The sequence below is a fragment of the Lutra lutra genome, chromosome 5 (assembly GCF_902655055.1).
Source record: "Lutra lutra chromosome 5, mLutLut1.2, whole genome shotgun sequence".
NCBI classification, from domain to species: domain Eukaryota; kingdom Metazoa; phylum Chordata; class Mammalia; order Carnivora; family Mustelidae; genus Lutra; species Lutra lutra.
The window spans coordinates 147,894,934-147,966,706 of NC_062282.1; the positions used below are offsets into that span (position 1 = coordinate 147,894,934).

Here is a 71,773-nt window from a genome sequence, read left to right on the forward strand (position 1 = left end):
TTCCTGGTGAGGCAGCAGCTATTCCTGGTTGATTAATGGCCACCCACACAGGCATGGGCAGCCAGGCAGGGGCAGGGACAGAGGTCAGGGCAGGAAGAAGGTCCGAGACTAAAGGTCATGAACACACAGGGATCATTGCCAGCTGCCCTTGATGGACAGGAGTGTGTTTCTGACTGTGGCTTCATATCTGGGGGTGACTCTGGTCTCTATCATCTGCCCACACCTGGGAGCCTCTTTGAAGCTCTTCGAGATCCCCAGAACAGATTTCCTGCTCTGAGTGACCAATTACATCCTCACCTCCTTGAGAAATCTGGGCTGCTGGGTCAGAACTTCTGGACAGTGTTGGGTGGGCTGGGTTGGGATGTATCAGGTGGAGACTATCAGAGGCTAGAAGCCAGTTCTGGAGAATCTGCAGGCTTTTTCTCATCTATTGCTTGTAGAGAGCTGGAGTCAGGGCCCTGACAACTTCAGGAAACGGGCTTAACAGAGGAAAGAAACAGATACTTTTACAATGACACAAGATTTCTAGCTTGTGATAATGGGATGAGTAAGATGATGGCACCATACCAGCGAGGGAGACTGTGCCAAGAGAAGATGATCAGAATTTGGTGATCAAGTTGCTGCCTCCTCCTCTTGCATTGTTTCAGGAAGGAAAGAGAGGCTAGGCCAAAATACACAGGGGGAATCTGGAAATCTCTGGCTGAAAGAATTCTGCTCTGTCTTACTTCTACTACCGTAAGCTTCATCGGAGCTCATGAGTTTCCTTTGGAAAAGGTGAGTACCCCCTGGATGTATTCTTGCTTTAAGTAGATTGCATCCACCCAGCCAAGCTCCTCCAAAAACCTGGAAATGGTGAGCTTTGATGTACTTTGTGGGAGGGGGGGAGTGAGGGCTTTGCACATTCAGAAGGTTGCCTAGGGTCCCACCCTGTGTCTGGGGGGTGAGTGGGGAAGAAGGGAGGGGCCATCAGCTCCCTGCTTTCTCCATTGGGCTCCCTCCCTTCTCCCACTGCCTTTTGGCTGGGTCTACTCCCACTCATGCTTCAGGATCCGGTTTAACCACACCTCCTTCCCAGACTCGCCCAAGGAGTCTGGGAGCCTTGGCAGCTCCATCCCTTGGGCCCTCGTGGCTGTTTATATACATATCTCATTCACTCCGATCTGTTTATAGCTACATTTCTCCCACAGACCATGAATTCTTTGAAAGCAGGGATCATATATTCACTCAGCCTCCAACAGAATACACAATACGATTCAATAACTATGCACACGATGAGTGGATTTATAACAATTAAAATCCTTCGCACCCTGGTCAGACACATGATCGGTGTTGATTAAATAGGTTTCTCAATGACGTTGGGTGCCTCCGTGCTATTTTCGTGTTACTTTTCTATTCACTGAAACAGGTTCCTTTCATGCTTTTCTGAATTAAACTGCTGTTCAGTTCGTCACTAAAAACAAAAAGTATCTTGTTCACCCAAATCAGACCAAATTAATGAAGATCACCAAAATCGTGCAAGCGGACTGTTTCATGGAGGTTTCTGGTTTAAGCAGAGGCCAGCAAGAGGTAAACACTCGAAAATCCCCAGGAGAGGGGCGCCTGCCTGCCTCACACTCAGTGAAGTGTGTGACTCTTGATCTCGGGGTCATGAGTTCGAGCCCCACGTTGGGTGTAGAGATTATTAAAAAATAAACTTAAGGAAAAAAAAATCTCCAGAAGGAAAACTGTAAAAGGAATACCCTACGAATTACAGGAGATTATATGGACACCCCCCCCCAAATCTCAAGGGTGGCCAGGCAAATTTGGGGAAATTTGATGCATCATTTTCCGCATTCTAGCAAGAATTGAAGAAACGTAATCTGCAGTGGGTGCCCGGTTTGGCGAATTCAGCATACTCTTTTGCTGCTGGCCCAACTGTTTGGGAAAGCGGAGTGACAATATATATGAGAAGCCAGAAGGAAATTCCATAACGCAGCCCCTGGAAATTTGTCCCAAAGCAATACATGAAAAGAAGAAAACCTATACGCCTGAAAGTGTGTGTTGTTCTCGTAATAAGAGCGCCCTCCCTCTGCTAGTCCAGTTGGTCGCCATCACCCTTTCAGGCATGGGGTCGTGCTGCCTCTGGGCTCCCAGTGTCCTGGGGGCCTCCTAGGGAGGTACCCTCCCAGGCATTTGTAAAGTGTTGGGTCTCCCACAAGGCCGATGAATCAGAGCTGTGGGTGCAGGTGACACCAGGCTCCCCTCAGAGCAGACCAAGTATTCACCTTGGCTCCTGGCAGTGGCTCCTCATTTTATGCCCCAGCCTTCTGGGTCTCTCCCTATTTTTCCAGTCCTCTGATTCCCACTGCACATCTGAAGGCTCCTTAGAACTTGAGTCCAGCGTTCTTCTTGGTATATACCCCCCAGAGCATTCTGAGGCTTTTAGGAAGACAATAATTGCTGATTAAACCAGAATCCAAAGCTTTAGTAACCAAACCAATCCCTATCCAACCAACCCAGCCAAACCAAAAGCTTTTCCTCTCCATTCAGAAAGGGTTGAGAAGAGGCAGGTGTTTCAAAAAAGAATGTAAGATCATTTAACCACGACAAAATAAAGTAATTTTAGTTGATGTTCTTTAAGAAAAGTAAAAACTAAAAAAAAAAAAATTAGAAGAACAAATATTGCTGCAATCTTTAGAAACGGAGACGACTTCCAATAGGGGATTGATGAGTAAAATTAGGGGTCCTTAAACATTTCTGCTTACTATAGGACATACTATTTACCCTCTTGCATATTTTTAGGTTAACATTTAAAATATTTCATCGGAAGTTTAAGTAGTTGCAAAGAATGCAATTTCCTGCATACTGTAAACATTGACATTTTAAAATGGAATAGTCACTCTCTTGAATAAATCCAATACAATCTAAACACCATAGACATTATGCCTACTACTCACCGTTTTAAAAATATAAGAAAAGCCTCTTCTTTACCTACAGTATATTTTACCTAGTTTATTTCTCTCTTTACACTATAACTCCATTTCACATTCTTGCCCTTGAGGATTATATCCTAATTTCATGCATTTCTGTGTTTGAATGTATTTTTTCTATCACCCTACTATATTTCTCTGCAGTGAAAAAATATATACATTTAAACTTCAGTTTTTAATTTTCCTCTGGCTAAAAGACTGTAAGTGCTGAAACACTTCTTCTAGATTGAGATATCATATTTATTAGTAATAATCAAGTATTCAAAATAATATGAAATATATTACAAAGTTTTAAAATTAGACCTAAGTATGTTTTTTTTTTTACAATTACTGCATTTGTTTGTTGTTGAATACTACTTCTTACAAGAAAGAGATATAGTTTAGCATCAGGGTTTTCTGTTTTTCATTTTTGTAAATTCTAAGACCATTTTTACCATTAATAAGTAGATGGGATTGTAAGGCGTTTTGAACTTTTCAATTCTTTGAACTCCTTCTAACTTCTACAACTCATTTAGTGATCTCAAGGCCATCCTTTATTGAAAGCAACTATTTGGAAATCGTATGACTTGTAGAAGAATTGGTTACACAGCCATTAGAAGTATATACTTTCTCCATACAGTCCAGTCTTTTCAATTGATAAAAAACTGACACAGTTTCCCTGAAGTTTTTATACCCTGGAATAAGGCACCCTTTTAAGATTCTCAGTGAATGAGAGTTATGCCTCCCTCTCCCCCACTTCCTTTTTTTGCAATTTGGAAAATGTATGCCTGTGGTGATACAGTTGGGAAAGGAAACAGGCAGACAATTTGACCGCATTCTTTAAAGCAGCAAATCAGTTTCTGGAAGTACTATGGATGCAAGTTGAAGATTGAAAAACAAGCAATCTTAAAATGATCTTAAGTGTGCACTTGCCCCTTGAAAATCCCCCAGAGGGTGCACATCTCGGTTTGCAGGTCACTTACATCATCTTACCACTGAATTTGTAAGAGAGACAAATCAGCTCAGGCTAGGTCTTGGTTGGGGTTTGTGACTGGTGTTTATCGTACCTTGGGAGTATAGAACTGTGACGTGCACACTAAGGATAAAACAGCTAGTCCTCTGGGCTGGTTGATTGTTAAAGAAGGCTGCCCTGATCTTTTATATTCTGTTCTATATTTTCTTCTCAATGCTAGTAACCTGAATTTTGGAGTACCAATGTAGAGCCTGTGTACTGACTACCTAAATAAAAAATTATTAAGACTGTAAAAACATGAGAAATCTTTAGAGTATGGTAAGGGGAAAAAAGCAAAATATGTAGTTGTATGAAAATTAGACTTCAGTTATGCACTGAACTATGTCAACTACAACTATAACTACAACTACAACCCAACTACATCAATTACAAAAGTACATAAATTTATCAACAACACTGTGAGTCAGTAAGCAAAAATGAAGCTGTGATTTTTTTCTGTGTGTGTATGTGTGTGTGTGAGAGAGAGAGAGAGAGAGAGAAAGAAATGTCTGACTTCAAAAATAATGATTACTTTTGTGAGGCTGGGGTCAGATAATCTGTCTAACCTAATAATCTCTTTCCCCTAGTGGTACTCAAGGAACTGGGTTTGAGCTTAAGTTCCCCAAAATAAAGTGCTCAAGAGATTATCAGGTTTTTTTTTCCTTTTTAAAAAAATTCTTTGATCAGTTTTTCAAACCCTCTTTACTCATCACGATTCACTACGGTGTCATTCCCAACATGCTTACACTCTTCTTCAAGCTAGTTTCTTACATCCCATGTCTTAACGTCATAAATGTGGTAAGTTTTCTTCGTGCCGCTTCCATGTGCTGGTTTTACTGTTGTCAGGAGCTCGACCTTGCTGACTTAACACTGCTCTGAAATTTTACCACTTTTCGTAAATTTTGTACCTTTTAGAGTCCTTACTTTAAAAAAAAAAACAAAAACAAAACCAAATCATGTCTGGCAGCCTCCCCAACGGATCTTTTTCTCCTATTTCTGTTTCCAGTGTTTTTCTGGTCTTTTGTTTTTCCAAGATCTGAGAGCTCGGTGTGTTTCTACCCAAAGGAGAGAAAGAGTAGTCCGAGAGCATTTATGGGTGTGAGAGAGGAATAGGAACTGCCACCCTTCTGGAAGTTCTGGCCGTGGGAGCCGAAGGTCCCGCCAACCAGCCTTCCGAGAAACAGGCGCGGGGAAACCCGAGCGGAGAAGCCCGCGACCCGCCCGCACCACCTCCACCGACCGGGGCAGACGCGGGGCGATGGGGCCCCACGGCCCCGCCCCCTCGTGGGGCCACGCCCCCCGGCGTGCCTCACGCCGGAGCGTCTTCCGCCGGGCTGGCCGCCCCGACCCGCCCCTACGCGGTTGCTCGCGGCGGCCGCCGCCCTCCCCCGGCCCAATGGCGCGGCTGCCGCGTCAGTGATGTGAAACCTCGCTCAGGCTTGCCCGGCCCCCGGCCCGCAGCCCATTACACCATCCGCCGCGGCATCCGCTGCAGCTGCTGTAGCCCGCGCGGACGGGGAGGGCGGGAGGCGGCTCGGCGTGGCGGGGCGGGGCGAACGGCGCGGCCGGATTCATTCCTGTGGGGCGCGGGGCATGGAGGAGCTGTGCGGCTGCAGGCGGAGCAGGCGGGCCCGGGCGGCGGCGCGGACAACGGTTTCCATTTAAGGGGGCGGCCCGAGCCCTAGCGGCCGGCGGCGGCGGAGAGGACCAGCCCCCGGGCAGGTAGTGGCTGCGGCCTGAGGCTCCCGCGGGGAGGCCCGGGCGGGAAGGGGAAGGAGGGAGCCCCCGGGCCGCGGAAGGCGGGCGGCGGGCTGCGGGCTGGAGGCCCCGGGCTCGGCGGCCGGCCGGGCAGAGGTCGTGGTCGCTCGGGGAGGACGGGGAGGAGCTACCCGGGTCTGGAGAAGGTGGCGGTGAAGGTTATTGGGGGGGGGCACGGAGGTCTGGGGAACCTGCGATCCCTGGCGAGGGTTGGGGGGACGGATCGAAATGGGGCGGGCGAAGTTCTCTAGAAGGCGGCCGGATTTCCTGAGAGCCTCGAGTAGTTTGTAAGGAAAGAGAACCTTTAGGGCGAGGGCTCTGGCGCTGGCTGGCCGCGGTTTGTTGTGTCCGACCTTTTTGTTCCTTCGCGAAACCCATTCTGGCCACCGCGAGGCCTCGAGCCTGGCGCCCTTGGCTCGCTCTCCTCTGCAGATGTGTGAGAGAGAAACACTGCTGGACCCGCGGCTCTTGCCTCTTTCGGTTGTACTCTCCCTGGGCGTGTGCAAAGCAAAAACTAGAACAAAGCTTGGCTGCTTAGGAGGCGAGAAAACCGGTTACCTGGAGTGTTCAATTTACCGCATATAGAAGAGAAACTGCCTGCCAGCAGAACATTGGGGTCGGTGTGCACCTTTTTGTGTTCTTTCCCACCGTGTTTGGGTGGCTTGAGTCGTCCCTAAAGTACGCCACCCCCCCCAACCCCCTGCCACCTGGGAGTAAGAATTAAGAAAACCCAGTGTTTTTGCCTTCACCTCTGGAAAATTCGAAACTGCTACTTTTCCCCTTCCTTTTCCTTTTTCTAGTTTGGTGCTCTGGTGGTCAGATGTCGGAAGGCAGTAAGGCGACAGACTCTCCGTGGTTTTATATCCGTTTGGGGTGCAGCGGTTGACGTTGAACTTTGGTTCCTGTCACTCTTGCCTGTGTCGTTAAGAGTTAAGCCAGAGCTTTGCTTTGAGGGATAAAGAAAGCGCAGCCTTTCCACTGGACATAAATGGATCTAAAGACAGCAGTGTTTAACGCAGCTCGGGATGGCAAACTGCGGCTTCTCACCAAGTTGTTGGCCAGCAAATCCAAAGAGGAGGTTTCCTCCTTGATCTCGGAAAAAACAAATGGAGCCACGCCACTCCTGATGGCCGCCAGGTATGGGCACCTTGACATGGTGGAGTTCCTCCTCGAACAGTGCAGTGCCTCCATAGAAGTGGGGGGCTCCGTCAATTTTGATGGCGAAACCATCGAGGGGGCTCCCCCGCTGTGGGCCGCTTCTGCAGCGGGACATCTGAAGGTGGTGCAGTCCCTGTTAAACCATGGAGCGTCTGTCAACAACACAACTTTAACCAATTCCACTCCTCTTCGAGCTGCCTGTTTCGATGGCCATCTGGAAATCGTGAAGTACCTCGTGGAACACAAAGCCGACTTGGAGGTGTCCAACCGACACGGGCATACATGCTTGATGATTTCGTGCTACAAAGGACACAAAGAGATTGCTCAGTATTTGCTTGAAAAGGGGGCAGATGTTAATAGAAAAAGTGTGAAAGGTGAGTCCAACTTCTTCATTTTGGCTTTCTAAGTGTTTACCATTATTTTCAGGAAGTCTGGTCCCTAACTATAAACAGCGGCTGCTGAGTCAGCCAGCATTGACAGACCTGTTTTGATGAGGTGTCCCTTCCAGCAAACCTTGTTGGTCGTTTCTCCCGTGTTTGAGAATTCTTTGCGCAAGTGCGGTACAAGGACCTCGGTCACGATGTTAAGGATCATTTTCTGTCTCTGATTTGGAAGCCCTTCCAATTCCTGGGTTCCCCAGAGTTACAGGGCATGTTAGTGGCAGTTGATCGGAGCCCTTAGGCTTGCACTGAATCCACTTGAGAATATAGTTAAGTGTAATGTATTTTCTTAGCTTTGATTTTTTTTTTTTTTTCTAAGAACACCGGTGGAGTAGAAACTACTATATTTAGTGAGTCATTGTCTTATGTGTCTTAGCTAGGCATTTGCGTTTGTTATTCTGTGGGGGAAGGCCAGGCCACACTGACCTGAATGGATTAATACCAGTGGAAAAGGAGAAAATCCGTTCCCTTATTCTCTATTTATTGTGTGGCCAATAGAAAATCCTTTCACATTAGAACATGTATTAAATATAGCAGGAAAGAAGAGATTTTAAAAACTGCTACAATCCTGAGAGCCAGACAAGAGCTAGGTTAGACAGAAGTGGATTTGTTGGCTAGCAACAGTGTAAACACCTCTGTCCAAAAGAAGAGCTCAGGTTTACAGTTGTGTGTAATTTTCAGGGATTGTAATAAGCCTAAAGCAGCAAAATGATAGTTGAGAGGTTTTTTTTGAAACTTTTAAAAACAGGTGTTTTGATCGCCTGTTTTGATACTTGGAAATCTTTTTTTTTTCCTTCAGCGTATTTATTTATACAACAGCAAAGTAATTCACTGCCCCATTAAAAAAAAAATCCCTTAAAACTTAAAAAGTAGCCTACCTATATGGTAAAAAAAAAAAAAAAACAACAAAAAACTCAAACAATATAAATTGATTGATGGTGTTCCCAATGACAAATCTTACCACCTCTGACTTCTAGACCTCCAGCCCACTGGCAGCCACTCTTTATAAGCCCTGTTTATGGGGTTTTGTGTGTCCTGGAGATGGTCTGCGCAGAAACTTGTCTTTTTCTTCCCCCTTTCCCTTCTGTTAGTTGATACATGCAGTTTCGGTTGTGGTTTTTTTTTTTTTTAAACCTTAGATTATCTTGGATGGCATTGAACTCCAGCACACAGAGCTGCCTCATTCTGTTTAGCGGCTGCACAGTATTTCATTGTATGAATCTACATAATTTATCTAGGCCTTGTTGATGGACAGTTAGGGCATATCCAGTGTAAGCCATGCTTCTGTAAATATTCTTGAACACAAGTGTGTCTTCACACACTTGGGTGAGAAGACCTGTAGGGTAGATACTGATAAATGGGATTGCTGACTCAAAGAGTGCGTTTGTTGTTGTGATGGTGTCTGATTGCCTTTCAGAGAGGCTAAAGTACACCATAAAGTACACCAGGACATAGTTATTGGACAGAATTTACTCAAATTATTAGAATCTTTTTTTTTTCTTTTAAAGTTTTGATATAAAATGATGCGGGCTCATTGTGATTTTCTGTAAAAATTTTTTTTTTTGGAGAAAACATTAAAAAATCTCACCAAATGCCACTTAGAGATAACTGATACATGTATGTGTTTTATTTTATATGCTCTTCTATAATCTTTTTTTTTAGCTTAATCAGTAATGTCTTTAATGGCATTAATTTTAGCCCTCAATTTTAATAGCCGCATACTCTCCGAATGGAGTTCTCTGTTGCTTCTGGCTTTTCAGTAGGAGACAACGTGTTTCCGTAGACATTCCTTCTTAGACATTTTTTCATTTGTTCCTGATCATCTCTTTGAGGTGGGTTGTTGGCTTAGAGTACAGCGTGACATTTTTGTTTGTTTTAAACATTCATTCCTTTAAAGAATGCTAGTCTTAAGAGAACAGTTACTGTTTACATGACCATGTTAACTATGAGGAATGCTTTGAAATCGTAACTAGTAGAGAAAGCATTAAAAGGTACGATTGTTGGATATTTTGTTCCTTTGTTTTGGGCTTTTCATTCATTAGCCTAATAACATATAGATTGTCGAGCTTACATATTCAGGTGAAGTTGTTTTAAAAACTCTTGGGTCATTGGAGAGCTAACTAGTGGTACTGTTTCCCTGAACAGTAGTACTACTTCCCTTTCCTCCTCCTCTTTCCCCCTAATGAACTGAATGGTATCTAACTTGATTGATTACCTTTGCTTTTTTGGACGAATGTTCCTTTCATCACCATCCTCATACAGCCTTGTATGTGAGGATCTGGTCAAATGATCTAATTCTAGAGTTGTTCCACCTCCCCAACCCCCCAGCCCCATCAGTGTTTAGTACTTGTGTCTTTCGGAAAAATTACACATAACATGAGAAAAGAGTTTTCAAAAATTATTTTCAGATAGTCTCAATTTTATGGCCATACAGATATATGATATATGTGTGTGTGTGTGTACATACATACATATATACATTTACACACACACACACACACACATATATATATAATTTTGTGTGCAGGCTTTTACCTGTTATGGTCCCTTTTAATTTCAACAGTGACTCTTAATTAAATTGGAGGCAGATTAGGATGTATATGCACCCACCCTCACTCTGATCCTGAAGCTTCCATTCTTTGATAATCACTCTCTCACTGACTCTAGATTTTTTTTTTTATAGGTTAATGTATAATAAAAAAGCAGGAACCGGTTAAAACTGAGGCAGGAACACTGGCGAAGGATTGATCTGATAGGGCAGCAGGAAAGGAATATCCCCCCCCCCACCCCCGCCACACACATTTTTGCTCTATCCAAGAAGTAGAAAAGAGTGATGAGATGAGGGATGAAATGGAACTGTTTCTTAGGAAATGGTATATGTCAGCTGTTGGAAATGGTTGTGAAGAAGGAAAACCCCAGTAGATTTTGCTTGGTCTGCTTAAATACCAAATGCACGTGACTTCTACATTCCATTACTTTTTAACAGCAGTTGGCATTTGAATATACTATTTAACCTTTTTTCCCTACATGACTTTTTAACAGGCTGTTGGCATTTCGAACAGGTTTTAACCAAAGGTGGAATTCATTCCCTAATTGAGGGAGCACTTCCTGAGTCCCTCAGCGTACCAGGCTGTTAGATTGAGGATAGACAGAGCTGAGTAAGACCATATAACCAGTCCTTGTTTCCTCGCTGTCCAGCTCACAGCTTCGTTGCAGAGACAGGCTCCTCCGCAGATCCTTGTGCCACAGTATGCAGAGTGTGGCCCCAGTGCTTCCTTGTGTTAGATTTTTGGAATTACCTTATCCCCAACCATCCCAGTACTTGAGGGGACTCTGCACTCACTCTTTTCCCCTGGCATTCACAAAGAGGAGAAAACCTTGGAGATGTTTACCAGTACTTCTCCAGTTGAGCACAGTGGTTGATTTGTGAAACAGGAGAGTGGGGTTGCTGTTTAAAATCGTAGACCCCAGGGGCGCCTGGGTGGCTCAGTGGGTTAAAGCCTTTGCCTTCGGCTCAGGTCATGATCTCGGGGTCCAGGGATTGAGCCCCACATCGGGCTCTCTGCTCAGCGGGGAGCCTGCTGCTCCCCACCCCCGCCTGCCTCTCTGCCTACTTGTGACCTCTCTCTGTTTAAAATCTTTAAAAAAAAAAAAAGAAAACCAACAAAAAACGTAGATGCCAAATGAGAAGTGATTCAGCAAGCTCATCTCAGAGCTTCCACATTGATTTCACCACATCATGGTTACCGTCATCTTCCACTTAGTTTGTTGTTTCGTTTTGTTTTAATGTTGTTGGTGGATTCAGAATAGGATCCGTGGTAAGAGACTTTAGCCCTTCAGTTCTGTTTTTGCACCCAGATTCTGTTGGGAATTGAGCAGCTGAAAGTGATTTGAGTACCAGAGACCAGCAGAAGAGCTGCTCTGGCTTGGGTTGGGAAGACTGGCCCTCAGAGAACAGGCTACCCTCCGGCATGGGTTCATCTTTTTAAATATCCAGAGGTAATTAGGGTATTGGTAATAAGACAATCACTGTGCATTTTCTGTAGGCAGGACACCATGGTGAACATTGTGGAGGCTGTGAGAAGGTACAGGACGTCGCGTTTGTTAACTGCTGAAGGAAGAATGTGAACCTGTGCAGGATGGATTTTAGGGGTGTGATCTTTTTTTTTTTTTTTTTTTTTTTTTTAAAGATTTTTTTATTTATTTGTCAGAGAGAGAGAGGAGAGCGAGCGAGCACAGGCAGACAGAATGGCAGGCAGAGGCAGAGGGAGAAGCAGGCTCCCCGCCAAGCAAGGAGCCCGATGTGGGACTCGATCCCAGGACGCTGGGATCATGACCTGAGCTGAAGGCAGCTGCTTAACCAACTGAGCCACCCAGGCGTCCCCTAGGGGTGTGATCTTTATGGGGACGTTGAACTGGGCCTTGAAAGGATTGTCAGGGTTCAGACCTATAGAGTGCACTGGATACAGTTTTAAAGGCTTTGGAAATGGCCTAAGGAAAGGCACATTGAGAAATATGCATGGAGGGCCAGGAAGTGGAAAAGTCGGCATATTTGGACCCAAGGGCACTCAGGGCTAGATTATGAAGGACATTGACTTCTAGGTAAAGAAGTTTGATTCTTTATGCCGGGGTAAGCTAGTGAAGTTTTCAGCTGAGAAATAACTGGGATCTTTCTTTCTTTTCTTTCCTCCTTCTTCCCTTTCTTTCCTTTTAACTGCATTCTAATTCTATTACATTGTGAGTTCTTTAAGGCTAGACACCTGGTGTTTGTATCCATGTGTTAGAGTGTCCGGCCATAGTGGGTTTTTGGGAAATGAGTTTGTTGAATGAAGTAGGTTGGATCTAAGAGGGAAAGGATTATAAGCTCCTTGAGGGCAAGGACTGTTTTGTTCTTCTTTCACTACAGAAATAAAATCCGTACATGCAGATGTGAAGTAAGAAGTTAAAGCCGTAATCGTGAAAAATGAGCATTACTAGTCTTCAGAAATGGGAGAATTCATGTAGGCCCATAAGTAGAGCTGGCTTTAAAAGGTTTTGAGAGAGAGCTAGGTCAGGCAGTTTATTTGCCTTTTTATTACAGAAATTTCCTAATTTCTGCATAAGTGGAGAGAAGAATATGACTGGAACCACTATGAACTTACCACCTTGCTTTAGTAGTTACCCGCATTTGCCAAAGTTTTTTAAAACTTTGTTTCTAAAAATTTTAAACATATTTAAAAAATACATTTCTCTCTCCTCTCCTTTTGTTTTCTGCAGTCATTTAAAGCAAACCGCAGGCATGTTATATTAGTTGTCTCCCATAGTATAGGCATTTTAGGGTATGGATGTATTTCAGTCAAGAAAATGTGAAAAGAAATCCTATTACTACTACTTTTTTAAGGCACTATAAGTGCAGAGGAATCTCAGGTAAGAAAAATCTACCCTCTAAATTAAGAACGGTTGGTGTTAAGATTAGGGACAAAGAAAATGACCTTTGTCCCATTGGTAGGCTTCACTATACTTGAGGACTCTCTGTGTGTTGGAGGCAAGTTGTCCCTTTCTTTCTTGACTTTCCAGTGTTCTCCGCTGCTGGTCAGCCTCCACACAGCTACTTTCAGAGAACAATTAGAGAGAGGGCCTTAAAACTTCTTCTCTTCTGTGGCCTGTGTGTGTTTTGTTTTGATAATAATGTTTAAATGACTTATTGGTTGAAGTCATTGACATTTTCATCCTGCCGCATCAGGTTGCCCCTCCAAGGTGTGCACGTTCATCTTTTCTGTATCCCCTGCCACACTTCTCCGTGTCCCCAGGGTAGAATAGAAGGTGTGTAGACTGGGTGCAGTGGGGAATTACCCTCCATGTCCCACTAGGCCTGGAGATTGGATTTGGAGCTGTGAATCCTCACAATTGAGCTGGAGTTGGAGAAAATAAGTAGTTCCTGAGCCCTCCTGCCCTTTCAACTGCATGAAGTGTGTTTCACTCACCGTTGGGGACAAGTGGTTCCCTCACCGAGTTCATCTTTATCAGATTTTCGTTGTTTCTTAAAACACAGTTCAGTAAAAGGCAGTTCAGGAAGCCCTTGGCATTCCGGAGGCTAATGCTATTGAGACATTAGGAACGTACGTGATGGAAGCTGGAGGTAAGGAAAGGCCCAGGTAAAGAAGCCACGTGAAGGCTCCTCGGCCAGAGACGTCTGTCTTGCCTTTGTCCCCCATGCTTGGGGAAGAATGGCCAGAAAGGGAGTTTTAATGAAGTCCGAATTACAATGTTGATGCTTGGACATTTTGTAATTTTCACCCAGTTACACTAAATATTGGCTGCTGTAGTCCTCATCCCTTAGTTCAGTTCCTCTTGGCCTTAAAATTCCACTAGATGTCAAGACCCATCTCCCAGGCGCTTTCTGATTTCCCCGAGTCATAAGAATTCAACTTACCTCTGGATGCAGATGTTTTTAGCGTTTAACTTTGTTATGAGCGTCAAGGGCCTCAGTTGTTAAATTGCCATATGCTCCCAGCTCACTGCCTCACACAGAGAATGAATGAAGGGAAGGCACATGGTAACTGTGGCACAGTTCGTATTTGATTCTGTTCGGATTCCTTTTTTTTTGGAACTCCTGTCCTTGAGTGTCTCTGGTGTTAAAATACATCCTAAGTGGAGGAGCCTTCTAGTGCTCCTTGGATATCCTGAAGTGTTTGTCTCTACCCCTTCTCACTTCTTCCCTTAACACGCACCATTTAGTTATACCAGGAGTAAAATGCTTGGGATCAGCATTGTTCTGCAGTTGAATCTCAGGCCCCTCCCCATCTTTAGAATTGGCCTCTTAGAAGTCCCAGCTAGAGTTGAAGAAGAATGGATGGCAAGCACAGTAGGCTAAAGAGGAGAGGTGAGAATTCTTTTTATGCATTTCCAGCAAGTCTATTACAGTAAGAGACCTTTAGTGGTTGCTTCTAAAGGTCAAAACTTGCACTTTTACCAGAAACACAGGTACCTTGATTTTAAAACAGCTTTGAGACACAGTTCACATACCCTTCACCCGTTAAAGTGTTCAAATCAGTGTGTATTCACAGGGTTGTGTGGCCGTCGCCTCAGCCACCTTTTTATCACCCCCTCCCACAAAACCCATATCCAGTAATACGGACTCTCATTTCCCCGCCTCCCCCACTGCGACTGAAGTAACCTCAGGCAACCACTAATCTTTCTGTCCCTCTGCATTTGCCTGTGGTGGACATTTCGTGTAAATGGAAGCATAGTTATGTGGTTCGTGGTGTGCTTCTTTCTCTTAGTGTGATGTTCTCGGAGCTCACCCATTTTATAGCATGCATCAGTACTTGATTTCTTTTTATTGCTTTAGTCTTTTTATTGTATAAATTCCCGTGTAGATAGACCACATTTATCAGTTAACAGGCATTTGGATTGGTTCTACTTTTTAGCTCTTGGGAATAAGGCTGATAAAAATATTCATGGGCAAGTTCTTGGGCGGTTGTAAGTTTTCATTTCTTTAGGGCGTTCATGGAGGAGTGGAATTGCTGAGTCACATGGCAACTCTCTGTGTAACCTTCTAAGGAACAGCTTGGTGGTGCCATTTCACATTCCTGTCAACAGTGTGACAGAGTCCCAGTTTTTCCACACCCTCACAAACATGGGTTATTACTCTTCTCTGGAATAGCCGTCTTAGTGGGTGTGAAGTGGTATCATTGTGGTTTTGGTTTGTATTTCTTCAGGGTTCTGATGTTCAGCATCTCTTCATGTGTTTATTAGCCATTTGCTTATCTTCCCTGGAGAAGTGTCTTCTTGTTGTTTGCATGCTTTAAAATTGGGTTATTGGGGCGCCTGGGTGGCTCAGTGGGTTAAAGCCTCTGCCTTCAGCTCAGGTCATGATCTCAGGGTCCTGGGATGGAGCCCCGCATCGGGCTCTCTGCTCAGCAGGGAGCCTGCTTTCCCGCCCTCTCTCTGCCTGCCTCTCTGCCTACTTGTGATCTCTGTCTGTCAAATAAATAAAAATAAAATCTTTAAAATTGGGTTATTGTTTTATTACTGAATTGTAGGAGTAATTTATATATTCTGACTACAAGTCCTTTATCAGATACATGATTGGTAGATATTTTCTCCCATTCCGTAGATTGTTTTTTCACTTTCTTTTTTTTCAAGTAAATTTAATTTTTTTAAGAAAACAAGGGAAGTTAAGAGTAACAGAAAGAGTGTCAGATATACCAGTAAAAAGAAGAGGAATGAGTGAAATGAGTACTGGTCACCAACTTAATTTTTTTGGTAAAACCTGACATAATTATGAAATGTTTCTCCCATTTCTTTTCCTTCCTTCCTTTTTATCGAAGTATAGTTGACATACAATATTGTATTAGTTTCAGGTATACAACATAGTAATTTGAGTTAAACATATGCAGTGTTCACCGTAATGAGTGTAGTTACCATCTGTCACCATACCATGTTATTACAGAATTATTGGCTATATTCCCTATGCTGTACTGCTGTACTTTTCATCCTCATGACTTATCGTATAGCTGGAAGTTTTTACTTATTAATCCCCCTCACCTATTTCACCCATCCTCCCTCACACCCTCCCTCTGGAAACCACCAATTCTCTGTATTTACGAGTTTCTGTTTTGATTTGTTTGTTCATTTTTTTTTTTTTTTTTTAGATTGCACATACAGGCAAAACCATATATTTGTTTTTTGCTTGACTGACTTATTTCACTTACAGGTGCCTTATGGCCCATCCATTTGTCTCAAATGGCAAGATCTCATTCTTTTTATATTTGAATATTAATCCATTGTATATATATACACCACATTTTCTTTATCTCTTCATCTGTCAGCAGACAATTAGGTTGTTTCTCTATGTTGTCTGTTGTAAATAATGCTGCCATAAACATAGGGGTGCATGTATCTTTTTGAAGTAGTGTTTTTGTTTTCTTTGGGTAGAGATACTCAGAAGTGGAATTACTGGGTTGTGTGGTATTTCTATTTTTTACTTTATGAGGAACCTCAGTACTGTTTTCCCCAGTGGTTGCACCAGTTTACATTGGTTTTTTTCCCTGCTCTTTTGAAGTTATTGGTTACAAACAACTTGGATTTTATTTTACAAGATGATTTTTTTGAAATATGCAACTGTAGCTCATTTAGATTTGACTTAAACAAGAAAATCGTTAAGAAAACACTGCAGGGTTTACTGCTACCCTTTACTACCTAGACAGGAACGTTTCTGTGGGTCAGACTGTGGAATCTAGTTGTACAGCACACCCTTTTCATGCTCTGGCATCTGATGTTCTCATTTAGCATAAAGAGGAATGGTGAAGTTTCATTTTCTGTGTGGTGTAAAACAGGCTGTGACCTAACCTTTCTTTTAACCTTATTTTCGTATTACATGATATAGCTGTTAGATATTCCTCATCTATTTCCTTAGTGCTCCAAGTAACAAAGACCAGCAGCACAGGCGTCCCTTGGACCCACCGTAGATCGGCTGAGTCAGAATCCACATTTTACTGTGATCCTCAGGTGATTGTGTACATTAAAGTTTGAGAAGCACAACTGTATTTAACTAAAACACAACACACACAAAACTCAAACTGTGTGAGGACTTTACAAGGTAGCTGAATCTGTTGAATTGATATTTCTAGAAAAAGCAGTTTAAATTATAATAGACATTTTGTATTTGTAAAACATTTTACAGCCCTTGTGAGAACATTTTTGTATCATTAAAAATAGAAATTGGGAGAGGCTTAGAAACTGACTTAATTCTGATCCTGGAGTATCTAAGTAATCTTACCCAAATTGAGATATTTATAAATTATGTGTTGACGTTCTCATATGATTTAAGTAGTTAGTCGATTGGTAACAATGTTATGCAAGCAATCATTTACTTACTGTTTAGTCAAACCCAAACATTTGGTTTGGAGCAATGGAACTCTTAGGGCTCCAACTAGTTATTACTCAAAATATCGGTGTGTTTTTGGATTATTTATTTTAGGAAAATCTTGATCCCTTTGTTAGGCACCTACATGAATCCCTGTCTTTTATGTGGCTGCTGTCAAGTCTCTTTAGAATTAACAGCAACTGAGATTGGCGCTTTCAGATGGGTCTTCTTGAGAAATACTACCATGTTTTTTGTTGGTTTGTTGTTTTACTAAGTATTTTAATTCCAGTATAAACATACAGTATAATATTAGTTTTGGATGTACAATACAGTGATTCAGCACTTTCATCCATCACCTGGTGCTCATCACAAGTGCATGCCTGAATCCCTGTCACCTGTTTCCCCATCCCCCACCCACCTCCCTCTGGTAACCATGAGCACTGGTGTCATTTCCTTCCCTTAGTATCCATCCCAGAAGCATCTCCGTGAATATGGCTACTTTTTATTCTTCCATATTTTCTTAGCACTATTTCAAGGTTAAGTTATGTAGTTGAAAATTAGTATATTTAGATCTTACTATTTTAACTTTCTGTGTAAGTACTTTAACGGAATTAACACTTCATGGACCATTAGCTTGGTTTTTTAAGACATGTCCATTTAACAAGCATGTCTTTTGAGAAATCATGAGAATTTTCCATAATGAATTCAGTGTCAGAAATTTTATTTTTTCTCCAAATGAACATGTTCTGAGTCAGATGCTGAGAGTTGTATAAGATAGTGTTTATTTTCTTTCTTTTTTTCTTAAGGGATTAATTAAATTTCAGTGCTAAATATCCTTAATTTCATCTAAGATACCTGGTAGTATTTATTTTTGAACTTTATGAGTTCTGTTTTTAATTATCTTTCTCACTCTGAGGATACAAAATTAAGACATTATGAGGTAGAGGGTAGAGCTACTGAATCTTCCATTATATTGTGGAAACATAGAGGCACATAACTGAGGAAAAATGCTCGAGTTGAATATTCAGTAGTATTTGACATATGATATTATGCACCAAAAATCTAAATCACTGATGTTACCTAGCAAAAATAAATATGATTTTATTGGTCTTTGGCATGTAACTTAGCACAGACTGGTCACAAGAACATAGTAACTTGATTTTTAAATTCATCTTTTTACATTTTTTCACGAGAACTTGCATTTCCTCCTGAAAGCATATCCCTCTTGAGTGAAATAGTTAATAGAGCAAATATAGCAGATAACTGATGAAACTCAGACTAATAACTCCAGAAACTGGAACGTAAATAGACTTGTCATAAAAAAAAAAAAAAAGTTTGTGAACAGACATGGAAAAATGTCCTATATGCCTAGGTACAGAAGTAATATAAATTAACATTCAAAATTAACTCTAGTGCCAGAAAGAATACTGTAAAAGTGGATTTTTTAAAAGATTGCTTGATTCCTTTGGAATGATTTGGAGATGTATCTTATGCTGTCATACACTTGTGACTTTGTTCTAAATTAGGCATTAATTTTTTTTGTCATTTAGTTATTGAAGTATAATTTTCTTTTTAAAGATTTTATTTATTTATTTGACAGAGATCACAAGTAGGCAGAGAGAGAGGGAGAAGCAGGCTCCCTGCTGAGCAGAGAGAGCCAGATACCTCGATCCCAGGACCCTGGGATCATGACCTGAGCCGAAGGCAGAGGCTTTAACCTGCGGAGCCACCCAGGCGCCCCTGAAGTATAATTTATACACAATAAAATCCATCCTTTTTAGTATATAGTTGTGTAAGTTTTGATAAACATATACTGTAGTTTATCCACCAGTGCAACAAAGATGGAGCAGAAAGTTCCTTCATGCCTCTTTGCAATCAGCCCCTTTTCCAGAATCCACCCCCTGACAATCACCTGTTATCTGTCGTTAAAGGTTTTTAAGCATTCATTTTAGTAGTGAAAATTTTGAAGCAGCGCAGATGTCCATTGGCCAGGGGAGTGTTCATGTGAACTTGGCCATGCCTCCTTACTTGAACTTCTACCATAAAGCCATTGAGAATGATGACATAGTTATCTGTGAAGTTCATGGAGACTACGTACTTGTCACTTAACAGGAGAAAATGACCAAGATGTGGGAGAAAAGCAGGTGACAGTCATCTGTGGACTGATTTTAACTTTATCAAAACATCTCTATAGAGAGACTTGGACCTGAGACAAAAGTTATAGTTGCTTTAAAATTAAACTTTTCGTTTCATTTTCATAAACTTTTTTTCGCTTGTTTCTGAAGCTTCTCTTTTCTAAACTTTGGAGTCAAGGTCTAGGCTATAATTCAGAAGCACTTTTAAATTTTTTATTATTTACTTATTTATTTTTATTAACATAATGTATTATTAGCCCCAGGGGTACAGGTCTGTGAATCATCAGGCTTACACAGTTCACAGCACTCACCATAGCACGTACCCTCCTCCGTGTCCATCACCCAGCCATCCTTTCCCTCCTCCCCCTCTCTCCAGCAACCCTCAATTTTTTCCTGTGATTAAGAGTCTCTTACGGTTTGTCTCCCTCCCTGATCCCATCTTGTTGCATTTTTTCCTCTTTACCCTCATGACCCCGTGCCTTGCCTCTCAAATTCCTCATATCAGAGATCATATGATAATTGTGTTTCTCTGATTGACTTATTTTGCTAAGCATAATACCCTCTAGTTTCATCCACGTCATTGCAAATGGCAAGATTTCGTGGGGTTTTTTGATGGCTGCATAGTATTCCACTGTGTGTGTGTGTGTGTGTGTGTGTGTGTGTGTGTGTGTGTGTATTTATGCCACATCTTCTTTATCCATTCATCTGTTGATGGGCATCTAGTTTGGCTATTGTGGATCTTGCTGCTATAAACATTCAGGTGCATGTGCCCTTTCAGATCACTATATTTGTATTCAGAAACTTTTTTCAGGCTTCGAGGGTGTGAAAGTGTGATGGTCATATGCTTGTTAGAGTAATTATGATCTCTCTCCTAAGACTTTACTTTTTAAACTTATTTTATTCTCAGAAGCTAAGTTTGAATCACTTTTTGTGATAATGAAGTATTAAAAATTTAAGACTCTTGCCTTAGCCTTAATAGTGTGGTAACTGCTAGTTGGGATATAAAGGACAAACTATATAGGATCTGTGGACTTTAGGACTAGAAGACCAATTTAGGTAAGAAAACTGATGTGTGTGGCAGTAACATTGTACTGTTAAAAGGTATTACATAATATCATCATAGTTCATGTAATAGGAATAACCACCAGAATGAGTGACACATTTATTCACTAGGCATCCTCAAAATGCAAGTTGGTGTGCTATAAACAATGAAGTGTCTTGAGGCCGTGGAAGTTGCTGTTGAAACTTGAAGGACAAGAAGTTAAAATGGTAAAGAAGAAAATTACGGAAAAACAAGAAGAGTACAGAAAAACGAAGAGCAGAGGCGTGGAGGTGGAAGTGAGCAGGCCTCTCCCCAGTGCTGGGAGGGACACTTAGGATGGAGTGACAGAAAGTGTAAGTAGGGTCTCAGCTGTGTGATTGGCAGGTATTGATGATGTCTCCGAGAAGGTGTTGGCCTACTAGGGCCCAGTAGCCAAAGCCTGCCCACCCCCTATTCTTGTTCTGCCTGACTGCTAAGATGTTTTTGTATTTTAATGGTTAGGGGAAAAAAATTAATGAAGATGAATACTTTATGACACATGAAGATGCCCTGGAGGCCCTATTTCAGCGTCCATAAGTCACATTTTGTTCGAACAAGGCCATCTCCGTTAATTGGATGTATTGCCAATGGATACTCCTGGCCACGGCTGGGCTGAGTGGTTACAGCGGGGACATTACAGCCTCCTAAAATACCATCAAGCCCTTCATAGAAAAAGTTGGCCAGCTCCTGGAGAGATTCACAGTGCAGCATTCACTTTGGGCACGATGAGACATGAGGCTGGGCAGGTAGGGTAGGCAAATAAGATCTCAGTCTTCTTAAATCCATTTCTGATAGTGTACTTGTGTGTGTTCCCACTAACTGAGATTAAGCTTTACTCACATAACATTTTCTGAAGCTCTGGCTTTCTTCCTCATCGCCCTCCCGCCTTACAGGGATAATGCTTTGAGAAGCAGTGTTGTAGAATTTTGAAAGCCATCTTGAAGGTTTTCAGTTGTATCTTTAGAGGAAGCACGGAAGGAGTTGAGTTGGAAAGTCACATGATGGGGGAGTTCCATTATGAGGTTTGGCTTCTCTTAGGTAGAACTTAATCATCAGATTCTAGTATGACTAGCATTTAAAATATGACCCCAGGAATGCACAGTACACTACATTGGCGATTGGGAGACAAGGGTTTCTGTTTCACTGCCAACTTCCCTGCTTTCTATTTGTAGAAGTATTTTCTCTGCTTTGCCTAGTTACGAATATAAGATAACGAGGGGGCAACTGCTGATACGTAAGACTCAGGAAAAGAGAAAAAATGCTGTGCTAACGTATGGATACCTTTTTCTTCTCCATTACGTTTGCTTTTATGATTTGCTTCAACTTTCTCTGGGTTTAATTTAATGTTTTTCTCCTTTAGTATCTTGAGATGGAAACTAAGCCATCTTTTTAAAGCCCTTCTTCTCTAGGGTGCACGTTGAAGCACAGGTTGAGCCATGTCACACAGGATTTGTTACTTAAGGTTTTCATTTTCATCCGGTTACAAATATTTTCTCTTTTTCCATTGGGTTTCTTCTTTGACCCATAGGTTATTTAGCAGTATGTATTTAATTTTCAAAACTGTGGAGATTTTTCCAGTGTTTTGTTGTTGCTGCTGTTGGGGTGCGTGTGTTTTCTACCTTGCATTGTTGACCTAGAAGAGAATCAGTAGTATCAGTCCTTTGCCTTTTCTGTGCGTCTCACTTTGTGGCCAGAATGTGGTCCCTGTGTCTGTTCTTTCATATATCCTAGAAAGAAAATGGCATTCCACAGGTGTTGAGTCCAGTGTTCCTTTATATACCTCGGTTAAATTAAGTTTGTTCATGGCTTCACATCTTCTCTACCGGTATTGGTTTTGTTCTTCGCTACTGAGAAACGTGTGCTCAAGTGTCCGGTGATGGTGGGTTTGCCTGATTCTCCTCGTAGTTCTGTTGATTCTTGCTCTGCATAATTCAAACCTGTGTTTTAGGTAAAAATGAATTTAGAAATACTGTATCTTTATATTGTTTTGGGTTTTATTTATATCCTTGTAAAATGTTTCCTTATATCTCTAACCATGCCTTTTGCCTTAACGTCTCCTTGTATCAGACAGCTTTCTTATTTATGGTTTGCTTCTGCATAGGGTCTAATAAGGTATAATTTTTTTCTATTTTGTTCACTTCAGCCTTTTTCTATCCCCGTGTTGAAGGTTTTATCTCCTCTAAGCAGTTGTACATATTTCTTTTTTCAGTCTTACAGTTTGTGTCTTTTAAGGAAGCATTTACTTTGCTTGCATTTAATGTAATTACTGATCTATTTGGGTTTTAATCTCTGACTTTCTGATTTTTATTTGTCCTACCTGGTTTGTGTTCTTTGTTTCTGATTTTTTTTTGTCTGCCTTTGAATTATTTTTTCTTATTTCATTTTTTTCTCTGTATTAGAGGGTATGTAGTGATGAGATGCATATCCTCTGTTATTTGAGTGGTTACTGTACTACTTTGAATTACCAAAGGAATAACATAAATTTCTGAGTTTCCCTCTGTCCAAGCAATGCTAAAATCTTTAGAATACTCTAATTCCAATTGCCCTCCTTACCTTGATGCTCTTGCTGTCAAGCATTTGACTTGTCTGTATTTCAAGCCCTATGAGACGCTTGCTAATTTTTGAAGTCATTTCTTCTCCCAGATTTACCCCTCTTGTTGATGCTTATTCTGGTATCTCTGTGCTTCCATGTGCCTCCTTATCCTTTTGCCAGTACTAGGTCGGCTGGTAATAAATACCTTGGGTTTTCTGTTTCGTTCTCACCTGAAACAGTACTTCATTCACATTGATTCTTGCTCTGGGTATAAAAGTCTCAGTTGGCAGTTATTTTCCTTTAGCGCTTTCAAGTCTGTTGGCCTCTGGCTTCCTGTTCCTGGTGAGAGCTTTGCCACTCGCCAAATTGTTTCTCTTGTGTAGGTCACTTCCACCTGTTCTCTGGTTGTAAAGTTTTTCCCTTTTCCTGAGCGCTGAGCTGTTCCGCTGGAGTGTGCCTCGAGGGGATTTTCGTTGTATTTCTCTTTCTTGATGTTTGTAAAACTTATTAAATTTATATGTTAATACTTTACCAGCTTCAGAAAATTCTCGGACTTTATCTTTTATGTATTGCTCTGAGCCCATTTTCTTCCTCTAGAATTCTGGTTTACGCGTATTAACCCTCTGACATCGTTCCCTCTGTCTCCCACTGTCTCTGCTTTGCCAGCCTGTCATCTCCATGCTTCTCTCTGTATATTTTCATCTGATGGATTTTTCCAGCCACTCATTCTCTGTTCAGCTATGCCTAATCTGCTTGTAAAGCCACCCACTGAGGTTTTCAGTTCTAGAACATCCATTTTGTGCCTTTTTGTAGTTTCTAGTGTTCTAATTCTCAGAATTGTTTTTTAATCTCTCTTACTTAGCTCAGCATAATTAACTGTTTTAAAGTCTGTGTCTGATGACTGTATGATCAGGATCTTCTGTTGGGCTTTTCCATCAGCTCTTACTTCCTTTGGTTTTGTGTTGGGGTTCCTTGATTGGGTATCAAACATTAGATAGAATATGAAAAATAATTTGAACCCTAGTAAATAGGTACTGTCTAGATAATATTTTCTGTAAGTAGCATTTGTATTTGCTTTTGGCTTTTGTCTGTTTTCAACTAGCAATCCTGAATTTCTTCTTTTTTTTTTTTTAATTTTTAAGATTATTTATTTATTTATTTAGCAGAGAGAGATACAGTGAGAGAGAGAACACAAGCAGGGGGAGTGGAGAGAGGGAGAAGCAGGCCTCCCGCCGAGCAGGGAGCCTGGTGTGGGGCTCAACCCAATCACAACCCAAGCCAAAGGCAGACGCTTAATGACTGAGCAATCTAGGTGCCCCCTGAATTTCTTTAGTTCAGTATTGATATGATCTTAAATTGGGTTTTGGTTCCTCCAATAGCTGGTTTGTAATTTGTCTTTAAGGACTAGGGTGCTATTCTTCAGAGCTCTAACTCAAAGTATATGGGGGGTTTCAAAGTTCCCTTCTTAGTGGGTTCTGGACTCTAGTTTTCTCCTCTGGCCCTGCCTAGCTGTCAAAAGCTCCACTCAGTGTTTTAGCTACTGGTTCCAGAATCGGAAGAGGACATTGGAGGAAGCGTCCTTTAGTTCTGGACTTCTCTGATTTTCTTTCTTCTTCTGGATGTTGTCCTCCTTTTAGCTCTTTACATGCTGTCAAACAGATTTTTCAAAATAAAATTTTCAGCTTTTTAAGTTATTACGGGGGAGGGTGATCATACTGCTTCTCCCATTACTAGATATGAAACTATTCTGTAGGTTTTTTTATCTTAAGAGAAACCATTTCTTTTCTTTTCTTTTTTTTTTTTTTTTTCAGTGTTTGGTGTATTCTAATATAGTAGTTTAAAAAAACTGGCTTATAGTCGTTTAAAAAACTGGCTTCTCTTGCATTCTTACTCTTGATTTTATGTGATTGTACAGAGAAGAATGCCATCTAAACCTCCTGTTTCTCTTATATTGTCTCTTAGAGGAAAAGGGATTCTTAATTTAAAAGAGCTTTAAAAACACATTTCATAATAGCCATGTTTACTTGAAATTACTTTGAACAAATGAACATTAGTGTTAGTAGGGAGAGGCTCTGGGCTCTCGCAGTGCTTGCTTACAGATGCATGGCTAAAACGTTCCGTCCAACACCATTCCATTATAGAACTTTGAAATCCTGAGTCAGAGTAAATGTGTGCAGGTAGTGCTGTAGTTGTGTAGGTGCTGTGCAAGTCTCCACAGGATGACCCTGGGGAGAGTCAAGTCCCAAGGTGCAGTAACTGGCTCTTTCAAATTTCAGTCACAGATTTGTTATGGGAAGTGGGCAGGTTTCAGCTACTTTCTAGTCCCCCAAGCCCTTCCCTGTCTCTGGAGGTGAGTCAGCTGGTCATGGGAATTACGGTATGATAGGGACGTGGAGCTGGATCCTAAGGGGAAAGGCACCGTGGGGCTTAGAGGAATCTGCAGGCTTTTTCTGCCCCAGGGGAGACCCATTAGGAGACTCTGAGCTCAGGGTGGGCACCCTTCCTGGAGATACCCCTGGGAGGAAAGCAGGTATTAAGCACAAACTGTATTGTTTGTACAAACTGTGATTCCACCTTATCCTGGAGGGCAAGTTTTTGGAACAGACGAGCTCTCCGATGTCCACCGAGGGCTGGCCCTGGGTAGGTAGCTCTTTCTAAAGACACCAGTGCCAGCCTGCGAGAACTCTGCTGCACTCAGCCTCTGGTGACACTGGTGATCTGGTGATCACTGCTGAAATTTTCTGTAAACACCGTAGGGTGATACCAAAGGTCTATGTGATTATTTTTGTTACGATAAGTAGTAAGATGTTTGGCATGAAACTTTGGCAGCTAAAATACTCATGTGCTCAGAATGTCTTGGTATGTTGCATACAGGCGTTTCCTGATGTGCCAGGGTCTGTTGTCCATTTGAATCCACGTGTGGGAAGAGCAAGACGGCATTGGAACATTTAGTATGGCTTCAGAAATGTTTACAAAATTAAATTACAGTGGGAAGTTATCCATTACAAAGGACACTTCAGATGCCTCCTTTTAAATTTCCAGTTGAACCACCCACATATTTTTTCACATTTTACCGGACTTGTTTTTCTCCTGGGAGCTTTCTGAGGAAAAGTACTCTGTCACCGAGAATTTTGACTAAGGCAGCTGAAGTTCACTTGGCAATCAGAAATATGGAAAAAACAATTTCTGACTCCTGTTAGAATCAAACTGGAGAATCTCAGATGTTACAGATTAGATTTCTCACTTATAAACGTGGACCCTTACCCAGAAAGTTACGTGACAGTCTGCAAAGCTGACTAGCTGGTTAATTGCATTTCATCACTTTTTAGTCATAGAATATGCACTTGGAAACGCTACTGAACAAACCCAAGAGGACATGGATTTATGTTGAATTTCATTAGTGACTTTGATCATCTTTTCATGCCTAATTTGGTCATTTATTCAACAAACTTAATAAGTATTTACTTAAACTCTGCAATGTGTCACGCTAGTCCGGGGGCTGTGGATAATTTTTTTTTTCTCATTTGTTTTCAAATTTAAGTCCCATTAGGGGCCCCTGGGTGGCTCAGAGGGTTAAGCCTCTGCCTTAGGCTCAGATGATGATCTCAGGGTCCTGGGATTGAGCCCCGCATCAGGCTCCCTGCTCAGCGGGTAGCCTGCTTCCTCCTTTCTCTCTGCCTGCTGCTCTACCTACTTGTGATCTCTCTCTCTGTCAAATAAATAAATTAAAATCTTAAAAAAAAAAAAGTCCCGTTAAGGTCAGCCTGGAGCTGCCTGCTTTTCATGAGGTTCCTAAGCTACATACATGTACTCCATTGTCTCCTGCTCCCTCAAAATCTGTTATCTCTTTCTTTCCTCTCCTTAAGGTAATACTGCATTGCATGATTGCGCAGAGTCTGGGAGTTTGGACATCATGAAGATGCTGCTTATGTATTGTGCCAAGATGGAAAAGGATGGTTATGGAATGACTCCCCTTCTTTCGGCCAGTGTCACCGGTCACACAAATATTGTGGATTTTCTGACTCACCACGCACAGACCAGCAAGACAGAACGGATCAATGCTCTAGAGCTCCTGGGAGCTACGTTTGTGGACAAAAAGAGAGATCTGCTTGGGGCCTTGAAATACTGGAAAAAGGCCATGAACATGAGGTACAGCGATAGGACTAATATCATCAGCAAACCGGTACCGCAGACTCTGATAATGGCTTACGATTATGCCAAGGAGGTGAATAGTGCGGAAGAGCTAGAAGGTCTTATTGCCGACCCCGACGAGATGAGAATGCAGGCACTATTGATCAGAGAACGTATTCTTGGTCCCTCTCATCCCGATACCTCTTATTACATTAGATACAGAGGCGCTGTCTATGCGGACTCTGGAAATTTCAAACGATGCATCAACCTCTGGAAGTATGCTTTGGATATGCAGCAGAACAACTTGGACCCTTTAAGCCCCATGACCGCCAGCAGCTTGCTGTCTTTTGCGGAACTGTTCTCCTTTATGCTCCAGGATAGGGCTAAAGGCCTGCTGGGCACCACCGTTACGTTTGATGATCTTATGGGCATCCTGTGCAAAAGTGTCCTTGAAATAGAGCGAGCTATCAAGCAAACTCAGTGTCCAGCTGACCCGTTGCAGTTAAATAAGGCTCTGTCCATTATTTTGCACTTGATTTGCTTGCTAGAGAAAGTTCCTTGTACTCTAGAACAGGACCACTTCAAAAAGCAGACTATCTACAGGTTTCTGAAGCTGCATCCGAGGGGGAAGAATAACTTCAGCCCCCTTCATCTGGCTGTGGACAAGAACACGACCTGCGTAGGGCGATACCCCGTGTGTAAATTCCCGTCTCTGCAGGTCACGGCCATACTGATCGAGTGTGGCGCCGACGTGAACGTCAGAGACTCTGATGACAACAGCCCCCTGCACATCGCCGCTCTGAACAACCATCCCGACATCATGAATCTCCTTATTAAATCAGGTGCACACTTCGATGCCACAAACTTGCACAAGCAGACTGCTAGTGACTTGCTGGACGAGAAAGAGATCGCGAAAAATTTGATCCAGCCCATCAATCACACCACCCTGCAGTGTCTTGCTGCTCGCGTCATAGTGAATCATAGAATATATTACAAAGGGCATATCCCAGAAAAGCTAGAGACCTTTGTTTCACTTCACAGATGATAATCTGCCTGTCTCGGCGCACTGTCGAAAGCAACGGATCGCTGACAGTTGCCTCATAAGTGAGCACTGTTGTGAGAACACCAGCATTCACTTGGCTTGACACCTCGTGCTCTCATTGGCTAAAGCATTAGAAGCATCAGCTTTCCAGGATTGGTTTCCCAGTATTTAATATAAATACACCATATAATATATTGTTTGTGAATTATTGAGAAATGGAATGTCCTACTCGAATTTCTTAAATTGTCTGCCAAAGGCTTACCTGTTCTGGTTCTGTTTGCTGTTGGGTGTTCGGGACAAAATTCACTGTTCTTCAGTGGTGTCTTTATACTTTACTGGTTTGTGAATTTTATACAATTGAAGGTCTTTTTTTTTTTTTCTCCTGCTTCTTCCTTCTCTTGTCCAAGCTTCTTCACTCTTTCCACTTGATTTTTTTTTTTCCTCCCCATTTCTACTTACCATCTTTTTCCCCCCTTACGGACCCATGCTAGGTTGTACACCCTTTATGGACCTGTTACCATTTGCAATTACCATAAGTGCTTTATCTTCTCTATGCACCGGCTTAAACTTGACTGTTGTATGTTAGCACATTTTTCTATGCAGCAGTTGGTCAACTTCAACTCAAAACCTGTTACATTTGTTACAAAGTTCCTTTTTTTGAAAGTAGTGCTCTTTGTAGCATGACAGTTTTTAGAGCTACAGGTCAGCTACCTGAGCTCAGGCTTTTCTGTTTGTTTTTGTGGGTTTTTTTTTTTTTCTTTTTTTTCCTTCTTCTTCTGAGGTTTCTCTCTCTAATCCACTGAAATTATTGTGTGCTAAATTTGGGAAACAAATCTCTCCTAACTCATTAACCCAGTTGGAATTTAGGTCTGTTGTCTTAATATATCTTGCAGTAAAAGGAAGACTCTTGACAAAGTGACCCACCTTTCATGCCGCCAGCGTTGTCCTGCTCGGGCTGATGATGTGATTAGGTGTAGAGAATTCACATCAATTTAACCTCAGAGTGTATCACGCAGCTTTAACGAGTCACATTGAACTCTTCCGCGATTGGACCGCAGATCACTTTTAGTTACAAAAAAGAGCTACAGCATGTCAGTGGCATGGTGCTTGCCAAGCCCGATCTAGGCATCTAGGATAATTAAGGTATTTTCGTATGCAATTTACTGCCATAGTATCCAAGGTCAGTACCAATGTCCGTCCGTCCTTCCAGCTTCGGTATACCTTTCCGAATAACTTGCATGGATTACTTTGGTCTTGGTTATTTGTCACCCTAGTTAAACACAAAAGGTTGCAGTGCTTCCCGTCCCCTTCCTGAAAGTTAGCTTGGCTCCGCTTTTCTTTCCCTACGGTTTTCTGTTTTGTCTTGTTTTTGGTTGGGTTCTGTCGGTTCCTTCCACACAGTTTCGCTAATGCCACAGAAAGGGCTCTTTCAAGAAAAGATTAAGGGAAAAGTACTAAAAAAGATTCAGGTAGTTATCCTTCAGCACTTTATTGTTATTCAGGATAAAATGTATGATGGCACATTTGCCCTGCAAACGTCTTAATGAAATTGTTCTGAATAAAAAGCTCCTTATCTGTTTGAGGAAAAAACAGACTCAAGTGTACCTGTGAGTTGAATGAGCTGGGTCCACTTGGGGTTTTGCTTGCATTTTATCCTGAGGGTTGATGTCATGGTCTTTACAGAGTCGTCACTGCAAAGAATCGCCTTAGGTTTATTTCATCTTTATTCAGTAAAACAAAAAACAAGAAAAAAAAAAAAACTTGTGATGAAAAGTAGTAAATAAAAAAGCATTAGACTTACTTTCTGGGTAAGTAATTGAGGTGTAATTTTTTTTAAGGTATCCTGTTTTGACTAGGTTCTGAATTGCATTTCACTGTCGAAAAGGGCAAATGGGATGTAACTGGTCATGGTTGCTCTCCAGCCTTTTGATGAAGAGCCTCAAAACCCGTATTTACCGCGGGCAAATTTGGTGAAAAGTTTGGACTGCCACATATATTAACCATTTGTGATTTAGACACACATTCTAGAAATAGCAGACATCAACATTTTAAAATCATTTGCTTCTAACCCTCTGGTACGTATGCATGGGCAACCTTTTTTTTTTTTTTTTTTTTTAAGGGAAACTCTGTACGTGCAGTAAATCAACACTAGTGGATCCCAGTAATTTTGGGGTAAAAGATGAGCAGTGGAATTTTCCAGTGATTTGACGTTTCCCCTTCCTTTCTCGGGCGGGGAGAAGAGGGCTCACGTGCTCGTTGGTACTGCACACTTCACACTATCCAACGGGTGAAACCGAAATCGTGCGGCTCTAGTGGAACTCAGGATTTCTTCACGTAGCATTTTTCCACCGCTAAAGATGGATCACTTCAAAGTGTTCTTCAGTCTCGAGAACTGGAATGCCTTATTTCAGTTAGGATATGACTCTCCTGTTTGCCATCTCCCCAGATGCTGTTAGGAGCTCTTGACAAATCGAGTGGTTTGATAGCTCAGAGTTGTCCACAGTTTCATTCTGGAGGAGGTTGGTTAATAAAAGGTGACCTCAGACATTGTTAAGGCCTTTGTCAGAAAGTATTCTCACAATTGTTGACTGAAGTAAAAAAGATATGTCCGTTTGTTACTTTTTTTTAACCACAAGTGAGTAATACTTAATGAGCTACTTGTACTGGTGTGAGTGGAACTAAACCACACTGTAGCGAGTGATGTTGGCTGGAGTTTCTAAGTTCTGATTCCCTTTCTGTAAAAATGCCTCGTGAGGCCTGCTGAATTTTAGATGCTCCACTCGTGATCATTCCTGGAAAAGAAATGGTCGTTTTGCTCAGATGAGATACCAGTCTACTTTATAAAGACAAGTGGATTCTAGATTTTTTTAAAAAGAGTCATTTTCTTACCTGTAAACCGACAGGGGCATAAAACCCAAATCAGCAAAAAATAAACCTGGTGCCCATTCTGACTCTGAAGTTACGTGCTCACTTGTAAAGTGACTACCTTACTGTATAATATTTTAGAGACCCCCTATCTACTGTGACTTGGGAAAATTCTTTAAATTATATATGAAAAGGTCGCTCTTCAAAATCCTGTCACCCAGCTAAAACCTTAGGTTGACTTTTAGAGGAAAAACGATCCTTGTAGTTATCAGAATTGTGGGGGCCAGATGAGATTATAACCATCTTCTTGGACACTGCGACAGCAGCATTATTGCTTGGAACTTTAACCATTTTAGAGTTAGATCCTAAAGAAACTAATTGGTCCTCATCCTTTTTTTCATTTTTCTTTTTCTTTTTTCCACCTTCATATATCACTAAACAACTAGTTTCTCCCTTTTGTCACTTCCCATTGTGTATTTTTCAGAAGTACTGTATTCAGATGCCAGCCAATAAATTGTCACATAATGGAAAATGATACGCCAACATTCATTGTAAGGTCTAATAAAATTAAATTTGCACCAAATACAAGCGTATTTGTATTAACTCTTTTTCTTTAAAGTTTTTATTTATTTAAAAGCGGGGGGGGGAGGGTGGGGGGGCCAGGGGCAGAGGGAGAAACCTCAAGGAGACTTTGTGCTGAACATGGAACCCTACGTGGGGCTTGATCGCATGACCCTGAGGTCATGATCTGAGCTGAAACCTAGAGTCGGGTTTACGACTACCTGGGCACCCCTTGTATGAACTCTTCATCTTCGATTGATGACATCTTAATGCTTTGATGGTGTGCTTCTGTTTTAAAAAATACCTACTTGGTAATTTACGGTCCGTGAGAAGTGTTAGAGATAGCATTTATTGTTCATACTTATATGTAAAAAAAGATGGTTTTTGTACAGTTTGTTCTGATTTCTTTTCCAGTGAAGACCACAGAAACTAAGTTACAGAAAGACTTCTGTTGTTCAGTGCATGGGAGAGTGGCTGCTTTTAACTCTTAACTCTTGTATTTTAACTGGTTTGGTATTAGGTATCAAAAGTATGTCAGAAATACATATTTAAATACAAATATGTAAATATAAAGTATTTATAAAATAGGTAAATACAATTTACCATGAAGGTAAATTTCATCAATTCATTTCCACTTTTCGATGGTCAAATCTGGGTAGTCCTTGTCTTGTATGTAAATTTCCTAATACAAAAAGTTTTAGTAGGTCCAAAAATGCTCCGACTAGAATATCTAACCTCTAACCATAAACTGAAATATCCAGCTGTATAGGATTTCCCTGCTTGAATCATTAAACTGCTTTACCAGTAACAAGTACAGACTTTGTCATCTTCCCAACAGAATCCTTTTAAACCTTAGTCTTCCATCCCTTGGTTCTATGGGTGTCCACCATCAGTGTTCAAGAGGAAATCTTCCAAATGTGTAAGGATAAGAAAATTACATTTTTGAGAATTTGATAAAGAAAAAGTCTTCCGTCCTAAGGATATTGTTTCTTCAAGATACTTTCTGTCCTTTTTTTCCATCTCTGTACTATCAGAATGTCCCTTTTTTTCTTTCTCCTTAATCTTTATCCATTTTGCCCATCCCCTTCTCCCCCCAGGAACCGCCAGTGTGTTCTTTGCATTTAAGAATCTGTTTGTTTTTGGGGCGCCTGGGTGGCTCAGCGGGTTAAAGCCTCTGCCTTCGGCTCGGGTCATGATCTCAGGGTCCTGGGATCGAGCCCCACATCGGGCTCTCTGCTCAGCAGGGAGCCTGCTCCCCTTCCTCTCTCTGCCTGCCTCTCTGCCTGCCTGTGATCTCTGTCTGTCAAATAAATAAATAAAAATCTTAAAAAAAAAAAATCTGTTTGTTTTGTTTAGATTTCATGTGGAAATGAAGTAATATGGTATTTGTCTTCCTCTGACTAACTCCACTTAGCACAACACCCTCCAGAATGTTCATGCTTAAGTAATTTGGGGTTGTGGGAGTTGTAAAATCATTGGTTCCTGGATGCCACCATGTTATTGTAAACGTACTTTTAAGATTTGCTCTTCTAAATTGAACTCAGCTTAATAAAATTATCTCAGTTTTATTTTCCTAATCTAATAATTATGTCTGGTTTGCAAAATGAACACAGAGCCCTGCCTTAAAAAATTGAAAATGTAAACTTTGGGCGCCTGGGTGGCTCAGTCGTTAAGCCTCTGCCTTCGGCTCAGGTCATGATCCCAGGGTCCTGAGATGGAGTCTTACATCAGGCTCCCTGCTCAGCAGAGAGTCTGCTTCTCCCTCTGACCCTCTCCCCTCTCATACTCTCTCATTCTCTCTCAAATAAATAAAATCTTCTAAAAATTATATATATATTTATTTAATATATTCATTACAAGGGCTGAACTGGAGACTATTAAAAAACCGAAGAGAAAAAATTGCACCACGCCTTGAAATAACAGAACATCTAGGGAAAAATACAAAGACAACATAAGGAGTGAGGCCAGACAGCCAGGGTCAAGGCTCTTACAGGGACACCTGCTCTGAGGACGTTTCTTGCAGGTACCTCAAAGTTGTGGGTGTTTCCAGAATTTACCACTATGTTCATATGTGTTATTATCACTATGTTCATATATTTACCACTATGAACATATGCCTATGTTCACAAAGGGCTCCCAGTGTTGGGTCCTCCCAGCAGGCTCTGCTTGGAGAGTGGGATGGTTCTTGACATTACACAGGGCAGTTCCCCTGTCTTCCAAGATGTCCAGGCAGCTGTGACCGTGGTGTCCCTGTGGTGGGGAGTTGCAGGGCTTGGAGGCTCCCCCCACGGGCACGCTGTGACAGCGGCCACTACGGAACCCCAGGAAAAGCTGCTACCTCAGGACTCCCCAGACTTCTGTGGATGCCTTCCACCCATTTGCAGAGATGAGGCTGAAATTCCCTTGTTGGCAGACTTCGTGCGGATCATCAGCTCCCACTGGAGCCTCTGGTCCACAGAGCCTTGATGGCACCCCCACTGGGCCCCATCCTTTATGGCTGGAGGCTGGGGCATGGTTCTGGGAGCCATCTCCACCTCGATTCTTTAATAGTTCCTGCCATACCAGTGCACTGTTGAGTTGATAATATCGAATTTCTGCTGTACCAGGCACTATGCCAAATGATGATGATTATATCCACTCACTATGGAAGACTTGGGGAGCTAAGCAAAAAGAAAACCACCCCTCTTGCCTCCCGTTATACACAGTTAATGCTAAGTTGTGTTTTCGATCTCCCGTTCCGTTTTAAATCTCAAAATTCTTTCAGGACAAGCAAATTCTTAAAATAGTGGGCGGTAGCTAAAATTCAGGAGATGCTGAGAAGAGAATTAGGTCAAGAATGAACTTAAGTGAGTGTGGCCTGTTTATACTGGAGTGTTAAGGGAGAATTAGGGATAGTCCTCTCAGGGTCTCGGTACGTAGTCGAATTGTGACTTGTTTATTTCACAGGTGACGTGTACCAATTAGTAAGGATTATAGGATATTTTTTCTTTGCATACTCCGACAAAATGTTTTGGAGTAATTTTGTATTTACAGAAAAGTTGAAAAGGTGGTAGGCAGTATTCCTGTGTGTCCCTATGATGTAGGTTCCCCTAACACTAACATCCGATGTACGCGGTACCTGTTTATGGAAACCTAGTTTGTCAACACTAAGAAATTAGCGTTGGTACAATACAGTTAGCCAAATCTATGGACTTAATTTGTATTTCAGTTTTTCCGCTGAAGTCCTTTTTCCGGTCCCTGGACTCACTCAGTCTAAGATACCACCTTTCCTTTGGTCATCATGTCTCCTTTGTCCATAACAGTTTCTCAACCTCTGATGGTTTTCCTAGACCTTGATGTGATTCAAGAGTACGGGTCAGATATCTTGTAGAAAGTGCTTCAGTGTGGATCTATCTGGTATTTTCTCATGTTTTCCTGGGGGTGTGATTTTCTAGGGAAGACCACCACAGAGGTGCTATACCATTCTCATTATGTCTCATCCAGCGTTACGTGATGCCAACATGGTGATATTAACCTTGAACATTTGGTTATGATGGCGTCTGCCAGATTTCTTTCTCTATTGGACACCTTCCATTTTTCCATTCCATAGGCTATTTTTTGGAAGTGAGTTGCTAAGCTCAAGTCTTGCTCAAGGAGGAAGGGAACTAAGCTCTACTTCCTAGAGGGGGATATCTACATATATTATTTGGAATTCTCTCTCTCTCTCTTTTTTTTTTTTTTTTTAAAGAGGCTCAATGCCCAGCATGGAGCCCAAAGCGGAGCTTGAACTCATGACCTTAGATCAAGATCTGAGCTGAGATCAAGAGTTGGACACTTAACCAACTGAGCCACCCAGGGCGCCCCTGTTATTTGGAATTCTTAATAGAAGGGAAATTTGTCCCTTCTCCCTCATTTAGTCATTTTTCACCATAGTCTCATGGATATGTATTTCTGTGTGTTACAATCGCATACTATAATTTATGTTTCATTGCTCAGATCGCTCCAGCTTTGGTCATTGGGAGCCACATCTTTTTGAATTTCTTTTCCTTTTGAGCCTGCCTTCCTTCCTTTTTTTTTCGTTTTTTAAAATTTTATTTATTAGAGAGAGAGAGCGCTCACAAGCAGGGGGAGCGGCTGAGGGAGAGGGCGAAGCAGGCTCCCCTCTGAGCAGGGAGCCCGATGTGGGGGCTCGATCCCAGGACCTGGGGATCATGACCTGAGCTGTAGGGAGACACTTAATGCGACTGAGCCACCCAGGCGCCCCAAGGCTTCCTTGCTTTCTGTCACGACAGAATACACCAGGCTCGTCTTGCATTTGTTCACCCCAGCCCTAAAGAACCCGCCGTTTCTCCAAGGAGCCCCGTTCCTTTTATTGGGGAATGGCATTCAGAACCCAAGACTTGATGGTCAGAAGTGCTTGAGTATACATCGTCCCAGGCACACACCCCGATCTACAGTTACCTCTCCGTCTGTAGTGCTGAAAAATAAATCTGAGTTCATGCTTCGGTCTGCAGCTGCTCATCCAGCACCCCAGAATTCATCCCAGCTTTCTCCCTTCGCTTCTTTGCAGCTTCTTTCTCTGTCTGTGAGAAACCCGACTCCTATTATCTATAACGTATTATTTTTTTCAACCCTGGTGTACATCTAAGGCAGTTTCAGAAATGCTAATCCAGTACCCCCTCAAGAAATCGACCTCACAGAATACAGGGCTCAAATGCATTTCTCTCTCTTTTTAAAAATCTCTCTCTATCCTCGGCCTTGCCGTCTCCAATCCGACGATCATTCTCCAAGGTTACTTAAGGCAGCACCCTTCGTGCGCAACAGAACTTGGGTGCGATGGAAGATTCTGCCTGCAAAGCTGTGGCTCACCATCCAAAACAAGGAAACAGAGAAGAGACATAATGTACAAAAGTAGAAATATGAGCATTTAACCTGTTGCCAGCCCACGCTGTTCTCCCCGTGCCAGCTGATCTGACTCTGGTATCTTCTCCCTGCTTTTGCCCATTGCCCCGCTGTTTCGGGTTAAATTTAGACGCTGTGATTCCTGAAATAGAATCACACGTTCCACTTGCTGAAATTGGTCTTCCGGCCACTTGAATAGGCCTTACAAACGAAGTGATGTTCGAGGGTGGCTGGCCGCGGGTGGGGGGCAAGTTTAGGGAGGAGTCTTTCTTTGAATTAGCTTTTCAAGGGTGTTTATTCAAATGATATTATGCTCCATGATTGCATACTCCAACCCCTTAGGCAATTTGTGCTGAAAGCCCAAATAAGGGAACTGGTAATAATCCTCACAACACATGGCTTTTCTTTAGGCCCCAACTAAATGTATCATGCACACACTACCACACGAAGGGACCCTTGGGTCCGACTCGCAGAACTTAAACTCCTCCAGCCTGTCAATGTATCAGAAAGTTAAGAGAAAGAGCCTTTATGGCGGAAGGAAAATAAATTTGGGGGTACTTTACACATAAAGTCACACATTCAGTAAATAAGTTGACCATCAAGCCTGATGCATTGAGCCAGGGATAGAAACAGTCTTTGGGGGAGAGGCAAACAAAGCCAATTTTCAACAGATCTGGAGAGCACGGCGGGCGGGGGGATGTTTCTGACTTTCAGGTTTAATAAAAATGGAGATTTTTCTTTTTAAGATTTTACGGATTTATTTGACAGAGACAACAGCGAGAGAGGGAACATGAGCAGGGGGAGTGGGAGAGGGAGAAGCAGGCTTCCCACCGAACGGGGAGCCCAGTGCAGGGCTCGATCCCAGGACCCCGAGATCATGACCTGGGCTGAAGGCAGATGTCTAACGACTGAGCCACCCAGGCGCCCCCAAACTGAGAGAGATCTTGAATGAAAATTGCTTCTATATTACTTGTGCCCCTTCCCTCCCCGCTAACCCCTGCCCCCCACCCCCCATCAAACCCTAGTTCACACGGTTAGGACTGGCTCTTTCATCTTTTGATTGAAATGAGGTTTAGAGGAAAAGTACACAGTGCTGCTGAATTTCTTCATCTTTTTGACATCATTATTGTGCTAAAATTTGTACTTTATATCTTATTTGCAATGTGTACTTTTTCTTACATAAAATCGTAGGAGCTGTCCTTTGAATGTGTGTGTGCGTGCATGGAAGTGACCTTTTTTGTATTCCGAACTCGTTAAATCTGGCCCATACTGTGCATTCAGAATGTGTGCTCACCACGGTTGAAATCAGTCAGAGTCTACCCGGCTCAGTAACGAGATCTGTTCTCTGTAGCCTGGAATTTCAGAGAATTTTTTTTTTTTTTCTCTTAACTAAGATGTAGAATTGGAAGAAGAATAAAGATGAGTGAGGGATCAAAAAATATCTCACAGCTTGAACCTTTGGTTAATCTTTTAAGCCATCTAAAACTACTTTTCAACAATCCTGAAACTGATCCAGAAAAAGTGACTTCTTAGCTACCATTAGAATGGGGGGGAAGCAGAGTTGAAAGCAGTGTTTTTCCTTTTTTTCCGTTCTGTAGCCTCTGTTTCTAGTCTGTTCTTTTTTTTTTTTTTTTAATGATTTATTATTTGAGAGAGAGACAGTGTGCAGGGGGAAGGGACAGAGCGAGAGGGAAAATCTCAAGCAGACTGTGCTGAGCAGAGAGCCTGACGCCAGGCTCGATCTCATGACTCTGATACTGCCATCTGAGCTGAAATCAAGAGTCAGACACTTCTCCAACTATGCTTCCCAGGTGCCCCTATAGTCCGTTCTTCATGTTGACCCAGGCAAAAATGCTTCTAGGACCTTAATCCAATGAGAATGTAGTACTTCTGTGAAGCTATGGTGCCGACAAGATAGTAAAGAGAATATTACCCAAGTCTGTAAATATTTTCATTGGCAATGGTATATGTTGTTTTGGGTTTGTTTCATTTTTAACCAAATCTGAATCTTTTTAACATTTGCGTCTCAACTTACTTACCTTTAAAGTAATTTCTCGTTCATTTGGATTTCGACCATCATCTTTTTTTTTTTCTTTAAAGATTTTATTTATTTGACACAGAGAGAGAGAGAGAGATCACAAGTAGGCAGAGAGGCAGGCAGAGAGAGAGCGGGGAGGAAGCAGCTCCCTGTGGAGCAGAGAGCCCTACTCGGGGCTCCATCCCAGGACCCTGGGATCATGACCTGAGCTGAAGGCAGAGGCCTTAACCCACTGAGCCACCCAGGCGCCCCTCAACCATCATCTTTTGCCAAACTTTTACTTGGTCTTTATGTCTCCTTTCCTACCTTCAGGGAGATTGTTCTCTTTATTTCTTATTCCCTCTATTTGTTTAGAATTTTTACATTCCACTTTAAACAAAACAGAACAAAACTTCGTTAGTGACTACTTTTACATTTTTTTTAACCGGTTTGAATTGTAGTCCGCAAACATATGTCCACCTCAGAATGTGACCTTGTTTGGAATAAGGGTCTTTGCAGATGTATTTATAGGGCAAGGGTTTCAAGATGAGATCATCCTGGATTAGAATGGGCTCTAAATCCAAAGAAGAGTGTCCTTATGAGAGACAGGAAGCCATGTGAAGCCATGTGAAGTCAGAGCCACATGCAAAGGTCATACGAAGATGGGGGCAGAGATCAGAGGGCGGTAGCTACAGGTTAAGGCTTGTCGAGGGCTGGGGGCAGCCCCCCAGAGCTGGGACAGGGACACGGAAACAGATTCTTCCTCAGACCTTCCAGAAGGAACTAATCCTCTTGACATTTTGCTTTTGGACTCTGCCTGCCACAATTGTGGTGGTGGTGGTGGTGGGGGTGGTCTATCGCTGTGGTTGGAAGCCAAGCTTGTGGTTAATCTCTAGCAGCCCGAGAAAACCCATATGACATGTACGGCGGCTTAACAGAGCTCTGCACGCCCTGGGATGTTTGCACACCTGTCCCCTCCCTCTGGAATTTCTGGTCATTGCCCACCTCCAAGGACGGGTCAGCTGGGATTTAACATTCCTCCCATACACACGAATCACTTTCTTGTTCTCCTTTGTGTTCCAACGGGCTTATTTACCAGTCTTGCAAACAGTACTATTCATTACCTGCAGCCCATTTTTTTTCCTTTTGGGGAAAATTCTTTCTAGCTTACAGGAGACACTTTTTTTGAGGGGGGGGGAAGATTTTATTTATTTATAAGAGATAAATAATCTCTCTCTCACACATGCAGTATGCACGTGTGAGAGAGAACTGGAGCAGGGGCAGAGGGAGAGGGAGAGAGAGAAGCAGACTCCCCACTGAGCAGGGAGGCCAGTATGGGGGTGGATCCCAGGACCCTGGGATCATGACCCCAGCCGAAGGCAGACACCTAACCGACGGAGCCAGCCAGGCACCCCATGCAGAAATACTTTAAACATGTATATTAACAGCTTTCCCATGGACAGCGTTTCCCCTCCTCTGCATTTCTAAGATACTCTTCCATTGTTTTCTGGCCTCTAAAGTTGTGAGAAGTTCGGTCATTCTTTGTTCCACTATGGGTGATGGATTTGGTGTCTTTTTCTCTCACGTTTACCCTGTTATTTTCTGTCTTCAGCATTTTGCAGTTTCTTGACAATGTGGCCAGGTTGGGATTTATGTATTTATCCTGCTTGGGACTCAGTGTGATTCTTCAACCTGTGGACTCGTATCTTTCTTCAGTTCTGGAAAATTATCCCCTGTTCTATCTTTGACTTGACTCTTCCTCATTCTCTGCCATCTTCCCTTCTGGCACTCCTACAGGACCTGTTCGACTTTTGTGATCTCTTCTTCATCTCTTTTCTTACCTCTTCACTTCTCTGTTAGTAGAGATAGATAGGTCTATCTAGATACATCTGTATCTAGATACATCTGCTATCCAGCCTGTCCAGTTCTTAAATTTTACTGCATCTCTTTTTGTTTCTAGAAGTTCCCTTTTGTTCAAGTATCCTTGTTCCTTTTTCAGTTTCTCCTGACCCCTGTATTAACATTCCTACTTCATGATTCCTTTTTGTTAAATTGTCTCAAGTTCGTGGGCAAATTCTCCAGTCTACGGTGCTTTCTCTTGGTAACGCCTCTTTTCCTTCCAAAGAGGGTAATGTTATTTTTACAGCTGTCCTCAGCAGGTGATAGTTCTTCAGGTGTGAGACCTCTGCATCTAGGAAATACCCCTACAGAGCTACCAGGGCCCCAGGGGTTCCAGAATTCATTTTCACATTGAAGTTTCAGCTGGAGCGCCCTCTAAGAAGAAGGTGAAATTAATTTGAATCCTGTGCACAGTGGGTTGGCTTCAAGTTAGTTTCACGGGAGAACCTTTTATTATTTAACCTGATGCGGAGTAATGAACATACCACAAAGGCTCCTTGAGGCTGAGGTTTTCTTGGTGTCCTATACTTAAGGACTAGTCTTCCAGGGCTGCGGACATGATGTGAAAAATTCAGATCCAGTTCCCGGTCTGAATGGGACTCAAGGAGCTGCCTTCTGTGGGTGTGGAACCCTCAGTCCCCAGCCATGAGAACCCCCTACCACCATCTGAGTTGGTGTTAGCTCATGCATTTAATCTCTGGCTTTGCATCCCCTCTTTATTTCTGAAACTTAAAGAGTTTTCCTTCTTCTCTTCCTCCTTCTTCTTCTTCTTCTTTTTTTTTTTTTTTTGGATTTTATTTATTTATTTGAGAGAGCGGGTACACAAGCAGGGGGAGTGGCCAGCAGGAGAAGCAGGCTCCTGGCAGAGCAGGGAGCCCAATCCATGTGGAACTCGATCCCAGGACCCTGGGATCATGACCTGAGCCATAGGCAGACACTTAACTGACTGAGCCACCCAGACACCCCGAGAATTTTTCTTTCCTTCCAGCTTGGCTATATATTAAAAAACAAAAATTTTTTTTGAGGTGGGGAGGGGTGGTAGATTTATCTCTAGGTGCTTGTAATTAGAGAACACCTGCAGTAAGAAAGACCACCAGCCTCATGTTCAGCCTAATGGGCGGCAAATCTGAGGGTGATCAGCGGGGGTCCCGTTTTGTAAGTTAGAGGTGAGTCAAGGTCATTCTTATATTGATATTCTCGCTGGTAGTCAGTTACACTTGGTCAATGGATCAGAAAAGCACGGAATTATAATTGTGCTGAGAATCCTAGACGACCTTGGGCATGCCCACGGGACTCACTTCTGAATGAGAACATCATTTTCCCTCCTCCACCGTAGAAAACAGAAGCTGCTTAGGGCAACCTGTAATGAGGCCAAGATCTGGGGCTGAGAATCTGTTGCCCCACAGAGAGGTACTAGGTCTTCATTTTGTCGTCACAGCCCATAGACTTCATTCCCATGAGCCTGCCTGCAACGTCGAGGGCAAAAGAGGGGGTGAAAGTTTCCCATAGCGCGTTTTCTCTCCTTTACTAGAAAAATTCACTCGTGGGCTGTTTGGGTGTTCAAAGTAACAAGTTCTGTTTTTATTCTGATTTACATGTCTGTGAAACACTAAGCATTTCATGACCCTTTAAGAGAGTGTCATACACGTCTAACAGTGGGCTGATATCTCAGGGTAGCTGAAAGAAGGAGAAATGTGTATTTAATGGATCTTGCATCATTCCACTGGGTCGGAATACTGGAATTCTGGGATTCCATTTTATATAATATATATATAATATAATGTATATATATAATTATATATAATTATAATCACATATAATAATATACAAATACATGTTTATATAAATATATAAAATAAATATATAATGTATATGTATATGATATAATATAAATACATATATAAATAAATGTATAAATTGTGTATTATGTTAAATATATACACAAATATATTAATATAATAAGTATATAAATATATATTTATATATGATATATACTACATACACACGTTTTTGTTTTTGTTTTTGTTTTTTAAAGATTTTATTTACTCATTTGACAGACAGAGATCACAAGTAGGCAGAGAGGCAGGCAGAGAGAGAGGAAGGGAAGCAGGCTCCCTGCTGAGCAGAGAGTCCAACGTGGGGCTCGATCCCAGGACCCTGAGATCATGACCTGAGCCGAAGGCAGAGGCTTTAACCCACTGAGCCACCCAGGTGCCCCTACACACATGTTTTATATATTAGAGATCTACAGATATATCTATACACACACACATACACACACACACACACATATAAATCGAGCCCTCTCAAGACACTATTGAACGCAGAGCAAAATGGTAACGTGCTTGTTGCCCTGGGTCGACAGCAACCAGAGAGTGTATTTGCTGGCGTATTTGTGCTGAAGTTAAGGATGGCTTATTAAATGATAATCACAAGGCTGTTTTAGTCATAGAATATGATAGCCATTCAAACGTCAGGTGTCTAAGAGAAAATTAGACCCATCAGATGGGAACACACTTTAAATAATCGTGACCACATTTGTTTTGCCGGTCTCTTAGCTACCCAGGGGACATGACAGAATCGCAGACACAGAGAAGACATAGTAAATTACCCTGATCATCAAACAGTTGACAAAACGCCTTGACGCTGGTGGCCGAGAAGCTGGTCGGTTCAGAAAATAAGGCAGAGCTCATTGGAATTTCTTGTTTTGTTGGCTGGTTGTTTCCTGGGTGGGATTCATTCAGTATATCCCCTTGGTTGCGTCCAAGTGCAGCGTCAAAGGGTTGAGTGGTAATTACAGATGTGTTCACGTGCCCTTAGCGTGCACAACTGAACACTGCCTTTTCTAGAAATGTAAAAATCACACGTGGGTTTATTTATTCCCTCGATTGGATGCCGCAGACTAGGTAAAAGGCAGCGATGAGCAGAACACAAAATCACAAAGGGAACTAATGAGTAAAAAACAGGAGAGTAAAGATTAACGTTATCACTTAAGTGAATGAGTCTCCTACTTGCTGGGTGACCTTGAGCCGGTTACTTAACTTTTGGAAGCCTCAGTTCTACAGTTAATGAGAATTGGTAATAACGATCTCACACGGATCTTATGAGGAGGAAATAAAGCCCTTAAGGAGCTAAATAGAGAACGCCTGGGACATAATAATTTGCTCATATGTAGAAGCTAATATCACCAGCTGGTGGAGAAGTAGGTGAGAAGATAAATACTAGATTTGCTTGAATTTTAACCTTCAGGTGAACTGGACATGCATAACGAGCTTATCCTATACTTGATTGCAAGTGTAAAATTTTTGTTTTCTGAAATCCAGACTATAAAATTGAAGAGGGCTGCCGATATCGGCGGCTAAGAAAGCTGTTATACTTTCCTGGAAGATGGACTTGGAGGTAGTAACGGGAAAGAGCTCAGCACCAGAAAAGCTTCATTCTTAATTTTGAATCAGGCAGAACAAGGCTCAAACTCATACGCTAAAATTCTGTAATCCTTCTAAGAAATCAGCCCCCTAACAACAGGGACCAGGATGAGAAATGTGCTAAGCTTTTCAAAAGCTTTCCTTTGAAGGGTCTCCACTGTATTGTCTTTCAAAGGTGGCTGACTGATTTCTGATTCTGCCTCGAAGGGGAGATTGGCCACATTTTCCCTATTCCAAGCCGACTCCCAATGCCCGGAGGGAATTATGTTCTGTCTTCCCTGGCCTGTGGGAGGGGTGTTGCTAAGAAACAGAATTCCTGATACATTCTGAGGCAAGCAGCTTGAGCTGAGAATAAAATGCAGCAGAGGCAATGTGTTTGCACAATCGAAAGCTGTTACTATCCAGAGAACACCACATCTCTGGCTGATTAGGCATAACTCATCTGATTATGTGAAGCTAAGAAAACAAACCTGAAAAGCCTAGATATCGATGAGAAAGCATAGAGGGCATGCTGCCAGATCCTTCTTTCTCGAGTGTCTGAAGGACAGAGGGAAAAGAGCTATGGGGTCTGAAGGATGACAAGGCACTGCCATGCGCTGAGCTCTTGGGCTCCGGCCGTAGGCTGGGCTCCCCCGCGGCCAGATCCTGCCGGCGCCCCCGCAGAACCTGCAACATGGGTGGCATCATCTCCCCTGCCTGGCAAAGGGAATAAGCTCGTCGGACGTTTAGCCAAAGTCACCAGGCTGGGAGTGTCAGTGCTCATGACTTCAAACCTAGATTTTCTGACCCACAATGCAGGTTTCCTGCCATGGTCCTTCCCACATGATGGGCTCCCGTTTGTAGAGTTTGTAGGGTCAGGGTGAGGCGCCAGCAGCCAGGGAGGGCGGCCAGAGTCTGTGATGTCCGAACTCGGGCCTGGAGTTCCGGTTTCCCTCACTGAGGAGCAGGTGCTCCCGGTGTGTTGTGTTCTCGAGTGAGTGTGCATTCTTGCCAAAGACCGTTAGGGCACAGGCAGTAGGGAATTGCTGGAATGGTCACCGTCTCAGTGACCGTGCAAGTCTGGTATGACAGAGGAGCCTCGGTGACACAATTGGGACCTCCAGGGTCCCTTCCCATTAGACACCCATCCTCACCTCCCAGCCTTCGAGAGAGAGTCTCCTCGGGGAGGACACCTGGACTCCTAAGTAGCTCACGGGAGAAACCCTTGTCCTCAGAAGTTGGAGAATCCGTTCCTTCCATAAGTCTTGACCAAGAGCATACCATGTGACGGGCAGCCGCAGTGATGTCCCCAAAGCTCCGATCTCGGGGCGCTTGTCTTCGAGGGGGAGACTGACATCCATACAGTAATTTCAGCTAGATTACATGCTCTGCAGGAAAAATTAAGAGCGACATAGAGGGATGGAGAGTGAGTAGGAATGGGACCGTGGTGGCAGCTCAGGGTGGGCGATCACTACAACCAGAGACCAAAGACAGGGAGAGGGAGAGACCGAGAGAGACAACGGGGAAAGCTGTCCAGCCTTCAGGAGCCAGCATAGCAAGGCCCTGAGGGGCCTCTGGCTTGTTTATTTAAGGAATGGCAAAGATCCAGCCCATGAGTGGGAGAGGTGGTCAGGTGCTCTGTATCCAGACTTGGTGGCCGTTTTGGTGGGGTGGGGGTTGGAAGGAGTAAGTTTGGATTTTATTCTGGTGTGATGGGACACCCTTAGAGGGGGCTGCCCCCCAGTTGACAGGCTGTGTGTGACTGAAAGATAGCTCAGCTGCTGCCCGGAGCTGTGGTGGTTGAGAGCCGCGCTGGAGAACTTCGAAGACTTGCCACAGTCCAGGTGGGAGACGGTAGCAGCTGCGCGGCAGGATGCGGGTCATGGGGTGCGAGTCACGGTAGCAGCTGTGCACAGGGTGCCGGTCCCGGTGGTGGCTGTGCCCAGAGTGCCGGTCCGTCACGGTGGTGGCTGAGCGCAGGGTGCCGGTCACGATGGCGGATGGGCCCAGGGTGCCAGTCACGGTGGTGGGTGCCTGCAGGGTGCGGGTCAGATGTGTCCAGGAGGCCGGTCACTGTGGCAGATGTGCCCAGGGTGCGGGGCAGGGCGGTGGCTGCGCGCAGGGTGCTGGTCCTGGAGAGGGAAGTAGGAGGGTGCAGGCGGGCGTTCACACGGAGCCCCTAAAGGGTTGCTGATGGGTTGGATGATGAGTAGGCGGGGAAGAGGACTCGCGCGGGGACTCTAAACATAGTGCTTGGCGACTTGTCACTTCCTTAGCAGTTACGAAACCAAACCCACCCTCGCGGATGATTCCTCCCCATTTCTGCTCCTCGCGCACCGCTGAAGCACAGCCCCAGCGACTGGCGGGGCGCACAGGGGCGCACAGGGCGGCTCTGCGTGACGATGGGATTTTAAACATCCAAGCTTGACACTGTTTTCTCTTCAAATTACCACTGTAGTCTTGTCTCAAAAAGGGAAGAGCAACTATTCCCTCAGCTGTCAGAATCTTTGAAAAGAAAGGAAGAAAGAAAGAAAGAAAGAGAAAGAAACCCAAAGGCACAAATAAATAAGCCCTACAAATGCTCTTGGCTAACACGGAGAATAAAAATAAGACCCACAAGGAAAAAGCCAATTTAAAGAATTGTTGGCCCCCGGTCGCCGGGGTGGTTCAGCCAGTTGAATATCCCTGCTCTTGATCTCAGCTCCGGTCCTGACCTCAGGGTTGTGGGTTCAAGCCCCGCATGGGGCTCCTTGCTGGGTGTGGAGCCTGTTTAATAAGTAAATAAGTAAACAAACAAACAAACAAATAAAAAAATTGTCCTACTGAGAGACTCACGGGAGACTAACGATCCACATGTGGAGTACATCTTTCTCCCTAAAATAACAATAGTGCCAAGGCGGGAGGGGAGTTAACTATAGTCAACTTAACGGTCTCTAAGGAGTGCGTGCATGAGATACACCTGAATCATAAAACAGAAAAAGAGAAACGCAAGAGAAGTATGCGGTATGCATAGCATGAGAAGTCAACGAAGAGAATTTTCCAGGTAATGAGAGGGGTTGGGAGAGGGCAGTATCTTCAGCAGCATCCAGCTTATTCTGTCCAGTACAAATTCAGGACCGTCCCCGAGCCAAACAGCTGTTCCTGACTCCTAAGCCAAGGCATCACACTAGAGGTTTTTCTTAATGTATTAAATGAGTCACTGTCCTGAAATTAATACCTAAAAACTACCTGATTAAGTTGAAAACATCTTCCATCCATAAAGTCCCTTGGGGCTCTGGAGTGGACCTTTATGTACCTCTCCCCCATCCTCACCTCCCACGGCTTGTCTTTTGGTGGCAGCCTCCTGATGACGTTGGGTAGACCCCCTGTCACTCCTAGTGGGACTGTTGTGCTGACCATTCCCTAAAGGAGGGCGATCGGACGCTCTGTCCTCGTAGACTGAATACAGAGGAGAAATGACTAGAACGCACTGCACTCAGTCACATCGATCCCCAGAATAGCCTCATTCCTGTGCCCATCGCTGAGATCTAGCATTTCCTTCCTGAGTATCCGCTCCCTTAGCCTCTCAATAAATCCCTCTTCCCTGCTAAGCTGGCTGGTGCTTGTTTCTATGGCTTAGGATGGAGGAATCCTAGCTGAAACACAGTGAAATTGTTATCTTTTTAGTAACAAGTCCTGGTTTGAGTCAAACCGGGGCTTGACCACCGAGCAGAAGAAAGATAGAAAAACTCTTGGGCTCCTCAGCCACTCTGCTAGAGGTGAGGCCCCGGACAGGGCTGGTGTTAAGAATCCCTGTGTTTAGAAATGGCTTGAGATGGCACGTCGGTTCCCAGGATGTCCTCAGGCAGATGTATCCTCACTCCACATAAGGCTGCTTTCTTTCCTACACGTTTTCGTCACATGTGCTTTAAAGCGGCAACTCCTTGCCTTGTGCAGTTTTTGGAAGGCCCATCTTCAGTTTATGTTGCTCTTTTCTGTCTTCGAACGTGTTCACGGTTTGTTAAAATGCTCGCTCCGACCTGTGATTTGCTGTCAGGAGACAGGTGGAGATCTGGAGCAAACACAGGGCACTGATCAGGCCAGGGTGACCCCGGCCCTACAGAGCCACTGAGCGGGGCCCAGTGTCGCCTTCAGCAAGGGGAGGAGGATGAAGGTGCATTGGGGAGGATGGAAGAAGGAGAAGGCGTTTTGTTTTCTTCTTTTTCCTTTTTTTTTTTTTTTAATTTTTTTATTAGCACCTCCAACATGGTACCGTTCAGCCCGGTAAGTTGTTGCTTCTATCTTGCTTCCTTGGTTGCAGTCACAACCTACAGTTTCAGTGAGGTATTCACAGAGATGCAGAAGGATAATAAAGCCACGGAAGAGAAAGGCAAGTTAATTTGTGAGTGACGTGAAAGACAGGAGAAGTAGGAAGATCATTAACTTATGTAACCAAATTCCTGTAAAAGAGGTGTTGGGGGTGAGGGGAGGGCATGGTGAGCTCTCACCCGCCATGAGTAAGACCCTGGTGAGCTGTGAGCAATGCTCTGCAGTGGGGGGGGCACGCCACCACCCAGCCTGCATGTCTTCCAGCACCGAGTCGTGATAGAAGAATGCTGTTCTGGAGATAAACTAGCCAACTTAGCCAATTTACTTGCTTTCCAGGCTGTTACCTCAAACAGTATTTTTTTTTTTTAGTACCTTTAATTGAGGGCTCCCTCCTCCCCTGGCCTCAGGTTTCCGTGAAGGATCTGTTACTAGCAGACCTTTTCTCTATCCCTTACTCCCAACAAAAAATAGTCTGTGATTATAGAGTTGGTTAGGCTTGCCCCCTCCACCTTGACCAGCCTGCCCTTAAGATGGGGGCGCTTTGCTTTCACTCCTGTCCCCGTGCAGCAAGCACGCCTGGGTCAGGCCTTCTGGAGACCCGTGTCGCCTTGCCCTTCCTGTCGAGGTGCGGAAGGGTTACGAGGCAGCCATTTCCCATGGCGCTCCCTGGATGAGTTTGGGGTGGTCTGGAAACCCCACCTCTTGTACAGGTGGGTCCCCAGATCCAGACGTCAACCCGGTTCAGGCCAAGTGTAGGTGCTGTGGAGAAATGAAAGCAGTGTTTTGGGGTGGAAGGTGGGGAAGAAATGGGGACTGACCCTGGGTTAGGGAAGACCTCTAAGGAGACAACAGTGAAGCTAAGGCACGAATGCTGGGAAGGAGAAAACCATCATGAAGATTTGGGGACAGAGTGTTTCAGGCACAGGACATGGCACAGGTAAATGCCTCACGGTGGGGATAAGCTTGAGTGTTCCAGGAACAGCAGGAAGGTCAGGGTGGGAGAGCCAGAGGACATAACGTCAGGGAGAGGAGTGGAGGCACCCTTTGAGGCCCTGGGAAGGAGTTGGGATTTTATTTTGAAAGAAACAGGAAACCATGAGAGGGTCTTGCATACAGAGGTTGTGTGATCATTTTCATGTTTTAAAAATGGCGCCACAGCCCCAAGGAGAAGAAAGGGAGGGAACAAAGAGTAGAAGCAGAGCTTGATAGTAAGGATGATGGGAAGTGGCTAGAGGTGGTAACTATTTTAGAATAGCTCATAGGTCTTGCTAAAGTTTGGAGGTTGCATATGAAGGAGAAAGAAGGCCCCAAGTATGCCTTCTAGGTTTTCCGCCTTGGCAGCTGAGTGAATGGTGGTGCTGTTAATTAAGATGGGGGAGTGAAGGAAGAGAGGGGTGGTGGAGGGTCGAGTTCTGTTTTGGATATGCCAAATTCGAGATCTTTCTGGACATCCAAGGAGAAACACAAAGTGTAGTCTGGTCTGCAACTCCAGGGGGAGGTTGGGCCTGGCTATAAAACCAATGGTTTGTAGAGGATGATACTTAAATCCATGGCCTGGCTGGTCTCACCTCTGGAGAAATATTCCTAGGGAAGATTACCGAGGACTGACCTTTGGAATGCTTCAGGGTTTAGAGATTGGAAAGCAGAGACTGAGTCAGCACAGGAGACTGATAAGGCAGGTTATATTCATAAGGGTTTTCCAGAGAGACAGAACTCTGTGTATACAGTAGGAGGTTTATAAGGAATTGGCTTTCACAATTATGGAAGCTGACAAGTCCAGTTGAAGATCCAGGAGAGTAAATAGCACAGATGAGGTCCAAAGGCAGTCTGCTGGAGAGTTCTATTTCACTTGGAGGAGGGTCAGTCTCTCTGTGCTAGTCAGGCCTTCAACTGATTGGATGAGGCCCACCCACATTATGGAGAGCAATCTGCTTTAATCTACAGATGGAAATTTTAGTTTAATCAGTTGTTAAAAGTCTACAGATAGAAATGCTAATTTCATCCCCAACAACCTCACAGAAACACCTAGAACCACATTTGACCAAATATCTGGGCATCCTGTGGCCTAGTCAAGTTGACACAGAATTAACTGTCCCCACAATGCAGTGAGGTGGGAAGGTTGATTTCTTGGCATGCTCTCAACACTTTCTCACACACAGGGCTGAACAGACTTAGCAAATAAAAATGGCACATTCTAGCCCACTTTTCAGCTAGAGCCATAGGTGCCCAGAAGGGACCTCGGAGGTGGGCCTGGCTGCTCTCCACCCAGTGCTGGTCTTTCAGTCTCTACTCAAATGCTTCCAGTGCCAGGGAGCTTGCCTCTTGGCAAGATTAAACAGTTCGGTGGATGTTACTCTCTATCTACTAAAAAAAAAAAAAAAAAGCAAACAAGTCTTCATATATTGAACCAAAGTCTTTCCCATAAATCCTTTCTAGCTCTCAGCCTCCCCTAGCATGTAATAAGAAAGCGAACTTGGGTACACCATCCCCCCTACCCCTCGGAGAGTTCTGGTTCATTGTAGGGTCTGGGTCAGGGGGAGAGCTTTGTCAGTCCTGATACACAAGGCTTTTCCTCCCTGGAGCACAGATATGCCTCCCAAGTAGCTGGATGCAGAGGGATTCAAGTGTTGTCTCTCTGCAACCGCTTACCCCTTGATGCTCAGGCCTTATTCCAGAGTCTGCAGGGCTGCTGCTAAATTGTGAATCTGCTCTCAGAGGCTTCTCTGACCCCGAAAGCTAGCTCCTCTCAGAGCCTGGGGTCCGTCAGCCCTATCTGTGTATGTCTGAACCCAACTGTAAACATGCTTCCTATTTTTTTTAAAGATTTTATTTATTTATTTGACAGAGATCACAAGCAGGCAGAGAAGCAGATAGAGAGAGAGAGGGAAGCAGGCTCCCTGGTGAGCAGAGAGTCGGATGCAGGGCTCAATCCCAGGACCCTGAGATCATGACCTGAGCTGAAGGCAGAGGCTTAACCCACTGAGCCACCAAGGCGCCCCAATTTTTTTTTTTTTTGGTCAATCTACATTTAGATCAGTAGATATAAACTCCATGTAGTTAGTATTAAGTAAGTAATTTAACATGATTAAGTTGCAACCTAGCCGTAGGTGATTGGGACTCTTTCCTTGTGAATGCATCTCCTGAATGTGAACCCCATTCCAGAGGCTGCCACGGACAAATGTTCCCAGCACTGGTGGAGAGATGGGTTTTAGAGTGCTGTGTAGACAAGTGCGCTGCCCAGCATCTTTGTTTGGAAATGGACCACAGGCCTGGGAGGGAATATTCGCGTTCATCTAAAGGAAGAGGGATGAGTATGTGGCTTGTCTCCACCTCTAAATGGTGCAATGCTTAGTAGACGAATTAGTTCTGGAGGGTGATGGTATCCATACATGGCTGGACAAGCCCCATCTCTTTGGCCTGCTGCTCACCGATCCTAGGACATAACACTTTATATAGACTGGATGTTTGTGTCCCCCTAAAATTCATATGCTGCAACCCAACTCATTCCTAAGGCGATACCTGGAGGTGGGGCCTTTGGGAAGTGGTTCAGTCTTGAGGAGGGGGATATAGCACCTTGGTAAAAACAGCCTCAGACAGCTCCCTCATCCCTTCCCCTCAGTGAGGATGCAGGGAAAAGACAGCCATCAGTCTCTCACTGGGAAATGGGTTCTCCCCAGACATTGAATCTGCCAGCACCTTGATCTTGGACTTCCAGCCGCCAGAGCCATGAGAAGTAAATGTCTGTTGTGCTTAAGCCACCCAGCCTGGTGGTGATTTGTTCGAGTAGCCCAAATAACATCTTTCGTCCCAATTCATTTCATTAGAGGATTCAGTGACCATGGCGTTTCTGATGTGTTTCAAGCCCGGAGAGGACTTGGTTACGCAAGCACGCACAAATGGTATTTTTGGTCATGGGATTCTATTAAGAAATCAGGGACACTGCTGAACTGCGATTCTCAGCAAACATTACTTGCTCTGTGTGCACGGCTTTGCTTTTGTGTTTTGTTTCCCTATGATGCAATGCTCTTCTGTCGCCTCTTCCCCCAACCTTCAGCCCCTCTCTGGGTAACAAAGTCCGTGCATCCAAGGATCACATGTGCGAATCAGCATTCACACGGCTTTCCTCACCAAATGAATAGCTCCTGTTACCATAAATATCTCTAAGAACACTTGATGCTTTCTGGAGTACTTGCAATTACGTCATTTGTTACTAAACTGTGTTCATCCCATTGTGAGCTTCTTGAGAAAAGGATCATATCTCAAACATCTTTGGGGGCCTCTGTGTCTTAGATATCATCCTGGGCTTAATGAGCTACAAATATTTACCAAAGGGGTAGAAATTTAAAATTAAAAAAGAATTATCTATGTACTGATACATTGTTTGAGAGTAAATTGTTCTGGTTTTTAAAAGGATTGAGTACAGGGGCGCTGGGTGACTCCGTCGGTTAAGCGTCCGGCTCTAGGTTTCAGCTCAGGTCATGATCTCATGGGTCATGAGATCAAGCCCTGTGTGGGGCTCTCTGCCCTCCACGGGGAGTCTGGTTGAAGATTCTCTCCCTCCAGTTGAGGGAAATTGGAAGGGGAGGTGAACCATGAGAGACTATGGACTGTGAAAAACAATCTGAGGGTTTTGAAGGCGCGGGGGGTGGGAGGTTGGGGGAACCATGTGGTGGGTATTGGAGAGGGCACGGATTGCATGGAGCACTGTGTGTGGTGCAAAAACAATGAATACTGTTACGCTGAAAAGAAATTAAAAAAAAAAAAAGATTCTCTCCCTCCACCCCTCTCCCCATTTGCACTCTTTCTTTCTCTCAAATAAATAAATAAATCTTTAAAAAAGGTTAAATACATAGTATATGCATAATTTTGAAAATTTGGAAAGAGCAAATGCCTTTGCCATTCTACTATCCAGATGTAACAACTAACCAACATTTTGGTGCATTTACTTGGGTCTCTGATTACTGGAACTAGCTCATCAAGTAACTTTTATTTAAGTCAAACTTTCCTTATATAAGTGTGTTCTCTCCAGCTCTTACCTCAAAGCAATGATCATGATTTTTTTTTTTTTTAAGAGGGAGAGGGAGAGGAGAGGAGGGCTAGAGGGAGAGGGACAATCTTTTTTTTTTTTTTAAATAACTTATGAAACTTTTCTTTCTTTTTTTTTTTAAGATTTTATTTATTTATTTGACAGAGATCACAGTAGGCAGAGAGGCAGGCAGAGAGAGTGAGGAGGAAGCAGGCTCCCCGCTGAGCGGAGTACCCGATGCAGGGCTCGATCCCAGAACCCTGGGATCATGACTTGAGCGAAGGCAGAGGCTTTAACCCACTGAGCCACCCAGGCGCCCCAGGAGAGGTACAATCTTAAGCAGATTCCACACCCAGCATGCAGCCAGCACAACGCTCGATCTCACCACCCTGAGCTCATGACCTGAGCTGAAATCAAGAGTCAGACACTTAACTGGCTGAGCGCCTCTGAGAGCCGTGTGGAGCAGCCAATGTGTGCCTAGAAGAAGCAACTCCCAGCCCACCCTCCCCGAGTCCAGGGCTTAAAGATATGTCTGCACGTGCCAAGAATGACTGAAGCCATTATTTGCATTGTGAGGGTCTTGGTTCGTTTCTCCCCTTTTGCCTTAGTGATCAGGTGAAGTTGTTTTGAGATCTGAGTTACGTGGATAATTATTTCCCAGTTCTCCACTTTTCTATGTGTGTGGCTTTCACCCACCTGGCGAGAGGCTACCCTTCTTCCAAGAAATGTGGTTATGCTAGAGATCCTCAGTTCAGAGCCCCCCGTCCTCTGTAGTAGCCTGGACCGGCGTGGAGGTAACGGTGAAGAGCTCTGGAGCTCAGGATTCCCGTGGAAGGTGCCGTTCCCGGGCTCACTCAGCCCCCATTCCGTTCCCCTTCTGCCTTGACTTGCCGTTCAGCGTGGCTGGAGGGTTAAACATTCATTTCTCCACCTGCCTCACAGGGAGGATCCCGCGAGTGACCTCGTTTCAGCCAACCCTGGGATTCCATGCAAGGCTCGGAGGAGCTCAGAGTAAAGTATGGCGATCCCTGGGCACTGGAGGGGGAGGAGAACAGTTCTTGGGACAGGCACAGTGCTAGAGGCCTGTTCTCCAGGGGCAAGGCGAGGCAGTTCCTGGCATTTCGCTCCTGCTAACATAGGTGGGGTGCAGCAGACCGGAGGGGTGCCCGTGAGCCACCCAGACAGCCCTGTGGGGTGCGGTGGCTTTTTCCTGGTGCTTAGTTCCCCGGACCTCCCTGATTCTGTCAACTTCGAACGTCCCCTGCTTTCCCAAGATAGAAAGGGCTCTCTCGACTGGAAATGAGAACCTGGCTGTCGAATGAGGTGGGTGTGTAGGATAGCACCGTAGTCTTTTCTCAGCTGTCTGGATTTCTTGGAGAGGAAAAATGTCCAAAATATATCTTGGCACTTGATTAACGGTGCCCACTTTTGTTGTTCTAAGAAAGCATTTAACACTACAAAATCAATTTATCATCACTAGCATTTATCTGAAGAAATATTTTGATGATCAAAAAACTAGGAAGGACAGATACCCAGAAAAAAAAAAAGGGCAGGTGGGGGTGCCTGGGTGGCTCAGTTGGTTAAGCATTTGACTCTTGATCTCTGCTCAGATCTCAATCTCAGGGTCATGAGTTTGGGGTCCATGTTGGGGGCCACCTTGGGTGTGGAGCCTATTTTTAAAAATACATATGTATTATACATATGTATAATTTACGTATAAGTTAAAAATTAAAAAGTTTAAAAAATTTTTAAAAAGACGGTTTTTAAGTTGAAAAAATTTAGCTTTATAAAGAGCCTCAGAGTAACATCCTTATTATATGTCCTTCGATTGTCCTAAGTAAGACATATTCTTAGAAAGCCATTTGGACACCGTGGGTTTGTAAGGGGTCAGCAGACTTCAGCCCGTCATGGACTGTTATTTTTTATTTTTCTTTTTCCTGGTTCTTAACTTCCTTATGTATTTTTTTTTTTTACTTACTAAATTATTTATTTATTATTGGAGTATAGTCGACCAATAGTCATATGAGCTTCAAGCTTACAAAATACTGACTCAGCAGCTCTGTACATTCCTCAGTGCTCACCGCGGTAAGTGGTCACCGCACTACGTTATTACCGTCTTAACGACTGTATTCCCCGGGCTGCGCTTTTCATCTCCGTGGCTTATTTACTTTATCATTGCAAGTTTGTACCTCTTCCTTCCCTTCCATCTCTCGCTGCATCCCCTCCCCCGCCTCCCCTCTGGCAGTCACCAGTTTGTTCACTGTGTTAGGAGTCTATTTTTTAATTTGTTTTATTCTTCAGATTTCACATGTAAGTGTCTTTCTCAGGTTGAACTTATTTCATGGAGCACTATACCTTCTAGACTCATCCTTGTCACCAATGACAAGATTTCATTCTTGTTTATGGCTGAGTAATATTCCATTGTGCAATATATATGTGTGTGTATATATTATATATACATATATCTCTATACATATATAATATGTATATACATATAATACATATATATCACACATATATGATAACATATATACATATATACATATATATACATATATCACATCTTCTTTATCTGTTCATCTATCAGCGGGCACTTGGGTTGCTTCCAATCTTGGCTACCGTACATAATGCTGAATAAACATAAGGGTGCAGATGTCTTCGAATTGTACCGCCGACCACTTTTGTCCACACGGCTTTGTTGGAACCCAGCATGCCCATTCATGTACGTAGTGTCTCTGGGGCTTTCCTGCTATCATGGCAGACTTGAGTAATCATGGCACAGACATGTGACCCACGAAGCCTAAAATATTTACTCTCTGGTCCTTCTACACAAATTTGCCAACTCTGAATGGCCTAGGAGATTCCTTATGTCTACAAGACTCTAAAGTTCTCGCGTGCCGTCTTGAGGGATTCACTCCTAGACCCACTGTTTGTATTTTCCAAGATCATTAGGGCCTTCCTCCCTTCAGCAAACATTTATCAAATCTCCATTATGTGCCAGGCTCTCTGCTAGGTGGTTGGGGGCACAGGAATGAATTAGAAATACATGTTTCCTGATGTCATGGAAAGCCCATCGAAGTAAAAAGAGACAGGCAATGAACAAGGAAGCAAATCAATGAGCGGGATCGTTTCCTACAGTAATGAATGTTTCCATGAAAACAAAGTAAAACAGAACATGTTCTGTGATGAAGACTGACCCATGGAGGGAGGGTGTCTGCGTACTCATTTAGGATTGGTGGTCTCCGATAATTATCAGCTCTGCATTTCTCCTTGTACTTGAATGGGTTTGACCATACAGGGACTAGATGGCAATCATGTGTAACTACTCACACCTGGGCTATCATGTCATAGTGAGCAGGGGCAGAGAAGAAAACAAAGAGGGTTCCCTGGCTGGCTTAGTCAGTGAGGCATCCAACTCTTGGTTTTGGCTCAAGTCAGGATTTCAGGGTCGGGAGATCAAGCCCCACGTTGGACTCCGTGCTGGGCATGGCACCTGCTTGGAATTCTCACTCTCCCTCTCTCTCTGCACCCCCCCAAAAGAAAAAAAAAAGGTATAGAAACACATAACTCCAAGTGTGTAGTCCCAGGTTACCAATCTGTCCTTAATCTGGGGGGAGTAGATCATGTAATGGAAAGTTATACAAATACATCCTACATCCTAGCTTGAGGGTTTAGACTTTTTTCTACATCAGGACATAAAAACAAGTTAAAAAAAAGTCTTACCCCACATAGAACATTGTGATACAGTTTTGGCGTTGGAAGGGACTCATGCTTGTGTTTATTTTTATGCTTTGTACCTTTCTGTGAAACGGCAGCGGCAGAGGTGAGGACATTCTCTCGAAAGACTCTTAAACGGGAAATCGAAGGCGGAGAGGAAGATTACAGAAACCTTGTTTTCAGGAGGATGGCTGGGAGTATAGCCTAGCATGAGCAATTTTGTTTATTTTTGTTTGATTTCCCATTAGGTAAATAATACAGCATGACTCTCTCTGCTTTAGCATTTGGGACCCATTCTTTTTTTTTTTTTTTTTAAGATTTTATTTACTGATTTGACAGAGAGTGAGCACAAGTAGGGGGAGCAGCAGAGGGAGAGGGAGAAGCAGGATCCCCGCTGAGCAGGGAGCCCCATGCATAACTCGATCCCAGGACCCCAAGATCATGACCTGAGCCAAAGACAGACGCTTAACTGACTGAGCCACCCAGGTGCCCCAACCAATGTTGAAAGTAGACTAGAAGTGTCGGATCGTTTTGCTTGATTTGTGACAGGGAGCCCCATACTGTAAAAATGGCAGAGCGCTTACAGTCCCTGGTTGAGCAGAGCGAATTCCTGATCCGTGGGAGCATGTTTGTATTGCAATGATCCTAATTTACCCATAAATAAATTATTCTCCTCTGAAGCCCATCATAAATACAGTTTTAATTGCCTGCCAACTGTTAGACCCTAAAATTAGACAGCTTCAGTCCTCCTTTGCCAACGGGAGGAGGTGTTCTGGAATATTTGAGCCGAGATCTGCTGAGGCTCCAGAGGCACTTTCGGGGGGAGAAGAGGCAGAGATATTTTTCGACGAGCATCTGAACAGATTTCGATTGTAGAAGCCCGGTTTCTGGGTCAGACGGAAGCCACATTCCCAAGTCTGCAACCCATTGGAGGGTAAGCGCCCAAGCCATGCCTTTCATCGTCTCGCTTCTCGGCAATCTCTGGGGTCCATTTTCATGGACGGAGCCAAAGACAGTGAGTCAGAGACTGCCCTCCGGCTTGTTCCAGTCTCCCCAAATTAGCAGAAACAGTACACACTTAGAAAAGATGTTTGTGCCCTTGTGACGAAGAGCCTTCAAATAGAGTCACTGTCTAAAAAAAAAAAAAGTAGGGCGATCTTACAAATTAACTTGAGCACCAGGGAATACAGGCCAAGTGTGAAATTAGGTTGGCCCCAATAGAAGTGAGGTTAGGAGCAGGTGGGAGAGCGTGAGCTGCGAACCCCCTCCCCCATCAGCACTGCTTGGTGCCTCCTCCCCCACTCCCCATGGAGCCACCTGCAGGAGTTGAGTGGCTTCGGGCAAGTACTTAGCCTCCTGATGCCTGTTTCCTCATTGTCTCATTCCTCCTGCCTCTGTTGACCAGTGAGCTATTGTAAGGATTAAATCAGAGGACGATGTTTGTGAGTGCCCACACACAGGAGCGCGTTGGTAAAAAAGGTTGCTCCCTCCCTTCCCTTTCTCTTTAGTGCGTGATTTCCTAGCTGGCTTCATCCTTCTTCCGCACTCTTCTCTGGAAGGCTGGATGCACCAGCTAAGACCCCTTGAGAGAAGGGGAGCTATGGGCTAACACTGATCTCCAAATCACATAGTTCCTGTTGCCCATGACAATGGGTAACATCCATCGTTGGGGTAGACATCCCGGCTGATCCGGGATCCTGGGGAAGCTTCAGGGTCAAGCCAGGGCAGTCCTGTCTGTGATCACGGTAGCGTTCTAGAAGTATCTAGCTAGTATCTATCTAGCGTTCTAGAAGTATCTAGAAGTATCTATCTAGCTTTGCTCCCCTTGACTTGGGACTTCTTCTGGAGCAAAACACCAGGAGTCCTTCCATTCCTCAATTTCCATTTTTAACAGATGAGAGTACATTTTTAAAAACAGTTTTCCAAGCGGTGCTGGAGGACCCCTGTGTTCTTTTAAGTAACTGATGTCGTCTCTGTTGCCTTTCTCCTAATTAAAAATATGTTTCCTTAAGTATATCTGGGATGTCAACAACATCCCCGCAACTCTTTATTTTGCTATAATAGGAGTGCTTAGTTAATAGAACAGTTATTTGAGGGGTACCTGGGTGGCTCAGTTGGTTGAGCGTCTGACTCTTGATCATCTGGGTGTGGAGCCTGAGTAAAATAGACAAACAAAAAAAAAAACAAACAAACAGAACAATTATTTGAATTCCTAGTCTCTTTCCCCTTTGGGAGGAACATAGACTTTGGTTTCTCTTTCATGAGGGTCTTTGTTCACCTTTGCCTTGTTCCCACATTTCCTTTCTCTTTAGCAGATCTGCAATTCCACGTTTCTGGGCATGTTTCAGGAATTTTTGAGAAGTCGCCTAAAGCATTTATTTATATGCCTCTTTCTTCCTGTGCCTCTTGGCTCCTTGGCCCGGGTATAATTGTTCCTCTAAAGCTTAGAAAATAAATGCTGGCTATTGTGTTTCTACTATGGAAGGAGTCCATACAAGCCAAGAGAAAGAAAGGAAACAAATTCTTGAAGCAAATCCCAGGTCTCGATCAACCCTACATCCATCAAGCCATTCAGGATTTTCCAATGATTTCTTTTAAAAATATCCCATTTGGGGTGCCTGGTGGCTCAGTCAGTTAGGGGTCCAAGTCTTGATCTCAGCTCAGGTCTTGATCTCAGGGTGGTGAGTTCACAACCTGTGTTGGGCTTCCTGCTGGGCACAGAGTCTACTTAAAAAAAAAAAAAAAAAAATAATAATAATAATAATAAAGTAAATAAAAATATCCCATTTGCACACAACTTCGCTCCTGGGAAGGTGGAGTGAAAAGGTTATGTTCTCTGAAAGGGATCGAGGCATCTTTATTAAGCAGCCCCCCAGTGCTACAAGTGAAGTTCCTTTCCTCTTGGTTTCACTAGGGAATGCATTTCTCTCTTTTGCCTTCTCCAATTTTCCACAGAATTGTCTGACTATTCAAATCCTTTGTACTTTTGAATTATTATTCAGTTATTGAATTATTTGAGTAATACATGTATTATTGTTTCTATGGGGTAATATCATAAGCCAGTGTACCCCCATTTTTGTTTCCTTTGCTCTCATAACACTTTTTTTCTCCAAGATTTTATTTATTTATTTGACAGAGAAGAGATAGCAAGAGAGGGAACACAAGCAGGGGGAGTGGGAGAGGGAGAAGCGGGCTTCCCACGGAGCAGGGAGCCCGAGGTGGGGCTCGATCCCAGAACCCTGGGATCATGACCTGAGCGAAAGGCAGAAGCTTAACCGAATGAGCCACCCAGGCACCCCTCATAGCACTTTCTTTCAGGAAAAACTGCCCCAGAGAAATTGCTGAAATTTCCCCTCCATTCCTAGCGCCCCTTCCCCCCACGTACACACACACCAGTCCTTACTACCACGTTCATTAAGGTTATTTGTACACCCATCCAAGACACTTTAAACATATACAAGTAGGAACGTAATGGCCCTTGAAGAACACGGGTTTGAACTCCACAGGTCCGCTTGTGTTCAATCAGTATAGTTCAGGGGCGCCTGGGTGGCCCTGGGCCTCCATCTCTTCCTTCTTCTGGAAACATCACAATGTTCCTTTGGCGCAGGAGGGTGCATGGGCCAAACCGGACCCATCGGCTGCTTTCATTTCCCAAACCCCATGAGCTGTTCCTACAGAGCAGCTGACTCAGGTCAGTCCAACATGACTTGGTCCTGCGGCTACCGTGGAGTGCTTACAAAGGACAGAAGCTCTCTTTCCTTAATCTGCTTGGATGAAAGCCAGGGTTCTTTGGGAGTTCGGCACTGTGAGCACACCGAAAAGGAAGCCAACCCAGACAAAATTAGATGAATAGTTAGCAAGAGAGAGATTGACTGATTCCTGGCACCGTCTGAGCTGAATGACGTCTCTAGGCAGACCCAGCCCTGACATTTGCATTTCCCTGAGACAGTGAACTCTCCTTTGCTGAAGCCGACTACTGACTACTGGCGTTGGGATTTTTCCTCGTTGGAACTCAGAGTCCCAACAGATTCATCTACCCAACCAGTGGCATTACTAATACTGTGTTGCTAAACCTATGCTCTCACCTTCTAGAACAAAGTACTTTTCATCCCCAAACACCAACAACAGCTCTTCCTCCTCTTTTCCCTTTCTCCCCTAGAGTGTAGGAAAGTAAGCAAGGGCCCAACATAGGGTCTTAAAGTCCTGGCTTTGGACTTGGCCTTTGAACAGTATTTTCGTGCTCAGAAGGAACTGAGCCTGGTTCTCCAGAACTTTGTAAACCAGAACTGTTTGAGCACAAACCAATGGTTACCAGAGGGGACGTGCGTAGGGGGCGATGGGTTATATCAGTGATGGCGATTAAGGAGGGCACTTGCTGTGACGGGCACTGGGTGATGTATGGAAGTATTGAGTCACTATATTGTACACTTGAAAGTAATATAACACTGTATGTTAACTAACTGGAATTTAAATAGAAACTTTAAAAATATATATTTAATAAAAAACAAACAAACAACCAAACCAACAGAGCTTTGGGTCCCGTGAGATGTTTGTACTGAAGGGTCTTTATTCTTTCGGGCACCTGGTCTAGGTCTTTCCTGGAATTGCCAGCATCCCAGACCCCTCTGCACAGACTGAGGAGGATCTGCGCCCATGATGAGCTTGAAGGTTATTAGAGAGACACCAGCATGCAGGCATTTTTCAGAGAAAGGACAAGCTATGGAGAATTTTCAATACTTTCACAATCGTGGCATGGATTCTCTAAAAAGCTTGTACATTCTAGAAGCTTGGGGGAGTTTCAGGACTCTCAAGAAAGCCAAAAAGCTGGAGAGGGGAAGCCAAAAGGACACTGTAGATAATGAAGCAATTTTCAACCGGAAAATGTCACAACTGCAAAAAAACAGAACCGACACTTCCTCGGCCACTCTTACTGAGAGCGCTTTTTTTTTTTTTTTTTTTTTTTTTTTTTGGTGGAACCAAGTTAAAAAATCCAGCCCTCAGATTTTCCTCAGGATTTACTAAGCAGGAGGAAATTATTGATGCAATGATATCCTGCAGTCCCTCTGCGTTGGATTACGGTCTTTATTCACGGCTAGGGGGACACGGACTCTGGGGGGTTGCCCTGAAGTCTCCAAGCTCTTCTTTTCTGGGAAAAGGGAAGGAGAGGCAAGGGTCTCCAGCTGGGGACCTGGCAGAGTGACTCAGAGGGCAGACGTTTCCTCTCTTTGATTCGTGCAGATGCCCAGACCTCAAATGGAGGAGAAAAGAGGCCGATACTAATAACCAGAGGTCATTGTGGTCCTGGCTGCGGAAGTTGGAGGCAGGGGCCACCCGTGTTTTCCTTCACTTAATGCCTCCATGGACAGAAACTCCTCAGCTGACCGGTTGGTTCTAGCATCCCTTCAGCTCTCCCTCAGCCTGGCTGAGTGTCTAAATATAGAGCTTTGTTCTCTGGGACTCCTCATGTGTCTTCGAAGCATCCCAAATCCCTTAAAGCATTTATCTGGGACTATGTTTTCTTTCTTTTTCTGTTGTTCCCTCCTCTCCTTAAAGTCACACAAAGAATTCATGCGTATTACAGAATCAGGCGAAAATTCAACCAAATGAAATGCTGTGGTCATCTTCATGGTGATCTTTGTTAACATTTTGCGACACATGTGTCCTTCATTCTGCCAATCTTTTATTTATTTATTTATTTTGGTCTTCTACTTGAGGACATTCCAGACATCTTTCCTGGTTGATAAAGACACTTCTATGCCGTCATTTTAAAATGTTGTGGCTGGTTGTGTCCTGTTGTCTGGACACATATGGTTGATTTGCCCAGTCTGTCTTATTGGTGGAGAAAGCGGTGTCTTGTCCTTCTGTTACAAAACATCCCTATGACCATAAATGTGCGTGTGTCTTTGGATGTTTCTCATCACTTCTTTGACTTGGAATTTGGGGTCAAGTTGTGATTGGTTTTGCGGTTTCTCTGCCCTTTGCCGAATCACCCTGCAGGAAGTTTGTGTGAGGTCACGAGTGTCCGTGACTTGAGCTCTATGTCCTGATGCTAATTATTTGGACCCAGAGTGCAACAGACCACACACACACTGACACTTTCTCATTTAATGTGTTTACTTCTTCTTTTTTTTTAAAGATTTTATTTTATTTATTTGAGAGAGAGACAGTGAGAGAGAGCATGAGCGAGGAGAAGGTCAGAGAGAGAAGTGGACTCCCCGCGGAGCCGGGAGCCCAATGCGGGACTCGATCCTGGGACTCCAGGATCATGACCTGAGCCGAAGGCAGTCGTCCAACCAACTGAGCCACCCAGGCGTCCCAGTGTTTACTTCTTCTTGAAGGTTTTACTTCTCTTTAGCCTGGCTATATTAAGAACTTTCAGAAAAACGGGGGAGATCTCGTCCCTCCGTATATTTAACCACTATTTGCTCAAGACCCAGACCCTGTCCTCCACATAACTGCAACCTAATGGTATTACTGAGACCACAATTTCACATAAATGATAACCAATTTGTGCAGAGTGATTTTAAGATCCCTCTGGATGTGTATTACCTTATTTATTTATTTATTTATTTGACAGAGAGAAAGGAGTACACAAGCAGCGGGGAGAAGCAGAGGGAGAGGGAGAAGCAGACTCAAGCAGGCTCCCCACTGAGCAGGGAGCCCGATGCGGGACTTGATCCCAGGACCCCAGGATTGTGACCTGAGCTGAAGACCGCTGCTTAACCCCACTGAGCCACCCAGGCACCCCTGTGTATTACCTCATTTAAATGACAGCAACATTGGGATCCGTAGTACTATCCCCATTTGACGGGTAAATACATAAGGTGTAAAGACGAAAAGATGATAGCGGAAAAGTTATGCTACTAACACATGGCAGAGTTGCACCTCTGAATCTCCTGCTTCTTTCTTTGTACCCCAAGGAGAGCAGAAGGGAGACAAAGGGTTATATTAAGGACATTAGAAAGTCACCCAATGTTTTATTCCTCACTTGTTTCTAAGTATGCCAAGTTCTTTGTCTCATTATCTCTCCTCTCTGAAAATCCTTTATTGCCTTCTTTTACAGTAAACATAACCTCTTTTGAAGAGACACATAGATATAAGCCCTAAGAAAAATAATGCCTGTAGGTTCTCTCTTTCTAGAAGGATCCAGGGCGGAGGTGAGGTTGCAGAATTGTAGACTTAAAAACAGTCCAAGTGGTCGGGTGCCTTGGCTCAGTCAGTTGAACGTCTGTCTGGCTCTTCGTTTTGGCTCAGGTCATGATCTCAGGGTCATGAGATCAAGGCCCCCTCACCCCTCGCTCAGCGGGGAGTCTGCTTCTCTCCCTCTGCCTCTGCCCCTTCCCTCCGCTCCGGTTCTTTCTCTCTCAAATAGATAAAATCTTTTCAAAAAAAACGGTTCAAGTGGCTCTTTTTATGTTACCTGTGTTTTTAAAATGTCACCAAAGCCCAAGTTTCAATACTTACCATTAACAAACAAGCAAACCTTGTCCTGATTCGGGGAAAAGGAAAAAGAAAAAATGGAAGGGGAGGATTTCAGGACATGAGCTTCGCCGACCCCATATCTAACAAACATGGACGCTCCCACCATCGGGTTGGGACGCTAATACTGAAATAATTGCCGTTTTTGGAGATGTCCATGTTTAGTGGCTCATATCCACTAATTCATTTTTATTCCAGAAGTATAATTTTGTAAACTTGACTGTCATCACAGAGGTGTATGTAAAGTCCAGAACCAGGACAATGGCCTTCTGACCCTCCGTGTTGCTGCTACCACTTTCCAGGGATAGTAGGACATCTCTGTCTCTGATTTAATCAGGTTGGGAAAACCAACGGTACAGACAGATCCTTTTAGAGGTGGGGGCATTTTTGTTTCTGTTCATGAACAAATGTGTCTCCTTTTCTAAGAGTTTTAAAATTGCGGTGCCTGGGTGGCTCAGTTGGTTAAGCAGCTGACTTAGGCTCAGGTCTTGATCTCAGGGTCCTGGGATCGAGTCCTGCCCCGGGGCTCCTTGCTCAGCAGGGAGCCTGCTTCTCCCTCTGCCCCTCCCCCCACCTTGTGTTCTCGTGCTCACTCTCTCTCTCTGTCTCTCCCTCATGCTGCCTCTCAAATAAATACATTTTTTAAAAAGGAGTTTAAAAATTAATAAGATCACCTTTTCTGCCTTGGCTACCAGAAGCTCAGAGCTAAGCTGATTCCAATGACTGTCCCATAGCCTAGTTCAGTGTTTTCCCATCCAGACCCTCGTCCTCTCATTTTTGTTTTGATGGGTCAGTTGGATTTTTGGCTTTTGTCATAAACTTCCTCGTTTTTGTTTAATAGATAAGGGACGAAAGATTGGTAGATGGAAGGAGACAGGAACCACTTGTCAGGCAGGCGGAAACAGAAGGATCATAGAAAATTCCTTTCTCGGTCACCTATCCCAGTGTAGATCCCCCCCGGGCTGCATTTTGCACAAGTCAGCTGCTTTTCCGGCTATCTACGTGCAAGGCATACATTCTCTCATCCAGGACTCGCTTGGTCCTGGCTGGCCGAAAGAAGCCGGTTGGCCATCATTTTGGCTCTGTGGTTAATACTGTTCTGCAGGGCTTGGACTCTGTTGGAGAAAAGAGCTGTGTGCACACATCTTCTCTTCACGCAGTGTTGAAGAGAGCCTACTGGAGCCTGAGTGGGCAGGAGTATTGAACTTTTCAGAACTATTCAGAACTCAGTATTGAGTACTGAACTACTCCTGTTGGAGAGCTGAAGCCCCAGGACTTGAAGACTATAGCAGGGGCAAGAAGGGGGTGAGGTGGGGGGTGCAGAGCCTGACCTGGGGGGTGAGCCCGAGTCAGTGTGGTGTTCCTCTGGGATGCCGCCTTCCAAGGGCGATGGTGGGTTTGCATATCTCTCTGTGCTTGAGCATCATGTGAAATTTCTGCGGGCGTCCTGGTCCCTGAGTGTCTGCCTTGTGGTTTAGGGTCGGTGGTCAGGAGGGGTTTTCTGTGTGGGATTTTGGAATGTGATGCTGGAGGAGAATGGAGAAGATTCTCTGATAATGTTAAAAGGAAGAGAAATGAGCTCCTTGGCCAGAGGCTGAGTGAGTGTGGTGTCTGTCATTAGGGTGAGCTCATTTCCATTCTCTCTAACCCCTCACCTACCCCTGTAGCTTCTGTCTCCCCCACCGCACCCCCACAGCCCTGCCACGGGGCCTCGATGGCAATAATCAGAAGATCTAGGAGCGCACCAGGGTGTCTTCTGTGAGCACACATTTTGATCTGATGCCATTAAAATCTCTACAGAACCCTAGGCAGTTTGTATGGGGATTAAAGGAGCGGAGAAATCATATTAAAATGACTTCTTAGCATTTTCTCCCTTCTCTCATTTACTAGTCATTCTGGAACATCAAATATCAGGTCAAACATAATGAAAGTTCAAAATCTTGTTTCTATGATTAGTTTTAACGTCTCCTGAAGCAAAGCTGATTCTTCTCCTTCTGCAAAGTAGACCGCTTTGCCTCCCAGACGTTTCCTTTGCACATAGCTGTTCTCTCTTTGTTTTCAGGGGCCACACAAATATGGAGACAATATTGGGGGTAGAGATTCATTTTTCACAACGAGGAGGAGGTTTCAGAGGATTCAAGAAGATGGAAAGTCAGCAAGGAGCAGTACGATCAAATATTATAGTTGAAGTTCGGGCACTTTTTCACCCGATACTATGTTTTAAGGGATCTACGGCCATGTCATCCTAATTCCTTGTTGCTCAAAGTGTGGTACGCAGACCAGAAGATCTGGCATCACTTGGAATTTTTCAGGAGAGTCTTGGATGCTCTAGACTGCCACTAACAAGGAAAGAGATCGTGTGACCTCTTAAGTTTGTTTCACAAGCACCCACTTTTCCTCTACTTCCTCAGCTGAATGGTCCCAGTGAGCTCTCATTATCAGGAATAATTCAACCTCACTAGCTCAGATTTCCCTGACAGTGCCAAAGCCGGGATCTTAGTTCACCTTCCAAGTATCTTTAAGCTTTTCTTAGAATCCTCAGAAGGTCACCCACGCCTACTTGAGGATCAGATTTTCTCCCCCACTGTTGCCTGTTGCTTACTGCCTGCTGGGGTGTTTCATGGCAAGCCCAAGTCCCCTCCAATGGGCGGACACATTCAAGGGCCATATTTCCGTTCAGTCTTCACCACATAAAGACTCCACTGGGGAGTGGGGGTGTTGGGCCAGATGGGTGAAGGGGAGTGGGAGATACAGGCTTCCAGTTACGGTCTGCAAGAGTTGCGGGAATACAAGGCACAGAAGAGGGAGCGTAGTAGATGGCTTCGTAATAGTGCTGTGTGGGGACGAGTATTGGCTACACTTGGGGTGAACACAGCATAATGGATAAACTTATCAGAATCACTATGTTGTACCCCTGAAACTAATGTAATATCACGTGTCAATTTTCTACCTCCCCCCAATGTAGACCCATTTTATTAAAAAATAATAGTAAAGACTCTGCTAGGTCATGAGAAAGATGGGGACGTGCCACCTCCCTTGGTTGCTAACATAGTCTTCCATTTACCCTAATATCATTCCCAGCCCTACTCTGCCCACACCCATGGTATCTCAAAGGCCACAGTTCCGGTAGACGCCTGTCTTCACTTCCCATTTCCATCCCCAGGCGCTCTGGCACCAAGCCCTCCCTAGAAGCTGCTTCCTCCATGAAACTCACCATATGCCCAATGACCAATGCCGTGGGTCATTAATCAACATTAGTACCAGCTGATCATCTCCGCTCAGAGTCTGAATCCTGCTTTAGGCTCCCCTGGAACCACAGCCATGAAAGGCAACAGTGCGGTGTAGATGATTTAATTTTATTACTATTTTTTAAAAAGATTTATTTACTTATTTGAGAGTGAAAGAGAAAGAAAGAAAGAGAGTGTGCACATAGAAGGAGAGGGTGAGGGAGAAGCAGACTCCCCGCTGAGCAGGGAGCCCAGTGCAGGAGGACCCCAGGATCACGACTGGAGCCAAAGGCAGACGCTTAACCGACTGAGCCACCCAGGCTCCCCCACCCCACCCCCACCCCATGCACAAACAAATAAAAACAGTGGCCAGATCCACGGCCAGTGCTTGCTTTCATTTCATTACCAATGAAAGCAAACTCCTTGGAGAAATGTTTTTCCTAGATGCCAGGAGACACACTATGGTCTCTGCTGAGATCACAGATAGGGTACACAATTTAATCTGGGAAACTACATTTTAAGATAGACATTGGTAAAGTGGAGAGGGGCCGGCCCTCAGCAAGGTGGATGGCGAGGTGTCTGGCAAGCGTTTCTATAGAGTGAAAGGAAGTGCAGAGGTTTCTCTTGGAAAATGGAGGCCCGGATAAGGTCTTCAAATTTTCAACCGCAGTCACACAGCCAGATAAGGTCTGTTGTTCTGGATTTTTCTGGTGCACCGACCAAGATCAATGAGAGGAAGTTACCAAGAGGCACATTTTAAGACCACAAATCGACTAATGAGGAGTGAATGCGTTGGGAAGTGGGATTCCCTATCGTTCATGCGTCCCAGCTAAGGAGTGTATGTTTCCATTAGAGCACTATAGGAGAAGTTACTGAATTAAGGAGGGGGATGGACTAACCCTGATCGCCTTGTATCTTGAAAAAGAAAAGCAAGAAGGAATCTTAGAGATTATTACCCACATTTAGGAGGCTAAGATCTAGAACAGGGACTTGACTCATCCCACTTCACACTCACTATTGGCGGAGAGGGGACGAGAGTCGAGATTTTTTTTTTTTAAAGATTTTATTTATTTATTTGACAGAGATCACAAGTAGGCAGTGAGGAAAGCGGGGGGTAGGGGGAAAGCAGGCTCCCCACTGAGCAGACGGCCCGATGTGGGGCTCGATCCCAGGACCCTGAGATCATGACCTCAGCCAAAGGCAGAGGCTTAACCCACTTGAGCCACCCAGGCACCCCGAGATTTCTAATTCCTGTCTCAGTGTATTTCTGGCTACCTGCCATTCTTCCCTCTAAGATTCCATACACCTTCTCAACTTCTTTGATGCTATGTCTACCCTAAGGGAACCCAGTGAATGAATGGGACAATGGAAAAAAATCTAATAGGACTTGAGTGATCTACTCTCTGGAAACTGCTGTGAAGTAAATTATACTGTTGAGGCCAAACTATCCACTTACTCTTTGACTTAGACAATTGGATTCTTTCATCTACAAATAGGTATATCTTTTTCAGAATTTATTAAGAGTTCTCAGCTATTCTCCACTTAAACTTTGGCTTCATTTGAAAGCCATTCCAACTAAATATTCCCTAGTACATAGGTTAGAAATTCATTAATTCTTTGGGTCGAATGGAATGACACAGTGGTTGACCATTGAGATATATGGTTTTATGAGATTTATAGAAGTAAATATGATGTATTTAATTGATAGAAAGAGCAGAGCCATTTGTGAAAGGAAAAAAAAATTCTTGCAGACCTGTCCTGAGAACACACTGGCCTGAAGAACACACTTTGGCCCAGAGGTGGTGAAGTTTCTGAATTGAATAGAGACCTTCGAAACCCGTGGGAGATAGTTCCGTTCATGGTCCAACTTGAACTTGCTCATGCTTCACTCTCTGGTGCCAACTGGCCAACTCTTGCAGAGCCAATGTCCCCATCTGTGAAACAGGGGTGCTGCCATCACTGTCCCCTCTCAATCCCTCCAGGTCTGTTAGGAGAATCATCAGCAGGAGCTACAAGACTTAAAATAATGAAATGCCACTCTCAGACTCATCAACTTTCAGCAAAAAGCCTAAGCTATACCAGTAATCAAATGTAACTATGGCAAGAGAAGAGGGTAAAGCAAAAAATGTAAACTGTTAATGATAAGTGGGACTTCACATGCATTCCATTCATCATAAGATGGCCCCACCCCTCTTTGTTTCTCTTTCATTCCTCCTTTCCCCTTGCTTCTTCCTTCTCCTTTCCCATCACTCCCCACCTTCCACTGACTCCCCTTTCTTTCTTTCTGGCCCCATCCCACTATCCTTTGCTCACCAGGAATATAAAGATCAATTTAACAATATAGGCTCAGGAAAAGGTAAGATGTCAACCATCTAAGCTTGTTTTAAACTTTCATTAAAAATGCTTTCGTGGGACGCCTGGGTGGTTCAGTGGATTAAAAAAAGCCTCTGCCTTTGGCTCAGGTCATGATCTTAGGGTCCTGGGATCGAGCCCCACATCGGGCTCTCTGCTCAGCGGGGAGCCTGCTTCCCTTCCTCTCTCTCTCTACCTGCCTCTCTGCCTACTTGTGTTCTCTGTCAAATAAATAAAATCTTAAAAAAAAAAAAAGCTTTCGTGCAAGGCACGTGCTGAACATTACAGAGGCTGCAGAAAGGTGAACAGATATGCCCTAAATGTTTTTATAGGCTAACAGGGGAGGGAAAATATAACCATAACTTGGGAGAAACTGGTTAGTGCCTCAGGAGAAGGAACATGACCTGGGCAGGGGAAGAGAATGTCCAGGTGCACCAGTAGAGTTCATGGATGTAGGTTCTTGGAGCAATGAGTATAGAGTAGCTCATTTATTCATGATTCATTCAGCAAACGTTTGTAGTGTGTCTCTGTGTGCCAGGTATTATGCTTGGAACTGGGGATATGGCAGTGAACAAAAGCAATATGGTCCCAGTCTTTACGGTGCTTCTACTCTGGTGTAGAGACAGACTTTAAACAAATAAGCATATGTATTCATATGTGAGTAACAAACAGATGGAAAGCACAGGGTACCCAGAGACAGGAACCTAACACGGAACTTAATTTATATCAAGAAGGAGGCAGCAACAAAGTACTGTGAAGTCTTATCAATGAACAGGAGTCCGTATGGGGGAAGCAAAGACAGTTTTCCAGGAAGTGGTAACAGCACGAGTTAAGGTCCTGGGGCAGTTTCCTGGTACCTCTAGAAACTGAAAGTAAACCTTGGTGTCCTGCTGTCCATAGGAGAGAGAGTAATAAGGTATCAGGTTGAGGAGTTGGCAAAGGCTAGATGATATGGGGTTTTTGAAGTCCTGGCCACGATTTTGGGTTTTATTCTAAGTGTACTTGGATATGGCCAAACATTTAAGCAAGGGGGTGACAGGACTCAGTTCATGTCTTCAGAAGTAATCTCTGGCTGTCATTAGAAGGACTGAAGGAGATGGAGCATGACGAGTCTGGGTGATGGTGGCTGGGAGGAATGTGGGTGGCAGTGATGTGGGGTCTGTGTTGGGATTAGAGAACAAGACGATTCTCTAATTAGTAATAATCTTATCCAGCCAAACTGCATCTTTTTTCTCTTGCCACTTGCTGAGTGTTGAAGGATCTATGATTTGCTCTTCAGTAATTGTCTCTGATGCCGTTTTCATGTTCGATGCCATTTTCATGTTCAATCCCTATTGACATTAGCAGACTCCAAAGTGTCTTATCCTGATTCTGACTTTTCAACTTCTGATTGTCCCTGGGTTCTGTCTTCTGTCACGTCCTTCCTGTTCCTGTCCCCTTTCTGTGTGGCTTCCAGCAAGGGGATCAGAAAGGAGGGAGTCAAGGGAAACCTGTCAGAGGGGGAAGGGAAAGGCTGTGGAGATGGGAGCCAAAACGGAAGGCTTTGCTGACCTCTTCCAGTTTTTGCCACAGCTTTTTCTAACTTCTGTAATCTGTGCTTAGAAAAAGAGAAGCGGTGGGCAGTTGTCCTTTTACCTCCTACCTCTCATGCCCCATCGCAGTGGGAAGGACCATGATGAAAGGCCCATGCGAGCCTGGCATTCAAAATGGCTGCCACAACAGTGATTCCTTTGGAGAACAATGCAAAATGAAAAACCCCCTCCTTCCAAAAGGGAGTCATTTTTTATTTTCCTGAGGCCCAAAAATCTCTGTGGGAAGTAAGGGAGTGCTAAAGGGAGGAAGGCACAGTACCTGTCATCCTCGGGGAAGAGGGAACAAGACCATAGCTTCCTGGGGGCTTCCTGGGAAGAGATTGGAGTGGACTCCTCCATCTGTTGGCTCTCCGGGCT

General features: G+C 43.9%; 1 protein-coding gene across 3 annotated transcripts; it reads left to right on the top strand.

Annotated features, from left to right (window-relative positions):
- The first annotated feature begins 673 nt into the window (after positions 1-673).
- On the top strand, positions 674-31,536 carry FEM1C (fem-1 homolog C). Of its 3 annotated transcripts, XR_007127675.1 has the most exons (4): positions 5,298-5,682; positions 6,519-7,250; positions 26,782-28,146; positions 30,208-31,536. XR_007127675.1 is itself a non-coding variant. In XM_047731324.1 (3 exons), the coding sequence occupies exons 2-3, from the start codon at positions 6,707-6,709 to the stop codon at positions 28,089-28,091; spliced, it is 1,854 nt and encodes a 617-aa protein (XP_047587280.1). In that variant the 5' UTR covers positions 674-774; positions 6,519-6,706; the 3' UTR covers positions 28,092-31,536. The 3 variants fall into 3 exon arrangements, 2 of the variants coding, with proteins under 2 accessions (XP_047587280.1, XP_047587279.1); XM_047731324.1 differs by lacking the exon at positions 5,298-5,682 and adding an exon at positions 674-774 and having other exon boundaries at positions 26,782-31,536; XM_047731323.1 differs by having other exon boundaries at positions 5,299-5,682; positions 26,782-31,536.
- The last annotated feature ends 40,237 nt before the right edge of the window (positions 31,537-71,773 follow it).

Bases quoted from the DNA above. Each gene is read 5' to 3' on its own strand.
- FEM1C (XM_047731324.1), top strand. From the start codon at position 6,707: ATGGATCTAAAGACAGCAGTGTTTAACGCAGCTCGGGATGGCAAACTG. The intron at 7,251-26,781 runs GTGAGTCCAACT...CCTCTCCTTAAG, and splicing joins TAATAGAAAAAGTGTGAAAG to GTAATACTGCATTGCATGAT.